Source organism: Denticeps clupeoides, chromosome 14, assembly GCF_900700375.1.
Source record: "Denticeps clupeoides chromosome 14, fDenClu1.1, whole genome shotgun sequence".
Taxonomy (NCBI): domain Eukaryota; kingdom Metazoa; phylum Chordata; class Actinopteri; order Clupeiformes; family Denticipitidae; genus Denticeps; species Denticeps clupeoides.
In genome coordinates, this window is record NC_041720.1 from 18457736 (window position 1) to 18527512 (window position 69777).

Genomic DNA, 69777 nt, shown 5'->3' on the forward strand with positions numbered 1-69777 from the left:
TGAAATCCTGTCTGCCTACTCTATTTCTAGGTAAGTGCTATTGAAATCCTGCCTGCTCTATTTCTAGGTAAATGAAGTTGAAATCCTGTCTGCCTGCTCTATTTCTAGGTAAGGTCCGTTGAAATCCTATCTGCCTGCTCTATTTCTAGGTAAGGTCCTTTGAAATCCTATCTGCCTGCTCTATTTCTATGTACGTACCGTTGAAATCCTGCCTGTCTGCTCTATTTCTAGGTAAATGGAGTTGAAATCCTGCCTGTCTGCTCTATTTCTAGGTAAATGGAGTTGAAATCCTGTCTTCCTGCTCTATTTCTAGGTAAATGAAGTTTAAATCCTTTCTGCCTGCTGTATTTCCAGGTAAGGTCCGTTGAAATCCTGCTTGTCTGCCTTCTCTATTTCTAGATAAGGTCCATTGAAATCCCGCCTGCCTGCTGTATTTCTAGGTAAGGTCGGTTGAAATCATGCTTGTCTGCCTGTTCTATTTCTAGGTCAGTGACGTTAAAATCCCGCGCGCTCTCGCGCGTTTCTGAGTCTCCACCTTCGCGCCAGTGGCAGCCAATGAAACGGCCTGTTCGCAGCAGCTGCCGCCAATCAGCGGTGCGGAATTGCGGGCAGAATTTGAAGCGGCTTGACTGCGAGGGTCCCAGGCTGCAGCGGCGGTTGTTTGGTCGTCTGGTCGCCAGTTTGACCGCTTCTGGTTACCAGCATGGCGTCTCTCGTCGACGGGTACGAAGTCTTGAGCACAATCGGTTCGGGCTCGTACGGAAAATGCCAGAAGGTTCGCCGGAAATCGGATGGGAAGGTAACGTTTGTCGATATGTTTAAAGGACCGTGTATATGTGTTTAATGTAAGCTGGTGTGCTTGAGTAGCTACACCACTGTGGGTGAACTGGGTTAATTTGACCACCCATCATGTCTCCTGGTTGAAGAGATGAACAGATTGGTTTGCAGCTGACCTGCTGCTGGTATTTGGCAGGTTCTTGTGTGGAAGGAACTGGACTACGGCTCCATGACCGAGGCTGAGAAGCGGATGCTGGTGTCTGAAGTGAACCTCCTCCGTGAGCTGAAGCACCCCAACATCGTCCGGTACTACGACCGCATCGTGCACCGGCCCACCACCACGCTGTACATCGTGATGGAGTACTGTGAGGGCGGGGACCTGGCCAGTCTGATCGCAAAGTGCGTCAGAGAGAGGTGGGTGCAGCAGGCCTGGTCGTCGGCAAGGTGGCTTCCTTGCTGGTGTGTTCCCGGTTCTGGGTTCTCCAGCTGTGGATGTTTAAAGTGGGGGTGGGAAAGTGACACACTGCAGCACATTTCATCCTGTGAAATGTCTCCTCTGCTTTGAACCATTGCCCTTGGTGTGCAGTGTGTGGGGACGGTGCTTTGCTCAGTGGCACCTTGGTGGATCGGGAATCGAACCTTGTGATTACGGGGCCACTAGGCCACCACTGCCCTGTTTTGCCTTTTTATGTTTCTGCTTTAATCACCCATGAGACACATGAATTTTCAATTTAAGTTTGATTGCTTTGTATTATTAACAATGTAAGTTGATTCCACCAAAAAATTGTATTATTCAAGATTTTAAAAAGTCAGTTCATTTTCTGATTTTAATATTGCTGTTTGCTTCCTACTGATTCTAAAATGTCTAGTTTAGAACCACAGTGTCTCCGTTTTAAATGCAGAATCCATACTGCCACGGTTCCTCCTGCGTTCCTTTACCCTCAATGCAAACACTCATGCGGTGTCCACAGGAGATACCTGGAGGAGGACTTCATCCTGCGCGTAATGGCCCAGCTGGTCCTGGCGTTGAAAGACTGCCACCGGAGCGATGGGGGACGCACGGTCCTGCACCGTGACCTCAAGCCGGCCAACATTTTCCTAGATGCCAAGCAGAACGTCAAACTTGGAGACTTTGGTCTTGCAAGAATCCTCAACCATGACACCAGCTTCGCCAAAACGTTTGTTGGGACGCCATATTACATGTCTCCAGTAAGTCCCTGCAGACTCTGACCTGTGTGTCCTGCGCACTGCATCATGTCCTTCCTAACTGTCTGTCTTAGGAACAAATGAATGGGATGTCCTACAATGAGAAGTCTGATATCTGGTCCCTGGGTTGTGTACTCTACGAACTCTGTGCTTTAACGTAAGTGGCATAGACTGCAATTATTCCGATGTAAGATTGTCTTTCGTGACTCTTGTGTACCTCTCTAGTCCTCCCTTCACGGCCTGTAACCGGAAAGAACTGGCTGCGAAGATCCGAGACGGGAAATTTCGCAGGATCCCGTTCCGATATTCAGAGGAGCTGAACTCCTTCTTGGCGAGAATGCTTGATTTGAAGGTATTTCTGGCCGCCCTGCTCGCGTAGTTGGACGCGTCCGCGTTGCCCTGATTGCCTTCTGCTCTGTCGTCAGGACTACATGAGACCCTCCGTGGAGTCGATACTGCAGAGCCGGCTGATTGTTGGTGTGGTTGAGGAGGAGCAGAGGAAGGCGCAGACCCGTGAACGGCCCGGTCCGCCCTCGCCCCGGCACTCTGCGCCCGCGGCGGAGCTCCAGCTGAGGGAGCAGCAGCTGCGGGACCGGGAACTCTCGCTCCGGCAGCGGGAGGAGAGGCTGGAGCGTCAGTTCTTCTCCTCGTATTAATATTAGAATAATAATAATAATGCAGCGTTCATGTATTTTAATGAACATTCATAATCCATCATGTCACTGATTCTTTTATTTCAGAGAGGGAGCAGGAGCTCTGTGTCCGTGAGAAGCTGTCCAACGAGAAGCTTGCCAGGTTCTTATATCTTCACTTCTGATGCATCTGACTCACTACCTCAGTGTAATATTTTTTATTTTAATGTTCTTCTTTCTCATGACCTCAGGGCAGAAAACATCCTGAAAAACTGGAGCTTAATGAAACAGCAGAGGGCGCTCTCTCCTATTTATTCCAATGACCTAGGTATGAAAGGTCTGCAAGGACGGAAGCCTTCGAAATGTCCATAACTGTCTCTGTTGTGCTTGTGTGTATCTGAATGTGCTGCAGTTTTAAATTCTGTAAATAAATAGTTTGGAGTGGACGTAACTGGGCGTGTATGGAATACTGTTTTTTATGTTGCTCATGAGACACTATGTTCTTGTTTGTGAATTGTAATTCTGCATTATTATTTATTTATTTTTTATTATTAAACTTTTTATGGGTTTGGGGGGGGAAAAAAAAAAAAACAGCATTTCAAAAGTAGTGAGTTGTTTTAATTTGTCCCCTTACAGAGCCAGTGGCGGAGAGCACTTCGCTGGGCCCAAAGAGGGTCCACTTTGCTGGAGAGCGTAAGGAGAACCGGGAGTTGGGCCGGAAGCCGCAGCATCATGCCCTGGGAGATGTGGAGAAGAATTTTCAGCTCGGGAGCAGACAGATCCTGGGCATCCGTTAGGTGTGGGGTGGAGGGCTTGAGCATTAAAAGTGGAGATGACTGCTGACATGGTGTCGTAAAGCAGTAATTACACAGTAAACTGTGCTAAATTAGTACTGCATGATATTTAGCCTGGAGAAGGCTGAGCTGAATATGTCTGCAGAGCAGGGACCGATTGTCCTTCGCCACTATTGTACGTAAAGGAGGATCTCTGCTGTCTTGTCCTGTGGAACACTGGATGTGATGATTGAACTACTGGGATATTCTTCTTTTCTGCTCTGATCGTCACTGCATCTTGAAATGTCAGCATCCTTTATGTTCTCGCTTCCTCATTTGGGCCTGTTCTGTTTTTTTCTTTATGTAATTTAAACTGCTTTTAATGCATACTGTGAGATGAGTTTTATTACATACGGTGGGATAATAATTTGGGTGAGATTGTGAGGGATATAATAAGTCCGGATGAAAAGTATTAAAAGATCCGGATCACGTTAAAGACGCCACACAGCTCTACTGATCACGTGGTACATCGCGACAAAGGGGGCCGTGTGAACGTCCGCCCTGTCCGTCACGTGACACTTGAACAATGGCGTCGCATTCGCGGCGCTCGCTGCCTAGGCAACCGCCAATCAGCGCGCTGCGGGGCGTGGCTTCGGGCGCCTGGTTCCGTGTGGAAAGTTTACCGGCTCGGGTGCAAAGTTTCAGCCCGTCTGCAAAGCGGCGCTCTACCAGAATCTGCTGCGGGTTCCGGCGCGACTCACTGCGGACGGAGGGTTCTAGTTGAGCGTCGGGAACCGCTAGCTGTGCTGTGCCGTTCAGGGGACACGGGGACATGGCCTGCGAACCCAACCGCGTCCGGCTGCTCTGCATGCTGTCGCTCACCTTCGGCTTCTTCGTGGTGGAGGTGGTGGTGAGCCGCATCACGGCGTCCCTGGCGATGCTGTCGGACTCGTTCCACATGCTGTCGGACGTGATCGCGCTGGTCGTGGCCCTGGTGGCCGTGCGCTTCTCGGAGAAGACCCAGGCCACCAACAAGAACACGTTCGGCTGGATCCGCGCCGAGGTGATGGGCGCCTTGGTTAACGCCGTTTTCCTCACCGCGCTCTGCTTCACCATCGTCCTGGAGGCCATCGAACGCTTCACCGAGCCGCACGTGATCGAGAGTCCGCACGTCGTGATCGGCGTCGGGGCGGCGGGGCTGCTGGTCAACCTGCTGGGGCTGTGTCTCTTCCACGGACACGCCGGAGGCGGACACGGACACTCCCACGGAGGAGGACACTCGCACGGGAACAAGAAGAACAAAAGGGCCAAGCTGTGCAAGAGCGACCGGCCCTCCGGGAACGGGGCTTCCGGCGAGGAGACCAACAACCTGGTGGGCAGCCCGAACGGGGCCGCCCCGGGCAGGACGACCAGGACCGGTACCGTTATCTTCCTCCTCCTACCCCGTGTTTTTATCACTGAGAGAGGTGACCCCACGGCCAGGGAATTAGTAGAAATCTGCATGAATATAGAGGCTTGTATAGAGAGGTTATTACTGTGATAGTCTTGATTGGAATGGATTCAGTTTGATCATCTGGTTACTAGTAGCACGGTCGCGGAGAAGCAAGTCATATGGGCTCCAGCAGGCATTGAGCGAATCTCTTTATTTAGCGGTGTGGGTGGTACTGACGCTGTTCCTTCTGCTCGCAGATATCTCCGGTAAGGACTGCACCGACCTGCAGCTGAATGGCCGCGCCCCGTACGAGGAGATGGAGTCCGGCCACGGCCACTCGCACGAGGATTCGTCGGCCTCGCAGCTCAACATGCGTGGCGTCTTCCTGCATGTGCTTGGCGACGCCCTCGGCTCAGTCATCGTGGTGGTGAACGCGCTCATCTTCACGTTCGTCTGGCAGCCCTGTGAGCCCGGCCTTCCGTGCGTCAACCCCTGCACTGAGGGTCATTGCTCAGACCACCAGAACCACACGCTGGTGAACGAGTCGCTGCCGGCTTCGGTGTCGAGGGCGGGGCCGTGCTGGGTGCTGTACCTGGACCCCACCCTGTGCGTGATCATGGTGTGCATCTTGCTCTACACCACCTACCCGCTGCTGAAGGAGTCGGCGCTCATCCTGCTCCAGACGGTGCCCAAGCAGATCGACATGCACCAGCTGAACGAGCGGCTGCGCGGCCTGGATGGCGTCCTCGCCGTCCATGAGCTGCACATCTGGCAGCTGGCCGGCAGTCGCATCATCGCCACGGCGCACATCAAGTGCCACGACCCGGCCTCCTACATGGACGTGGCCAAGCGCATCAAGGACTTCTTCCACGATGAGGGCATCCACGCCACCACCATCCAGCCGGAGTTCGTCATCGTCAACTCGGAGTCGCGTGCCTCGCTCTGCGAGCTCTCCTGCCGGACTCAGTGCGCACCCAAGCTGTGCTGCGGCTCCGCTGACGCCGGCGGCGGCAAGAAGCCCTCGCTTTCTGGCCCTCCCGCCTGCCTGGAGGTCATCAGCGAGGCGCCGGAGAGCATCCAGGTGGTGCCGCGGGCCGAGCAGGAAGTCATCGTCACCCGGGAGGTGGAGTCATCCTTGTGAGGGTCTCTCCCCGCTGCATGCGTCTGCTCCACCCACGCTGCGTTGTCACGTGCCGTCTGGTCGCTGTGACTGTGCCAAAGCTTCTCCTGGCAGAACAGGACAGGACGGTCTGTTCAACAGGAACCTTCCCAACTTTCTTTTTTCCTGGAAGAATGAGTTTTCTCCTTTACTGGTTCCTGATTGAAGAAAAGATATCTAATTTATGTATTTAAGTTATTAATCATCTTTTCCCCCTCTTTCTAGTGGCTTTTATAGAAAAAAGGTTTGTATAATGAACATGTTGAAGGCTGAACAATCTACATTATTGTATTTTAGTAGTCTCTTCTTTTTTAATATTTTCTTGCCTTGTTCATTTCCAGGAGGTACATTTACTAATAAAACCACAAGCTGTTTAGCTCCAGGTCTTTTCCTCCAAAACTCAACACGGATGTTTTCTGCCTTTTCACATTTCTGTGAAGCGTTTATTATTATTATTACACATAAAAATCAACACAGGGTCAAAATTATACATACCGATTGAAATATGCATACACCAAAACAAATATTTGCATGAATGTCCCTTCTGGCATAATTCAGGCTGGATATTCCCCTGGTTTCCTGGCGGTGACCTGGCTTTTAAGGATGCTGATGTACCTGTGGCTTCATGGCTGTATAAAATTCTCCAGTTCATGGCAGCACCTCCTGAAAACATGACTTGCTGTACTGCTGTTGGTTTTTTGGAACGTGTTAGTTGGTCCATTATATTCTGTTCAAACAGGCCTTTTAATGAAGCTCAGTCATGATCAATAATGAGAAATGAAAAGGCCTCGTTCCTGTACAATATTCATTTTTCACTTGGTGTATGTGCATATTTTAGCCTGTATGTGTAATGTTTCTCAGATCGCTGGATGAAGTTAACCAAGAATTTGGTGTAGAAATATTCAAAGTGCTTCCTCAGATGAGGAACAGTTTCGAGAAATGACCCGAAGATGAAAATGACCATTCATGTCCACGACAATTAAACTTGAGCTGTTCAGTCTGCTGGACTTGTTCATCTCGGATCTTCGTAGTTGTCCTCTGCTGGAGTTGGGCACGAGCGTGGGGATCTAGCTGGACCTTTATTGTCTTTTTAATGGTTATATTCCGTGGTGACCATTCGGGAAACCGGAGGGCAGACTGTCGAACCTGAATCTTGTGGTTGGTGCTTGTAAAATTTATTAGAGATGTGACAAGGGGGACACTTGTTAGGTCATGGTCACAAACGCCCGCTGGAGCATCTGGGAATGCAACGAATGTCATTGTTGCTGGATATGGCTGCGATTTATTCCATTTGAAACAGAGGTTACTTCATTCTCATGAGTTGCCACAGCCGCTTTTCTTTTTCACATGTGTGTGTACATTTTTACACAACTGGGGAGGATTTATACTGAGACTGTTTTCCTGAGCCTTATGTAACCGTATGCAACCCGAAAGAGACACTAGTGCAAAGCAGCCTGACCCTTAACCTTTGATAGTTGTGACGAGTTCCACTGTCCCCCTCTGGTCTTCATTGGTCCTCTCTCTGTTTCTGGTGCTGAGTTGTTGGTTTTTCCACAAAACACATTGCATTTCAGCTGATTTTTATATATGAAAAATACCTTATTGTTACTGTTTTAAACATTTAGATATTTTAAACAATTTTTCAGTCACTTTGGAGTGCCCTTCAACCCGTAAAAATGTGGAATTTTGTCAAAATGGTAAAAAAAATTGTTGTACACCTTTATTTTATGCACTTATGTGTAGTACCTGGCCATTGTTCCATTGTACTCAGTACTTGGTTGGGCCAATATTATGGTTGAAATATTTTCTAATAAACAGAACTTAATGCCAAAATGGTTGTTGTTGTTTGCGTATGTGCATAATTTCGTACATTTGTATATATTTAAGTACAATGCATGTACTTATATAAATATCCAGAGGTGAGGAAAAAATACCGTAAGCCAGAATGACATTGACCACTGTTTTACTAATATAATTAGAATAATAAGGATAAATTGTAGCAAAAAAAACAAGTATTAAGCTTTCATCACCTTATTCAGACTGACGATGAAGACATCACGTTCACACATTTGTATTTTATGAACGCATCTATGCTAAATGAGCCACAATGCTGCTGAGGTGCTTGTGGTGTGTCCATGGTGCACCGCTACCAGATAAAAATTTGCCAATCTTCTCAACATTCATTGCAAAGTCTTTGCATTCTATGTGAATAACTGGATATGTGTACTGATTGACAGCCCTCATATATAATATTTATCAAGTACTAGCTTAAAATATTATTACTTTTGTAATATTTAGTTGGACTGCCTTTAGACTTAATTACAGAATACTTTCTCCAAGGTATTGCTTCAAATAAAGCATGGAGCATCTTCTCCAGAACATGTATGAAAATGCTGTTCCCTAAATCCCAGAGGTGGAAAGTATGGGGATGCAGTATATACTGAGGTTGTAACTGAAGAAACTCCACAGGCTTGTTCATCGTTGGGCGTATCGTACCCTGGAGCAGACCACATGACCCCATGATTCCCAGTCTGTTTGGTACCAGAGCTCTGCTCCTTACATAGTGGATGTACTCCTAGGAGCGCATTTAGATTAGATTAGATTAGATTCGATTAGATTAGATTAGATTCAACTTTATTGTCATTACACATGTACAAGTACAGGGCAACGAAATGTAGTTTAGGTCTAACCAGGAGTGCAATAAGCAGCAAGTGCAGGATACAGTTCAAATAAGTTATATATATATACATAAAGTGATATGTGCAGGAGTAGTACAGTGCAGTGATTATCAGGAGTGTATGGGGTAGGGGGGGCAGAGGAGTTCAGCAAGGAAACAGCTCTGGGAAAAAAGCTGTTCCTAAGTCTGCTGGTTCTTGTCCGTGGTAGCCTGAAGCGTCTGCCCGAAGGCAGGAGAGAGAACAGTTCGTGGGCTGGGTGGGAGGAGTCCTTAAGAATACTGCGAGCTCGACGCAGACAGTGCTTCCTCTGGATTTCCTCAATGGATGGAAGTGGAGTCCCTGTGATGAGCTGGGCAGTTTCACCACCCGCTGCATCGCATTACGCTCAGCAACAGGGCAGCTTCCATACCACACTGTGAGACAGCTGGTTAGGATGCTCTCTATTGTAGAGCAGTAGAAGTTCAACAGGATGGTAGTGGGTAGCTGGTTCTTTTTTAATGTTCTCAAGAAGAAGAGGCGCTGGTGAGCCTTCTTGACCAGGCTGGAGGTGTTAATGCTCCCGGACAGGTCCTCTGAGATGTGGGTCCCCAGGAACTTGAAGGATGTAACAGGCTCCACAGTCGTCCCATTGATGTGGATGGGATCATGCGAGCCTCTTCTCTCCCTCCTGAAGTCCACAATGAGCTCCTTGGTCTTGGTGGTGTTTAGGAGAAGATTATTTTCTGTGCACCAAGTGGCCAGATGCTGGACCTCCTCCCTGTAGGCAGTCTCATCGTTGTTGTCGATGAGACCTATCACCGTGGTGTCATCTGCAAACTTAATAATGTTTGATCCATACATAGGTCGGCAGTCGTGGGTGAAGAGGGAGTAGAGGAAGGGGCTCAGCACACAGCCCTGTGGTACACCAGTGTTGAGCGTGACAGTAGTGGAGCGGATGTGGCCTGACCTTACATGCTGTGGTCTGCTGGTCAGAAAGTCCATAATCCAGTTGCAAAGTGAGGTGTTGATGTCCAGGGCTCTAAGTTTAGAGATTAACTTAGAGGGGATGACAGTGTTAAATGCTGAGCTGAAATCAACAAACAGCATCCGTGCATAGGTGTTTTGCTTGTCCAGGTGTGTGAGTACAGAGTTTTGAAATTTATTGTTGAATTTCAAAACTTTTAGAAGTGAAATGCCACAGATGTGGAAGGCAACTGCTTGTTAGCTTGTGATCACCATTTACATTTACATTTATGGCATTTATCAGACCCCCTTATCCAGAGCGACTTACAATCAGTAGTTACAGGGACAGTCCTCCCCTGGAGCAATTTAGGGTTAAGTGTCTTGCTCAGGGACACAAAGGTAGTAAGCGGGATTTGAACTTGGGTCTTCTGGTTCATAGGCAAGTGTGTTACCCACTAGGCTACTACCAACACCAGGGTCTTCTAAAACTAGACAGGGGCTGAACACCAGGAGAGCACAAAGTGCCAGGTTCAAACACACACTACTCACTTACACCTACTGCCAGTCCAATAGCAATTACGATGGTGGGATGGTGAGGCTCGGACTGAGAGTCAAAGGTCCGCTCTGGATGGGTGAGAGCACAGTGCTAACAACGAATCCCAGCTAATTAAAAAAAAACCTGTTAGAACAAAACTATTCACACTGTAAGTGCACCAAATCAAATGACAGTGCACGGCTATTGACCTGCTATACAATTGCATGAACATGCTGGCATTTAAGATGGAGAACACACCACAGTCCAGTTTGCCAGACCATGGCCTTATTTAGGAGATTTTTTTTGTTGTAGGGTTGAACGGTTATGGTTAATAAGACTAGAAAGGTGATTGTATTTACAGTCTTTTCAAATTAGTGACCACATATATCATGTAATAAATGTTATATATGATTATACATGATTATATGATATACTGATCACCCAAAACAATTATATTGTGAATATAGGATACGACACTGTGTGTAGTGGACGGAGACTGCAGGACAGGACAGTGGGTGTAGTTGACTGAGACTGCAGGACGGGACAGAGTGTGTAGTGGACGGAGTCTGCAGGACGGGACAGCATGCATAGTGGACGGAGACTACATGACGGTGTGTGTAGTGGACGGAGACTGCAGGACGGACCGGTGTGTGTAGTGGACGGAGACTGCAGGACGGACCGGTGTGTGTAGTGGACGGAGACTACGGGACGGTGTGTGTAGTGGATGGAGACTGCAGGACGGGACCGTGTGGGTAGTGGACGGAGACTGCAGGACGGGACAACGTGTGTAGTGGACTGAGACTGTAGGACGGGACAGTGTGTGTAGTGGACGAAGACTGCAGGACGGGACAGTGTGTTTAGTGGACGGAGACTGCAGGATGGGACAGTGTGTGTAGTGGACGGAGACTGCAGGACGGGACGGCGTGTGTAGTGGACGGAGACTGCAGGACGGGACGGTGTGTGTAGTGGACGGAGACTGCAGGACGGGACAGTGTGTGTAGTGGACGGAGACTGCAGGACGGGACAGCGTGTGTAGTGGACGGAGACTGCAGGATGGGACAGTATGTGTAGTGGATGGAGACTGCAGGACGGGACAGAGTGTGTAGTGGACGGAGACTGTAGGATGGGACAGTGTGCGTAGTGGACGGAGACTGTAGGATGGGACAGTGTGTGTAGTGGACGGAGACTGCAGGACGGGACGGTGTGGGTAGTGGACGGAGACTGCAGGACAGGACAGCGTGTGTAGTGGACGGAGACTGCAGGACGGGACGGCATGTGTAGTGGATGGAGACTGCAGGACGGGACAGTGTGTGTAGTGGACGGAGACTGCAGGACGGGACAGTGTGTGTAGTGGACGGAGACTGCAGGACGGAGACTGCAGGACGGGACGGCGTGTGTAGTGGACAGAGACTGCAGGACGGGACAGTGTGTGTAGTGGACGGAGACTGCAGGACGGGACGGCGTGTGTAGTGGACGGAGACTGCAGGACGGGACGGCGTGGGTAGTGGACGGAGACTGCAGGACGGGACAGTGTGTGTAGTGGACGGAGACTGCAGGACGGACCGGCGTGTGTAGTGAACGGAGACTTCAGGACGGAGACTGCAGGACGGGACGGTGTGTGTAGTGGACGGAGACTGCAGGACGGGACAGCGTGTGTAGTGGACGGAGACTGCAGGACGGGACAGTGTGTGTAGTGGACGGAGACTGCAGGACGGAGACTGCAGGATGGGACGGCGTGTGTAGTGGACGGAGACTGCAGGACGGGACAGCGTGTGTAGTGGACGGAGACTGCAGGACGGGACGGCGTGTGTAGTGGACGGAGACTTCAGGACGGAGACTGCAGGACGGGACGGCGTGTGTAGTGGACGGAGACTGCAGGACGGGACAGTGTGTGTAGTGGATGGAGACTGCAGGACGGGACAGCGTGTGTAGTGGACGGAGACTGCAGGACGGGACAGCGTGTGTAGTGGATGGAGACTGCAGGATGGGACGGCGTGTGTAGTGGACAGAGACTGCAGGACGGGACAGTGTGTGTAGTGGACGGAGACTGCAGGACGGGACAGTGTGTGTAGTGGACGGAGACTGCAGGACGGGACAGCGTGTGTAGTGGATGGAGACTGCAGGACGGGACAGTGTGTGTAGTGGACGGAGACTGCAGGACGGACCGGCGTGTGTAGTGGACGGAGACTTCAGGACGGAGACTGCAGGACGGGACGGCGTGTGTAGTGGACGGAGACTGCAGGACGGGACAGTGTGTGTAGTGGACGGAGACTGCAGGACGGGACAGCATGTGTAGTGGACGGAGACTGCAGGACGGGACGGCGTGTATAGTGGACGGAGACTGCAGGATGGGACAGTATGTGTAGTGGATGGAGACTGCAGGACGGGACAGAGTGTGTAGTGGACGGAGACTGTAGGATGGGACAGTGTGCGTAGTGGACGGAGACGGTAGGATGGGACAGTGTGTGTAGTGGACGGAGACTGCAGGACGGGACGGCGTGTGTAGTGGACGGAGACTGCAGGACGGGACAGTGTGTGTAGTGGACGGAGACTGCAGGATGGGACAGTATGTGTAGTGGATGGAGACTGCAGGACGGGACAGAGTGTGTAGTGGACGGAGACTGTAGGATGGGACAGTGTGCGTAGTGGACGGAGACTGTAGGACGGGACAGTGTGTGTAGTGGACGGAGACTGCAGGACGGGACGGCGTGTGTAGTGGACGGAGACTGCAGGACGGGACAGTGTGTGTAGTGGACGGAGACTGCAGGACGGGACGGCGTGTGTAGTGGACGGAGACTGCAGGACGGGACAGTGTGTGTAGTGGACGGAGACTGCAGGACGGGACGGCGTGTGTAGTGGACGGAGACTGCAGGACGGGACAGTGTGTGTAGTGGACGGAGACTGCAGGACGGGACAGTGTGTGTAGTGGACGGAGACTGCAGGATGGGACAGTGTGCGTAGTGGACGGAGACTGTAGGATGGGACAGTGTGTGTAGTGGACGGAGACTGCAGGACGGGACGGCGTGTGTAGTGGACGGAGACTGCAGGACGGGACGGCGTGTGTAGTGGACGGAGACTTCAGGACGGAGACTGCAGGACGGGACAGTGTGTGTAGTGGACGGAGACTGCAGGACGGGACGGCGTGTGTAGTGGACGGAGACTGCAGGACGGGACGGCGTGTGTAGTGGACGGAGACTGCAGGACGGGACAGCGTGTGTAGTGGACGGAGACTGTAGGACGGGACAGTGTGTGTAGTGGACGGAGACTGCAGGATGGGACAGTGTGTGTAGTGGACGGAGACTGCAGGACGGGACAGTGTGTGTAGTGGACGGAGACTGCAGGACGGGACAGTGTGCGTAGTGGACGGAGACTGTAGGATGGGACAGTGTGTGTAGTGGACGGAGACTGCAGGACGGGACGGCGTGTGTAGTGGACGGAGACTGCAGGACGGGACGGCGTGTGTAGTGGACGGAGACTGCAGGACGGGACGGCGTGTGTAGTGGACGGAGACTTCAGGACGGAGACTGCAGGACGGGACAGTGTGTGTAGTGGACGGAGACTGCAGGACGGGACGGCGTGTGTAGTGGACGGAGACTGCAGGACGGGACGGCGTGTGTAGTGGACGGAGACTGCAGGACGGGACGGCGTGTGTAGTGGACGGAGACTGCAGGACGGGACAGTGTGTGTAGTGGACGGAGACTGTAGGACGGGACAGTGTGTGTAGTGGACGGAGACTGCAGGACGGGACAGTGTGTGTAGTGGACGGAGACTGCAGGACGGGACAGTGTGTGTAGTGGACGGAGACTGCAGGACGGGACGGCGTGTGTAGTGGACGGAGACTGCAGGACGGGACGGCGTGTGTAGTGGACGGAGACTGCAGGACGGGACGGCGTGTGTAGTGGACGGAGACTGCAGGACGGGACAGTGTGTGTAGTGGACGGAGACTGCAGGACGGGACAGTGTGTGTAGTGGACTGCAGGTCTCGGCCGTTAATCTCTCAGACTTTGATCAGAGTTCAGTGAGTAATCAGCTGTAATGAGGCCTTGCTGATAAATTTAATGCCAAGTTGACAGTAAAGAGGTGATCAATATACATAAGTATGTATGTGGAATTATGTAACAGAGGCGGAGTAATACACCAACACAAAAATCAACTCTATTCATGTACATAAACATTTTAATTCTTTCTATTGACCAACTCATGTGTCTCCATGTCTTCATTCCCCACCTTGAGTAATATTAATAATTCAAATTAAAAATGACTTTTCTTCATGTATACAGGGTGAAGTGTGAACAAGGTGACACAGCGGCATTGTGGCATTTCCATTGTCACGCAACGTTGTGCACATTCCAGAGGAGCCCTGATAGCAGCGCTGAACCCGGACAGACTCTGGGAAAGAGGGCGCACATGGCCGATAAGCCTTGCCGCTCCACAGAACAAAGTCAGCTCGATAAGGAGTGTGTGGCTTTTCTTCTCCTCTTCTGTCTGCCTGCCTGACATGTTACGTTATCAGCAAACATCAAGATAAGATGATTAGAAGAATTTCACTGTGACAGCTTTCTCTTCTCTGTACTCAGGACCGTCCTTAGCAGCAAGCGAGCACATGCTCTGTAAAAGAGGGTCAGAGGTTAAAGCAATACTGAGCAACTGAGCAATATACAGACCACACCCTCGAGGTGAGTGTGTAAAGAAATAAACAGAACTTTTCATAAAATAATACATTTTATGCTGCATCATTGTTTGTTTTCACTAAAGCAATAAACAAATACAATTCTTAATTTAATTCTTAATATTTCTGACATGATACATTTCATGGACAAGATTTTAGTTGTGGTTCAGCTGTTATAGAGAAATGTGAGTGCAATCACACTGCAAAATGCCTAAAATGGTCACCACCTGCAGACAGACTCCATGAGGGGGGTACGAGGACCCAACATCCACGAGTGGGGGTCGTGCTTATAGCCCAACACATTGCAGCACGTTTGGCATTTACCAGAGAACACCAAGATTGGCAAATTAGCCACTGGTGCTCTTCACAGTTTAAAGCAGGTTTATACTGAGAACATGTGATAGACGTGACAGTTCTGCTGCCTGCAACATCCTGACAGTGGGTCAGTAATGGTGTGAGGTGCCATTTCTTTGGAGGTCATTGGGTACATTTACATTTACAGCATTTATCAGATGCCCTTATCCAGAGCAACTTACAATCAGTAGTTACAGGGACAGTCCGCCTGGAGACACTCAGGGTTAAGTATCTTGCTTAGGGACGCAGTTGTAGTAAGTGGGGTTTGAACCTGGGTCTTCTGGTTCATAGGCCAGTGTGTTACCCACTAGGCTACTACCACCATCTAGGTGTCTATAGATGGTGTCTATCACCCCAATACAATTGCCTCCCTATCCCAAAAATGTCTGAAGTGAAACAAACACCATATGTACACCATCCAGTAAGTCTCTCACAAGTCTCTTATTGTGAGTAGTCTATATGTGTGCATGTGTGTGTGTGTGTGTGTGTGTGTATGTATATATGTGTATTGTTCTCCTTTTTCTGATGTGTGCCTGTCCAGTCGTAAAAGGGAAATATTCATGTATTTCCGGGCGTAATTGGCCAGGTTCATCCTTTGAAAGGGTGGAGGCAGCCTTGATCAAGCCCCTTCTATGTTATTTATGACTTTCATGTGCTTCTGGGACTTAAATATGTAAATGGATGTAACCTGATGAATCCTGGCCTTGTCATTTTGGAATAAGCCCATCCTACTGATATTTCCCGATGGACTAACCTGTTCATTCAGTAGATTTAGGTGGTCAGCTGACCCCATTCTTTCGGGACAGAATGCTTCTGAACCTCAACCTCCTTGAGTCCCCTTCACATTGCGTGTGTTCACATTTTTCACCAGCTAGTGATTTTTTATTACTTGACTTCACCAAATGTTTCAGTGATCACCGATTACAAATGTTCTGTGAAGATGATTCCCCAATGTCCTTCCAATTTGATATGATGTGTTGGACAGTTCTTAAGCCAGTTTTTGTAGTATTAGCAAGTGTTTTCTTTGATTGATGAATGCTAATATCGGACCCTTCTGAACCAGATGAACATCTGTACCATGACCACAGGATGTGTCTTCTGATTTTCAGACCAGTCCAGTTTCTCCATACCAAGCCCAACCCCACAACATAATCCTCTCCCTCACCAAGCTTTAAACTTTGTCTTACAAATGCATACAATACTGGTCTGGATTTAGGGAGATCCCTTTTTATATCAGTGCTTGGCCCTGTGGTGACCCTGTTACTGACACAAATAGAGGACAGGCCTATTGTTTTTTATTCATGATCATATTTAACAGATTGCTTATGGAAATGAGGGGGTGTGAGGCAACATCACCAATCGTTGCACCACTGTGTGGCCAACATTTCCAAACACTCTTAGTATATATAATGTTTATCAGAAGGAAATAAATATTTTATTACATATTCAGATCATCCATTTAACACCATTAAATAAAGTACACATCATCAGCCAGAACATTATGAATGCTGATGTGACGTAGCATCTTCTAGTCTTAGAAGGTGGGGTTTCAACCTGGGTCAGTGGTTTCCTAGCGGGTAAGGAAGCAGCCACTGAGCACAGCACCGTCCCCACAAACTGCTCCGCCCACTGCACACCAAGGGTGATGGTTAAATGCAGAGGACACATTTCACTGTGTGTACTGGGTGCTGTACTGTGGTACTTCACTTCACTTAAACTGGTTAGTGGTCAGACGGCAGCTAATACATACAACTCCTTCAGCAGATGGAGCCTATATATTTACTACAAGATGCACAATACAGGGAGTGCAGAATTATTAGGCAAGTTGTATTTTTGATGAATAATTGTATTATTGAACAACAACCATGTTCTCAATGAACCCAAAAACTCATTAATATCAAAGCTGAATGTTTTTGGAAGTAGTTTTTAGTTTGTTTTTATTTTTAGCTATTTTAGGGGGGATATCTGTGTGTGCAGGTGACTATTACTGTGCATAATTATTAGGCAACTTAACAAAAAACAAATATATACCCATTTCAACTATTTATTTTTACCAGTGAAACCAATATAACATCTCCACATTCACAAATATACATTTCTGACATTCAAAAACAAATCAGCGACCAATATAGCCACCTTTCTTTGCAAGGACACTCAAAAGCCTGCCATCCATGGATTCTGTCAGTGTTTTGATCTGTTCACCATCAACATTGCGTGCAGCAGCAACCACAGCCTCCCAGACACTGTTCAGAGAGGTGTACTGTTTTCCCTCCTTGTAAATCTCACATTTGATGATGGACCACAGGTTCTCAATGGGGTTCAGATCAGATGAACAAGGAGGCCATGTCATTAGTTCTTCTTTTATACCCTTTCTTGCCAGCCACGCTGTGGAGTACTTGGACGCGTGTGATGGAGCATTGTCCTGCATGTTTTTCTTGAAGGATGCAGACTTCTTCCTGTACCACTGCTTGAAGGTGTCTTCCAGAAACTGGCAGTAGGACAGAGTTGAGCTTGACTCCATCCTCAACCCGAAAAGGCCCCACAAGCTCATCTTTGATGATACCAGCCCAAACCAGTACTCCACCTCCACCTTGTCGGACTGGAACTCTCTGACCTTTACCAATCCAGCCACGGGCCCATCCATCTGGCCCATCAAGACTCACTCTCATTTCATCAGTCCATAAAACCTTAGAAAAATCAGTCTTGAGATATTTCTTGGCCCAGTCTTGATGTTTCAGCTTGTGTGTCTTGTTCAGTGGTGGTCGTCTTTCAGCCGGTGTGTCTTGTTCAGTGGTGGTCGTCTTTCAGCCTTTCTTACCTTGGCCATGTCTCTGAGTATTGCACACCTTGTGCTTTTGGGCACTCCAGTGATGTTGCAGCTCTGAAATATGGCCAAACTGGTGGCAAGTGACATCTTGGCAGCTGCACGCTTGACTTTTCTCAGTTCATGGGCAGTTATTTTGCGCCTTGGTTTTTCCACACGCTTCTTGCGACCCTGTTGACTATTTTGAATGAAACGCTTGATTGTTCGATGATCACGCATCAGAAGCTTTGCAATTTTAAGGGTGCTGCATCCCTCAGCAAGATATCTCACTATTTTTGACTTTTCTGAGCCTGTCAAGTCCTTCTTTTGACCCATTTTGCCAAAGGAAAGGAAGTTGCCTAATAGTTATGCACACCTGATATAGGGTGTTGATGTCATTAGACCACACCCCTTCTCATTAAAGAGATGCACATCACCTAATATGCTTAATTGGTAGTAGGCTTTCGAGCCTATACAGCTTGGAGTAAGACAACATGCATGAAGAGGATGATGTGGACAAAATACTCATTACACACGTACTAAATCATTTTGAAATATTTTTGACCTCTATAATCGTAGAGTTGACAACGTTCTGAGATCAGGGGAGCATTTATCGGGCCAAACTCCCTCAGCAGAGTATTTCCAAGGCCTCAGTGGCCTGGGTGTGCACGCATGTGTGTGTTTGAAATGAATTACACCAGGTGACCTTGTTTATAGCTCAGTTCAAGACAAAAGATTTCAAGTGAGAAGTAGCCGTCTTAGCAACAAAAGCTCCTTATTCTTTTCCTCCTCGGAAACAAGAGACTTACAGTGATTATGAGACATGAGAACAACCCTCAAACAACAACATTGTCTTATGCTTTACAGCCTGAGTGAACAAATCAGATAAGGTCAGGCCGGGCCGAAAATGATGACAGAGCAAGATTCTGACTAGAGGCTGGCGTTCTGGGAGACCGATAAACAGAGAACTGAACAGCTATTCATTCAAGGAAAAGACTGAAACTGCTCTTCATTTTAATAAAAAGCAGGGTGCTGATGTAAAATGACCTGTGTGGAGGGTCAGGCTGCAAAACATTGCATCTGCTCTCCTGCAAAGAAACCTCAAATTGTCTTTTATTTCCTATTGGAAGTTGAATTCATATATATGAATGTGAGTAGAATATGCTGAATTAACTTAGACCATGTAAATGTCAGCCATCAACAGTAATTAAACACATTTACACAGAAATGAAGTTAAACAACAAAATAGGTGGAAGAATTTATGTCCCCAGGCAAGTGGCACCAGCACATTCCAACAGGAATGAAAAGAACAGATGGTGACTTAAGAAATACATGCATTATTATTACAGTAACATTCCTCCGGCTGCCGGTAAAGGTTTATTAGACCTTAAATCCTCATTTAGGAATGGATGGATGAATAAATAACACAAACACTGCTCACAGCGTGTGTGTATGTGTGTGTGTGTGTGTGCTTGTGGTACAGTACCATGGTATTTGCAACAAGCTCAGAGGCTGGACCTCTAAAACAGGGACTTGAGCAAAGGTTGGTGAAAAAGAAGATGTCAGCAAATCCCATTCTCTCCTTTCACCTTTTCAACAAATACACACACAGTCACACGTACCAAAACAGACCAACTGTCCACCACACATCCTGGTGACAGGGGTGGAACCTCATGTTATATTCTGTTACATCTGACACACCACCAGCACAGAGTCAGACACTCCAGAGGGAACACAGCGCTGAGTCATGCTGATGTGACACACAATACGCTGTCACTGTGTCCCGTGTGCAAGACATCCGGTCGTCTCATGTGCAGAAGAACATGGAGGGGAGGGTTACCAAAAAAAATAATTAAAACAATCTACACACACACGCACACACACAGACACACACACACACACACACACACGTACGCACAGAGTGAGGGTGTTGAAGGCTGTTGGTGTGTGTTATTATTTCTTTAGTATGATAATGTTTTGATGTGAACCAGAATCCGGCCATTTTAGGTTTTTAATTTAATCTTTTCCCTTTTTTGTGTGCTTTTCTGTGATGTGTGTGACAGTATCCCTCCTGTTCCTTCACAGGAACCTGCCGTACCTGCAATGCCACGTTCAGTCTGGTCATTTACCAATCCAATGTTGCCAAGTGAACGTCACTCTTTAGAAGAAAGTCACCCTGTCACCTGTTCCCTCCTATTGTACGCAAGTGACACAGCATCATCTAACAGTTAAACCATCTGACTGAGATCCATTAATGCTGGAGGTAATTCTGGAGGTGTGTGTGTGTGTGTGTGTGTGTGTGTGTGGTCAGCAACTGGTAGAGGACGACGTGAGTCTGACTCAGCGCATGCTGTGTGTGAACACACACACCAACAGAATCACAGTCATGTGACGTGACACTGCCGACTCTCTGTGTGTGAGGAGAAACGGGCTGAAACACAAACCAGAGACTCTTAAATCCCCACATCCACACTTCCACCAGGGACTGGGACCTTCAAACAGGAGGGTAAATGCTGACTCTACACACTGTACACACTGTATAATGCTCCAGTTGTCATGGATTTCCTCCTTGGTGAAATGACTCCATCTAGGGGCTGAAATACAGAACAGCGAGAAGAATACTGTCTCATGAAAATTATACATTATACACAACAAAGCAAAAATATTCTGTTCAAATTCCTCCTGAAATTATATAGATGATATCCTGTTTGTATCATATTCACTTATATTAAAATAGATATGTTAATTAAGCAACAATTCACAGGATTTCTTTTGTCTTTTGTAACTGAAGACTGAAGATGAAATAGTCTTACTGCTCCAAAACAAAGTAACCATAAGAGATGCGGCTAAATTATTCAGCATGTTCAGTATAACAGTAATAAGATAATAACAGTTGTGTTGAAAACTGTAGACGGGTCTGTCTGCAGGGCTACTGATCCAGACAGATTCTGATTTTGAATGATATTTCGAATGTGGCAGTAATGAAGCGTCTGTAGATGTGTACAGCTCAGGATTTTTCATGGCCCTGGAATTATCCAACCAGTGCAAGATAGGTGACCTCGGCCTGTGACGTGACGCTGCTCAGAGATTAAAGGGGATTTAGGTTAAGGCAAGAACCCTTCCTGTCCATCTGTCTTCGTCAGTCCTCAGATTGGTAAACACACCAATCCTACTATAAAAGACTATATATCTGTAGATATATATCTCTATTTTGCAAAATTGTTGATTAAATGCATACAGACATGTGATCACATTCAGATCTGTGACATTTAAAATGCAACTTTGCATGCGATGAAAGAGACCTGTTAATCTCCATTCGGTGTTGCCAGATCTCATGAAATAAAGCAACCAAAATAAGTGACAAACACACAACGGCTAAATCTGATAGATTTCATCTGGATTTTATTTAAATATTACATATAGACTATAAACATTTTACATTTAATATCATTCATGATTCAGATTAGAAATCAAGTCATTGGTAGTGAAATATGCAGGCTTGGCAACAGGGTTTTATCGTTTGTCAGCGTGTTGCTATGGTTACAGTGCACCGCGTGGGCGGGGCGGAAGGGAGCAGGAGGAAGCGGAGGCAGACGGTGAGGAGCAGAGAAGCTGCATCCCTGCCTGCTGCTGCTGCTGCTGCTGCCATATTTACGCGTGAGTTGATATAAATGTATATTGTAATTGCTGATCCTAATTAAGGATGGTGGATGGAGTTTATTTTGATGTGCAGAAGGCCCCTGCCTCTGTGGAGAGTCGTGATTGTGATCAAATGGAAGTAAAGTCTGTAGAGAGGGAGGAAATGAGAAGTAATCTTGAGACTGTCCTTATTCTGCCCTATAAAGTCCGTTTCAAGGCCTCTGAGGTTTCTTGCTAGCTGAGCCTTTTTCCTCAGGCCCCTTCTCTTCTCCCAGGTCACAGGTCCAGAGGTGTGTACAGGGTCTGAGGGGACTATGGCCTCATGGTTTGGCTGGAGCGAGCCACAGTATCGTAGCCCACGCCGGGACCCGGCGGAGGTGGTGACGGACACGCTGATGCTTGAGCTGAGCTGGCAGCTGAAGGAGGCGGAGCGGCTGCAGCGTGAGCGTGACAGCCAGTACCGGCGGCTGCAGACGGGCGTAGACTACAGCTGGCTCGTCAGCAGCCCCCGCACGTCCTACGACGTCCCCGCCGGGGAGCGCCTGGCCCTGGAGGACCTCTGTGCCAAGGTGCCACCGTCCTACTGTGGTTCTGTCATCCTCAGGTGAGGACATATGGGATTTGATTTAAATCTGTAATTGGCAATGACAGGGATGTTCTGGGTTAAAATGATATTTATACTAACAGATTAAAATTTCAATGCATCAAAATAATTATTGAGAAACTCTCATGCTTTTCCTTTTTAAAAAGACATATGCTTTGCAAGCATATGCAAACCACTGCTTTGATCTTAAATGACCTGTGAGGTTTTTGTCACTTTGTCCATGATGCAAAAAAAAAATTATTCAGTTCTTTTGAGTCGAAATTTAATTTGAATGCCTTGAATGTAGCATTGCTCAGCAACAATTGTACTTGAAGGTCCCTTCTAGCGTAATCCAGGTAGAAACAAGGCTCTTAGGGTATCTAGGTGATGGCCTTATCTCATTTGTTTTAAGTCCAGAGCTGGGGCTGTCCCTGTGGACTGTTGATGAGGTGCTAATTGAAAAGTGCACTTTAATCTCGTGGGGGGAAAGATCCATTGGGAACAAGCATATTAGCCACATGACAACATCCTTTACCCATGAGGACATATACGTAGTTGGGGTGAGTTTAGACCACATCGTCACTTGTCTCGAGAATGAGAATGCAGTGGTGACTTATCAATTGATGCCGATCAACCGAAAACACACAATGTCCCCCAAGTAAGAGTGAATGAAAAATAATAATGAAATATGATCATGATAAGTGTTTTGCTGTGTTTGCTGTTATTAGCTTTATAAAACTCAGTTTTGGAAGCAGGCATGGTGGGTTGAGAAGCGTAGAGGATAAACATGTGGAGATAAGGAGAAGATGGAACCAGTGTCGGCTTGGGGGTAATAAGTGGCTTTGGCCTCCCATCCGGCAGCCACACTGTTAACAACTGACATGTTGATGAGCTGAGCTCTCAACAGCCGCCACAGTGATGTCATCAGGGGATAAACAAGGTGGATTCTTCCCAGCTCTGAATTCGTACAATGGAGTAGAAATTTGGTATTATGGGAATACATGTTTGTGTGTGTGTTGAACTGCTGTGGCAGATTTTTGATAATGTCTGCTCTTTGTATTCAATTCATTACAGACTGTTATGTTGCATATGGATGTTGCTTATGGTGGGAATAGTGTAATATTGATTTACCTATTTTGAACAGCAGTTGGAACAGGTTGTAAATGAAAAGAATGCGGGTGATGTGGAGGTGTGCTGATTGATTTGTCTCTTATCTGTCTCGATCATGCATCAATGTGACCACCATTTCATGAACAAAATGTTTGACACACAAACAGGGTGTGAATGGACATTTGAACATGTTCATATACTTCACACACTGCTCGTGTGGAGCAGAGAGCTGCTCTTTTCCTGTCAGGCTCCTCCCTGCAGAGTGTGGTACATGGATCACTGGATCAGAAATCCCAGTAGAATCAAACTGGGACATCATTTAATGGGCTGGGACTGTGTGTAGTTCGCATGGCTTCTTCCAGCAAATCAGACTTCAGGAAGCCCCATCTCTCCTGCTCTCTCTTCACAGGTTCCGTCAGGTTCTGATGGAGAATGAGCCAGAGGTGCAGGAAGTGTCGGGCCTGTTCCGCTCTGTGCTGCTGGAGTCGCTGGAGAGGTTTCGGGAGGAGGCTGAGGCGCAGCGTCTCTCTCGCCAGTGGAACAACAAGCGCGCCGTCAGCATGTCGCTGCTCAACCTCAAGTCCCGTGTGCGCATCAACCCCTTTGGCAGCACAGTGGGCCTGACTGCCAACGGCAGTGCCGTAGCGGGGTCCCACGAGGCATATGAAGCTGAGGTCAAGACCGTGTCCGAGGATGTGGAGAAGGGCCAGCTGACGGAGAGGACACCCCGAGTCTGGAGCATGCCTGACTTCCGACACCAAGGCATCAATGGACATGCAGGTTGAGGCATAGAGACGTGGAGACATGGAGAAGAAGAATGGAGAGAAGTTTAGGACACTGATAGGTCATAATCGAGCCCTCCCTTTCTGCCCCTGTTTGTCACTGTGTGGTGACATGGATGGGTTTTTCGGGAGCTCACCCTTCCACAGTGAACAACTGCATATAAAAGCCAACCCTAGCCTTTAACGTATCGGAGATTTATAAAGAGATTAAAAAAAGGCACAACTATAACACTTAACTCCTGTAATCCCACAGGATTATGTTGGTTATTTTGGTACGCACATTTCATACATTTAGTGATTTATTACAATAACTGTAGTTATGTAATGTAGTTACGTTAGACAGAAAAGGAAGAGTCTACAATTCTGTACTAATGTCATGACACATGTGGCTCTGGAGTGTTTTTTCACAATATTTTTGTGATTCGTTTTACTGTAACTACTTTTCTAATAGTCATGTAGCATAGGAATAATACTGTGGGATAAAAATGCCACTAGAAATTTAGCAAGCACATCCCCTTGAAGAAATGAAGCACCATTCATATTATCAAAAAAGTGAAATATACACACTCACACATGTTCAAAAATAGAGATCATCTTCATGTGGTACTTTTTTGTTAGTATACATTAAAAGATGAATAGGATTGATGATCTGGTAGCAGTGGCACCGGTCCTGGTGGTGGATAGTCAACAGTCAGATGTTGGAAGCAGCAAAGTTGGATGAAACTGGGTCAGATCACCTGTGGGACGTTCCTGGCATGGAGTGGTTATGTGGCCTGTTAATAGTTGACAGGGTTGTGGTGTCCTGGTGTGATGGATGAATCATGTTTTCATTAACATCATGTGGATGACTGGGTGTGTATGCATATAAGGAAGACACAGCACCAGGACACAGACCATGGGAAGAAGGAGGAAACTGCATAATCCGCCTTGCCACAAAGCAAATAGCAGTTTGAGTTTTAAATGTTGCCTTGCCCTCCAAATTCTCCAGGTCTGTTCAACTGAGCTCCTTAATAGACTTACAGGACTGAAAATAATTACTGACAGCCTGGATCACTTCTGAGGTCTAGTGGAGTTCATGCCTAGGTGAGCTGATCTGATGACTCTAGTGGGACCTACTGACTATCTGTAAGAAAGTGTGTATAGTTTTACCCATCTTTATTATTTGTTTTAAGATCAGTTGCTTTTTCTTATTGGCTCATATTTCATAATTGCTGTGTGCTTCGTGGATTTGCAATAGAACTTTTCGAAGATAACTGATTTTTGAAGGTCATGGATGATATAGAAAGGGGTCATAAATGAGACCAAAAAGGCTACTGAATACAAACTGCTCCTTAGTTGAATAAATGGTCAAACTGAAACTGCCAAGAACTCAGCTATAAGTAACCTGGAGAAGGTGTTTACAATGAACTGCCAGAATAGGTTCAGAAATATTCTGCCAGCAATAAATAAATCAGCTGACTCAGAGTGACAGATGGTTTATTATTTCAAATTTCAACATATTCCATCCTATTTCCATCTCCATCAGAAATTGGGGACATATCCACAAAATTACCTGCATAGTTTTAACCCAATATAACATAAAACACAATAAAGCAAACAAACTGCACTACTGAGCTGACTGCTGATGGCCAATAACACTTTAAACTTACAAAAACTACTGAATATAGAGGAGTCTGTTGTAAAGAACACAACAAACAGGACATATTACAGAAAATGAGGAATCAAATGTTGCAGAAATTTTATATGATTACCAACAGGATCAATCAACATACAGGGTGATGCATTATGGAACATTATTCTGTCAAATAATGTAACAATACTTCAATTATTTTGGAGCTCGCATGTTATTATTGTCATGCATTAACATTGGATGAGTTTGTGTTTCTGTAACAACTTACTGAGTAACACCATGTGCTGTGGTAAAAATTGAATAATGTTGTAACACAAGTTACAAGTAAGATGCAATATATAACATTTATGAAGTAATAACTCAAACATTACAATATGATCACTGATCACAAATATGTTAACGGAAGCTGGTCTCTCCCTGAGTACGATTCTGGGGACATTTTCCAGAAAGCTTTAAATGTATTAAAAGGATTACAGAGGCAGAATCTGGTAAGATTTCTCTGTCCCCATGTACAAATGATTCTAGAAAACAGGGACCTGTTCACTAACAGAAGGAGAATTCTTCCATCCGAAAAGACACAGGAATCTACAGAGCACAACAATCAGTATGTGGAATTGAGAAACTCTAGAAGTTCTGCACGGTTTTTGTCCATCTGCAAGGAGAAAAATATATGGTGAGCTGCAGGACCTCTTTCATAAGACATATAAATTGAACATTCACTGTGCTATTTCCTCAATGCAAACATAAAACAACCACCTGCTTGTCTTTCTTTGACTTCTTCACTTTCATTTTGATCTTCTTCCCTGAGATCATGCTGTACTTGCCACCTCTCTTTCTGCCTTTCAGATACTGTAATAAAAAATAGCTATTAAGATCTGAAAGAACAATAAAAATGCAGTTATGCTGTAAATGATTAATGAAGTTCCAGAAAAACTAATATTTCATATGAAACAGGGTTAGGGTGGACACTCAAGATTAAGTAACACCTTGGATATTTGGACAGGCCCAGAACCCTCATCATCTCCTTTGAGTCGCTTGTTCTTCTTCCTTTTCTTCTGCTTCTCTTTTTTTCCTTTCTGTATCAAACAAAGCCTCAATAACTTCCAAAATAACATACAAAATGTTCATAATCCTGTAAGAATAATTACTGAATAAAGTACAGGATGTGTGGGATATAGAGTAGAAAACGAGACATCAATGACAAACAGTATATAAGAAGAGAAAGGTCACTTTTTTATGCTGTTTCTCCTTTTTCGTTTTCTTTGAAGTTTTCCTTGACTTGCTGTGGGAATCTAAAGACAAACATATGTTTAAATGTTCAAATAAGTAGCATTAAGCTGAAAAACAATTCATATGCTATTAATGTTCTGTAAGAACAATATCTAACAATAAACACACACACACACACACACACACACACACACACAGGGACTGTACAACTCACCACTGTTACTGGAACTACTTCTGCTGCTGGAGGATGAACGAGATGATGATGAGGATGAAGATGATGAGGAGGATGAAGATGATGAGGAGGATGAGGAGGATGATGAACTGGATGAGGATGAAGACGACCTGCTTCGGCTATGTTTTCGCTTTTTTTCTCTACCTGGAGAACAATGGGGAATTTGTCAACATTTCCACAGCTTTTATTTTTTCCAGTATCCTCAGCTCAAAATGCAATGTGTCTATCACAATCCAGTACAACACATCATTTCTTTTAACATCCAAAAACTGAGCAATGAATTACATAGGAACAATGCACTTTAACATAACGCTATTATAACAAAGTAAAGATGACAAAATACACTTATTCTAAAATCAAACTTTTTACTCAAAGTCAACTTGACCAAATTCCTGAAACTCTAAAGTTATTCTGATTAAATCCCTGAAATCCTAAACTGAACCTGACCAAACCCCTGAAACTCTAAAGTCATTCTGATTAAATGCCCAAATTCCTAAACTCAGCCCAACAACCCCCCAAAACATGAAGTCAGTCTTATTAAAGCTGTGTATTATTTATTCTTCCTATTTTTAAACTGCTAATAAAAAAAAAGTCTGGTTTTGGATCAAAACTACAAAACTAGGACAGGATTTGATTTAAATATTTAATTGCTCAAGTTTATGTGACCTGGAAAACTAGTTACAGTTTTAGCAGATTTACCACTGGGTATACACTGCGTGGTTTTAGAGCCGATTTAGAACTCGGTCTGTACGATCACAAATTCACTCATCCTGATCAGGCTGGTCATAAGGATATCACTACTAATGTGGGTTCTTCTTCTGCTTCCACTACTGGCCTAGAGGTTAAAGAAGCGGCCCTGTAATCAGAAGGTTGCCGGTTCGAATCGCAATCCACCAAGGTGCCACTGAGCAAAGTACCGTCCCCACAGACTGCTGCCTGGGCACCTGTCATGGCTGCCCACTGCTCACCAAGGGTGATGGTTACATTTACATTTAAGGCATTTGGCAAGAGCCCTTTTCAAGAGCGACTTACAACGTGCTTCCATGTTACAATCGATGAAGTGATCAGTTCTGGTTCACTATCTCACTCACTTCCTTCCCATAACTATGAATACAATCTTTTTTTCCACTCTGTTGTAGTTTCTATACATAAATCACACAATATGAAAGTTACAAATTAATCTAAATATTCTCTAAAGGTCTTAAGCTGCCACTTAAGCTGCCATCACTTCACTTCTTCTCATTCCGATGTGTTCATGTTGTTTTAAATGAAAATACATGGGCTACATGGAAGACCCTGCTTATGTTTTCAGTAGTCATGCCTTCTTCTTTCAGAGTTAGTCGTTTTGTTCCCCTGAACAACACGTAACTGTACATGTCCAGATCTTTTGTTGTCTGCACGGAGATGGATCGTGACGACAACGACCGCTACAGGTAAAGTTGTTGTGAATAGCAGGAAAAAACTTCCGTGTCACATATGCCCGAGCAATTACATATTTAAATCGAATTCGGTCCTGCGGTCCGTTTTTCCATTTCGTAGTTTCGTAGCGTCGTAGGCTAAAATTAAGACATTTTTCATTTATTTTTGGATCCGATTCACAAACCTTTCCATTTTGATTATAAATTGAAAATGTAAAGGCGTATTTGAGTAAATTCCTGAAACGCAGAAAACACACCCCGACTCGGCGATCGTCTGCTCTGCTCTGTGCGGGAACTTGACTCGCTTCTTCTGGACTTGGACTCGGACTCCCCTTTCGCTGACTGGTAATGAAAGAAATGACACGGAGCAGCGTTCAGCACCAACTCTCCAATTACTTCATTAAAATGTACCACAGTTATTATAGCGCTTAAATACGTGACCAATTAATTTCATGAAGATTTATGCTAGCTGAATGCAGCTCAACATGAAACTATCGCACCTCGCAATACACTGCAATATCTGCATAATGTTAACGGTGCATTATAAAACAGACAGGAGCTGTACTGCTCTAATGAACTGTGCAACATCCTCCCTGTTTCCATGTTTTAGCCGACAGGCTAACGGTACCCAAAACTAAGCTTCGGCCCTTACCATTGCAGAAGCTGTAAGTCCGCTTATTATTTCGTATCTACAAATAACTGCAAAACTAATTCTTAGTCACATGAGCTACCAGACATCTAATGAAAATAAAAAATGACGCTCAACAGCAACAATAACAGAGCGAAGCCATGTTTCCCCCCACAATGCACTGCTTTCGTAAAGTCAGAGGTTAATTCCGGTTTGAGCAAAACCCAGAGCTTCGACGCAACAGACGCCTCATGACCGACAGTGTCGTGCGTAAGCCACGCCGCCATCTTGTGAGTGGCTTGGCCGAAAGAAGACATCCGTCTTCTGGCTACCCAGATAGGTGACTGAGTAGGGTTAGGTTTAGAATTATAAAAGTAATTTTTTCATCATTGATTGATCATGTCCACCAAATTAAACAGACTTCACTATCTCACTCACTTCCTTCCCATAATTTCTGAGTCCTGGTACTCCAATCATGGCTGTCGGAGTCCATCCCGGGACACTGAGCACAGGGTGGGGACTCACCCAGGCCACTTCAGGGCACACACACCCTTCATTCACACCTGAACAATTCAGTCGGCAATTTACTTACTGTGGAGGCCTTTGGATGGCGGTGGAAATCCATGGCAGCATGGGGAGTGTGTACAAACCAACACAAGGTTCAAGCCATGATTCAAACTCACAACCTTGGAGGTGTGAGGCCACTGTGCTAACTACCATGCTATCGTGTGGCCAGATTGAGGACTTTGCTTTTGTGCTGTAATGTACAATAATTATCTATATATACAGTACAGGCCAAAAGTTTGGACACACCTTCTCATTCAATGTTTTTTCTATATTTTCATGACCATTTACGGTGGTAGATTCTCACTGAAGGCATCAAAACTATGAATAAACACATGTGAAGTTATGTACTAATAAAAAAAAAGGTGAAATTACTGAAAACATGTTTTATATTCTAGTTTATTCAAAACGTCATCACCTTAAATGGTTCTCCAACAGTCTTGAAGGAGTTCCCAGAGATGTTTAGCACTTGTTGGCCCCTTTGCCTTCACTCTGCGGTCCAGCTCACCCCAAACCATCTCGATTGGGTTCAGTTTAGGTGACTGTGGAGTGAAGGTCATCTGCCGCAGCACTCTCCTTCTTGGTCAAATAGCCCTTACACAGCCTGGATGTGTGTTTGGGGTCATTGTCCTGTTGAAAAATAAGCGATCGTCCAACTAAACGCAAACTGGATGGGATGGCATGTTGCTGCAGGATGCTGTGGTAGCCATGCTGGTTGTGCCTTCAATTATTAATAATTCCCAAAAAGTGGGAAACTAGAAACTAGAATATAAAAAATGTTTTCAGATATTTCACCTTTTTTGTGTTAAGTACATAACTCCACATGTGTTCATTCATAGTTTTGATGCCTTCAGTGTGACTCCAGGTGTGTCCAAACATTTGGCCTGTACTGTATGTGTGTGTGTGTGTGTGTGTACACATAAAACTGTTAAATTAAGAAAGAAAATCATTGAGACTATAATGAACATATTTTAAATAAGGATAAGCACAATTTTGAAAGTTGTTGAAAAAGGACATTTATTCATAATCAAATTACTATTTAAATACAATTGAAGTAATTTTTTTTGTTACTTAAACATGACAAGATTCTAGTCATTCTCTAAAATGGCAAGAGAAGAGCACTAATCTGGGACCCGATTCACAGAGGAACATATTCTAACTTTATTCATTATGAACCCACAGAATGAGCTGGTGTCAGGTCAACTTAAGAGTTACATCTAATATCTGAAAGCAGACAATTGTGAAAGAAAATTACCATTCAGGCACGTAATTGAGAAATAAACACTTTCACTAACCCTATCTTTAGTCTGTTGTCTTTGCTCATTGTCTTGCTCTTTGTTCATGTCAGGGAAGTTACAGCAGTGTCACCACCTGGTCCAGCTGCCAGTCACATTCACACTGTGACAAGGTGCCTGTTCATTACTGCTAGTCAGTATCAGCTTCCACAAAGGTGCTGGAGGTTAATTTTTGGCTACAAACATTGCCAAGTATTTCTAATTTCTTTCTACTCCATACAGGTATTAAAGGAAGCATGTAGCTGGTGTGACCTGCTCCGCTACAGAATTATGCTGTACTGTATATGAATGGTTGGGTCTAATAATCTTAGTGTTAGAATGGAAATGTTCAGCCGGAACATGACGTTATATGACATATATTGGATAGTTTAGTTTGTGGCTCAGGTTATTAAAACCACAATATCATAATTTTGTGCCAAAATACAAAGAAATTCAAGGATGAGCACAACCAGACTATGGTCTTTGATATACACAATGTACAAATATAACTCATAAAAATATATCAGGAGAGAAGAAAGGTTTGTGAATTTCTGAATTTTGGTGGAATGGCAACAGGAGAATATTTGAAATGTATTTACAGTAACATGATAGTTGCCTGAGTAAATACACAATGTTGTCACTCCATTAGTAGATTCCCTTAAAATGTGGGAAGCAATTTGAGAGAACAGGATTAATATTGGTTCAGATGTATACTTGGTCATCCATTCACTGCTCTCACAAAGCCTGTGATGCCCCCTGTGCCTTGGACATTTTTATTTAAGCATCTGTCTTGTTTTTGGAGTGATCTCCATGAGTCAGACTCTCTTCCTTTTCTTCCTCTTCCTCCGGGACCTGCACAGAGTTCACCGTATGATAATGGCAAGTTTTGGTATACAGAAGAAGTGACCCTCATGTAAAAATATTCAAGTACATCCTGTGCACATTACATTCTAAGTGTAAAAAAGACATTGCAGAACAAATAAAAGGCAAAAACATTTTTAGGAGGGGGGACAGTGTGTCAAAATCACCAGGCCTACCTCCCAGAAGACTGAGTCGTCATAGCAGTTCTGATCAGGGGGTTGACTCCAGATTGGGATCTTCATAATAAGACCTAATTGAATACATAAATATTCAGCAAAGTTGTAACACACAGTGTTGGGGAGTAACAAGCTACATTAGACGTTTTCCATAATTTACGGTAATTAGACAGAAAAAATCTGTTACAGATCCGGGTCTATAAAGTTGGAATTGAATTGTGTCCAAAACTCTGCCTATATGTTTAATAATAGTACTGTAGCGGGAATCATGGGAGTGGTATTTGTGTCAGCCAATCAGCACTTGGTGCCTATAAAAATCCCTGTGAAGTGGACATTGTTACTGGGACGGATATAGTTCCTCACGTTATTATGCTCTTGAATGTTAAATATTTGATTTAGTAATGGTTTATAACTGTATGATCTTACAGTAAAATGAGGCCTGACCTTCTGGTGGCTGTTATTATTTTATCTTATTTAAAATGATAAAATAGAAGGATGCTTATTCATGTTTGACAGTAGTACTGGTGTAAGAATAATTAAGTTAAGAATAATTTGCAAAAGTAATCATGTGTAGTTCATTACATTACTTCATATAGTAATTGAAATAGTTACACTACTATTAGATTTGAAATAGGGTCTTTTGTAATGTCTTCCCAACACTGCTAACATCAAAGACAAGAAAACAAATCCACATAATAAACACAGAATTAAAAAGATTTAAATATTTAAATTCAGCAAACAGTAATACAACAGAGTCAATGCTGAATCTACCCACCAGTGATGGAACCTCCGACCAAGGCAAATCCAAGAGTTGATGCCAGGCCTGCAGCCTGGAGGGTTGCTGTAGTTCTGAGGACAGTGGAAAGATGGGAGACTTTTGTGAAATGTAAATTGTACTGGAGACTGACATATCATTCATTCATTTATTTCTGCAAAGAGGGAATTAGATGCTAGTACTGTCTGAAAATGATGATGACAATTATGCACAACTCATATAACCACAATCCTCAGTAGAAGAGTAAGAAAAAATAAAAATATTACTCTGAATTTTCTAGTTTGCCCAAGGCGACAGCCACAATGCCAGCAAGTCCTCCCAGAATTCCTGGCATGCCATGCAGGTTATGAACTCCACAAGTGTCTTGGATTCCTAGACTAGCTGCCAGGATGGGCTGCAAAAAATAAGAGAAAAGAGGACAATGGATTTTCCTTACTGCCCTTCATTTATTTTAATTTAACAAACTGGCTATGAAGGGATTTTTTTGTGGTTATTTCATTTGTAATTTACCACCATGTCAGTTTGACTTACACTTAGGAACTTGAAACCAAGTGTGGAGATGATGCCAGCCACCAGGCCAATCAGCATGGCTCCAAACGGCCCAATACTCATGTTTGCACAGGTTCCTACCGCAACACCTCCTGCCAGAGTGGCATTCTGAATGTGAACCTAAATGGCGGAGATATCATTCAGTCTCTGTTAGACATGATTACAATCATCTTTCCGTGACTCACCATGTCCAGTTTGCCCCTGTGTTCCACCAGGCTGGAGGTAGCGTAGGCTGCCAGAGCACAGGACGCCAGGGAGAAGTAGGTATTGATGACAGCTGTGAGTTGGGGCAGCCCGGGTTCAGCAATAGCAGAGTTGAAGCTGGGCCAGAACATCCACAGGTAGACCGTTCCTGCAACCATCAGAAAACAAGTCACTTCTAACACATGTGGACTGTGAAACAGAAATTATATTATGCATGAAATCAATTTGATAAGTAATTTCATAGTCTAATCATGGACACATTCGAATGCATTGAAGGCCTCAGTAAATGTATTAGACCACAGCTGTCGCCTCACACAACCATCAGGGGGCGCGAGTTACCAACAAATCCTCCTTCAGGTCACTATTACCTGGAATAAAATGTTTTACAGCGCTGCTTCAATGTTCTCAAAAGTTATCAAATGGTTTATAATAAGCTCAAATACATAATTCAGCAAAAAAAATGCATGAAGGTTAAATTTTCAGATTGCTGAAAGTACCGATCATGGCAAACAAGTCGGAATGGTAGACGGATCCCTCATTGTCATGGCCATTCTTAAGACCTGGACGGTACAGCATGCGAGCGACGGCCAGACCGAAGTACGCTCCAAAAGCGTGGATGGTCATGGACGCTCCAACGTCAGACACCTGTTTGTGGGACAGTACAGTGTTGTTCACTCAGTCATAGTAGTTCAGGAATGACCGAGAAAAGGCGGGAAATACCAAACACTCACATTGAGTAACCCAACCACTATGTGTTCGTTGATACAGAAGACGGTGATCTCCAGCAGAGTCATGATGAGGAGCTGGACTGGGCTGGTCTTGCCCAGCACGGCCCCAAAAGAAATCAGAACAGTGGCGGTGCTGAAGTCAGCGTTGATCATGCTGATGGACAATAGAATTATAACATAAGCTTTTTTCTGCTTTCATAATACCTTGGAGTCTCAGCACGAATATTAGCAGAACTCAATTTATTGTTGAAACACATGCTCGAACTTTTCAGGCCTGGGACATATTAGGGGGACAAGTTTTATACTGACCCCCTGACAACAGGAGATTATTTTTCAAAAAGTTTTCCATAAGATAAGAAAGTGGTCATTAGAAGATAAAGACTCACTACAACCAGCGCCGTTAGATTATGGCTACGGATTTTATTCTGCAGGTCTACACAACAGGACAGTAAAATCAGCCATTTTCAGCGGGGATTTCATCACCCCACCGCAAGACATCAAGTCTGAGTGGAGATTTTTTGGATTCTTTTTCTTATATGTGAATATTATAAATATTAATATTATTATTGAACAAGTGAAACAAAAACAAACATAATGTAGCTTTTTATACCTGAAAAAATCATACTAAAATGTATTATGCACAACTAAAACTAGACTGAAATGAAACAAACTGACAACTCAGTAATAAAAAGGAATGAAAACATTTAAACTACAATAACTTTGCCTCTAATCAGAATCAGAAAACTTGATCCCAGAGGAAATTGCTTATGTAATGACAGCCACAACACACAGAGACACTATAAATATATAATATAAAATTAAACAATAATAAAATAAGTTTAAATAAAATCTGTAGAGTTGCATAGTATTGCACATAAAACAGCCATGTTTTGTGTTTTTGGCCCTTGTTTTTTATGCTCAGTTTATTCATTATTCAGTTCATTCAGTTATGCTCAGAATATTCATTCAGGTTACATTACCTGCTTTATTTTAATCATCACCTTTAACATATTTAATTAGGAGCACATGAAAAATGTACCTTTCAATGCTGACTTTAATCTTGCCATGGTCAACGTGCCAGACGTTCTGGAGCAGGAGACCCCACTGCAGGCCAAAGGCGGCCAGGAGCAGGTTGATGCCCACGCTGCTGAAGCCATAGCGTTTCAGGAAGGTCATCAGGAAGCCAAAGCCAATAAAGATCATCACATGGACGTCCTGGAACACTGAAGGAAGGAGACCATTTGCTTTGTTGATGCCTCTTATTTGAAGAAGCATACAAATGAATAAATCTGCCACAATTTCTAATTAGAATTGAATTATTGTCTCATGTACATTTATCCACCCTCAGCCATTCTTATACTCACTCAGAGATAAGATGAAACCAAAAATCAGGAATATTTGAACTTCAGGAGAATTTCAAGAGAGCCAAAAATTTTCTAAAAATGTGCCTGAAGTAAATTGAATCATGTGTGTACACAGCGATTGTCCAGGAAATGATTAATTTTTCAACGATTATACTTATTTATAATTTGTATTGTGTTAAACTCAGTATTAGACGCATTTCATAATGGACTTCATGGAAAGAAGTTCCCAGATAGGATGTTTAGCATTATTTCTGCTGTTGGGTCACAATGTTAAAGCCAAATTGCCAAATGTGCCAACAATGTCCATTTAAGAAATGGAAGAAGGTGTCCTCCATCTTTGTCCTGCCATGTATGTGTCATATGCGTTCTTTTTCTGGAATGTAGAGGGACCTATATTTTACAATCAAGTGATGTCTGCAGGGACTAGTGAGACCGTGAGACAGGACTGTCTGCACCCCTGTGGTGCTGGATCAGAGTTTCCAGAACTCTGGAGGAAGCCAGCAGAACCCAGAAGCAGCTGAGATCTTATCCTCTTGGCTGTTTTTTTGCACATCTGGAAAAGCCAGTTAGAAATGATTGCACACAGGGAACAATCAGGCTTCCCTCTTTCCTGTTCTTCCTGTTTCCTTTGCAATTCAATGCCATAAGCATTGGGACAAGGCATGGAGTTTGTGGATCTGAACCAAATATACCTTCTCAGGAAGTAAAACCTGACAGGGTTGATTTTTCAAAAACGTGCCTGCACAGGGTTTGTCCAGGTCCCAAATGAGATGTTATCATTACCAAACATTATTATCATCACCTTGGAAGATCTCTGTGCCTAGAGGAAATCTCAACTCTAAACTAGTCAGTGTCCACTGAGCATTAATGGAAAGCCAGCCTAAACAGGAAGATGCACTTCAGTCAGAAATTCCTCTCTTGTCATGATTACGTTATGTAAGTCTTTGAAGCAATTATGGAATCTCTGTTGTTAAATTTCCTGCATTGATATAAAAAAGATTTGATCTTGTTTGTTTGTGAATTTGTTTTCTACAAAGCAAAAATTGCTCCACACACACATTTGCTGTCAAAATTCTGAATTTTGAAAAGCAGCAGAGATATTGAATTCCCATAGTGGGTCGTTTGATGTAACCCAGTCATGAAGGTTATGTTTTTCTACCTTGACCCTTTCGACTCTCCTGTTTGATCACTATGTAAGAGTAGTGATGACATGCTGAGGGACAACCCTCAGTTAGGTAATATTTCACAGACAAGCCAGTGGATTATGTGGCAAATCCAGACAATGTCATGAATTTAGATGAAATTGATTGACTCTGATCTGTCAAGTTGTTCCCTTTGGGTGGTGAGTAATGAACACTCAGTCATCACAGAGCAAGCTTCAGTGCATTGGAATCACACAAGACATCTGATACCATCTTAAAAGTTTTTTTTTTTAAAGAATGGCCTTTTATTCTTTCACAGTGGAGCTGTACAGTAACTCCCTCAACACAAATTTGTCCCTAGATGATAATCACAAATTTGGCTTTTTTTTTCTAGGTCCTCAGAGTATTTCCTTTTCTTTGAAGCAGTAATTGCGGAAGTCTGGAATGTTCTTTGTAGATAACCATCAACATAATTTTAATTCCCCAGATTGTTCTCACAATCTGGCTGTGCTGTTACATTAATTCAGGGACATTAACATTTTTTCATGTTAATTTACATTATGTCATGGGTAGTCAGTTAAACCTCATTATGCACAGTAACATATAGGGTCACAGTATGCCAGTTTATTATAATTAGATCTTGGGGGGATCTACATCATTTCATATGGACAAAAACTAATATCATAAAATTTCAGGCATCAGTTTTACATACATAGCAGTGGATTTCCACTGCAGTAGAACATGCTACAATCAATTAGCACCAGTTTAAGGCACCAGTAATCTGTCATTGAAAAATGAGTGCGGTGGGCATGATGCCAGTTTAGGCATGCACCCTCCACCCAAACTGCAGGCTCCACCCAAGTATCAGCCCCTGGAATCATTTTGAATATTTTGAATGATTTCTGAGTACTCACAGCAAATTACTGAACAAACCAGGGGAACATTTATACATTTATTGCAAGAGAAAGAAAGGGTGGTAGTAGCCTAGTGGGTAACACACTCGCCTATAAAGACTCAGGTTCAAATCCCACTTACTACCATCGTGTCCCTGAGAAAGACACTTAACCCTCAGTGTCTCCAGGGGGACTGTCCCTGTAACTACTGATTGTAAGTTGCTCTGGATAAGGGCATCTAATAAATACTGTAAAATGTAAATGTAAATGAAATACCATTAGAGCTCATACCATTAGAGCTGTATTTTCTCCATAACAGAAAATACAAACATTTTATGTCTCTTGGATTTTAGGTGAATTGTCCTTAAATGAATCAATATTAAAAAATGTTGTCTAAAAAGATCTTTCTCTCTTTAAACCTAGAGTTCATTTAAGCAGCACCTTGTCTGCCATGGATTGAATGAACTCTTGTCAGTCAATGAAAAGAAACCCCAATTCCATTCATTTGAATATTCTGTCCTTCGTAACTGAAAACCAGCTCTCTTCAGATGCCGTCCAATCTCACAGTCACATCACCCTCACACCAGTCCCTCTGGAACTTAACCACACACTGAAAATGAAAGGGCTGACACAGTGACAGCATCAGGGGTTGGATTTTCCCTGGGTTACTTACTGGGATACAGAGACAGGGGCGATTCCTTGTGCGTGCTGTTTTTGCCATGATCATCGTGGCCATGGCCGTCGTCGTAATCGACAAACACCGCATACAGGATGATGGTGATTATCTCCAGCGTCAGGGCCAGGATGGGAAACTTGAGCCTCATGTTGGTGGAGTAAGATGGCATCCTCCTTAGCGGGACTCTCTCTCACCCTCTCCGTCTGTCTGTCTGCCGCTCGGGGCTCTGGTTTTAAGTCTATTGCATTTTCTGTTGGGGGCCAATGACAGGCAAGAGAGGTGCAGGCTGGCTGGTCACACCCTCCCGTACTTCACTCATGGGGATGGGGTTCCCTCCCTCTCTGTCTATCTCTCAACCCCTCCTGTTATCTTACCGGCGGCAGCAAAACAAGAAGTGTCATTAATAGTGCAAGACAACACGCCTTTAATAGAGCTGGATCCAGGTCTCATCAGGACATTTTTTTCTTCTTTCCTTGACCCAATGGTAAATATTTAAAGGCAGTTCATAGCATCCAATCTCCTATTAGGACCAGTCACTCCAGTTCTAGATTGTTTCTCAAAGAATATCAGGATGAAACAGCCTCAGCCTGTTTGGTTCTAGAGAATGGTGTGGCTGCTCTGATTCTTTGGGTGTTCAGTGGTAAATTACAATATTTTTAATTACAATTCAAACAGACAATCAAACTAATTTGCATTACATTTACAACAAATGTTATATCCTGGAAGGGGGTCCCTCTGTATCACTCCTTCACAAGGTTTCTTCCATTCTTTTTTTCTCTCTCCTAGAGTTTTTCTTTGTGTGGAGTTTTTCCTTGTGTGCAGAAGGGTCAAGTGTGGGGGGTGTCAACTGTAGGGCTTGTCAAAGCCCATTGAGACATCCTGTATGTGAGTTTGGGCTATATAAGAAATAAATGTTGTTGTTGTTGTTGTTATATCATATTATACATTATGTTGAAAAAAAAGAGAAATTAGTCATGCACATTTATTTCAGGGAAAATTTGAAAAAAACATTTGCACATGCTCTACTCAACCTGGTCTGCTACACACAGTCAGTAGACCCCATCACTCTGTTCTTACTTATGGCTTTGTAAAGTGACTGTAACTGAATATTGAGTTATATTGAATATTGAATCCCACTCATATCATTATACTATATCACATAATGGTGACCAGAATTAGTTGTTAGTGCAATCATTTTTTTCTGACAATAACTCAATTTATACCAAATCTTTTTAATGTAACCTATAACCTGTACAATTACATTGAAAAACAACAAATACAAAAAAAATACAATCGGCTGGTTGCATACATGTAGACAGAGTGAGACACTGACTTAACATGCATGGCGCAATGACACTGATGTGGCCAACTGCATGACAGATGCTTTATAGAAAACATTAGTATTTTCAGTTTCCAGCTCTCAAATAAAGCCTCATGCAATCATTTCCCTCAGGACGCTATTTTATTTGAACTCCATACCATTTATTATTAAATTATTCATTTATATCATATCCATCATGCAAAATTATTTCCATAACCTCTACTCAGTTACTAAATAGTGTGCATTGCGTTTGTAACAGTAAAAGTAATTTGAGGTTGCTTCAAAATAAGTCGTTAGCTAATGGAAATAACCCACAAAGAAAATGAAACCGTGCCATGAATCATATATCAAATAGTGCTTTTATTTTTGAAAATACCACTGTGATTCCAAGGTGACACTGGGCTTACCCAACTGGCACCTGTTCACCTGAACACTCGAACCTACTGAGCGGTAGCTATGAGGGTACAGGACCATTTCTCAGCATGTCCTGCATTAGTAATGTTAATAGTAATGCTACTTTTCTGTTTTTTTTCTTCATCCGGCCATCGCAACAATACTTTAGTTTATTAAATATTCACTGTGCTGAAAAGTCGAGCATTTGACCCTCCTTCTTCTCACCCGTGGCATTACACATCATTACTTGTGTTCCCCTTTATATATGCTCTAAAACTGTCACTGTGATTATTAAGTATTTTATCAAGGGTCCATAAGCAACGCTGACATTCATTTGTACAGCAGGATCAGCAATCACAGTCCACTTTTTGATACAGCAAACTCATGAAATTCATGAATTCAAGTATATTTCCACCTGTTCTCAAGCAGGTAATATAAAGGAAGATTTCTTTTGCCAGTTCATCTCAATGTTTATTTTACTCGTAAGAAGTACAGTTTTGCTGTGATAATGATAAATTATGTTAAATCATAACATAATCATAACACCAGAACATGTTTTACAGTTATGAGACTTGATCACTGCAGGGGATTTTTTTATCCATCACTACTGTGTCTTCTCATCATATCACACCCCTCATACAAGCTGCAGAGAGAATTCTGTTAAATAACATCTGAGGGGCAAATGAAAAGGAATACATAGTATACAGTTATCAGGTCTATAACTGACTTCCCACATTTAATAACATGAACTAAAACATGGAAAAGAATGCTTTTTATCCATTTCTGAAACAATAAACAGAAAGTAATAACTAAACAGCTTGTGGTTCGAATTCCACCAATGTTATTTCCCACTGAAAATTGATTGGGCGCATTATGACCAAATGTATAATACATGTATTTAAATACCAATTAGAAATACATCAGGAGGACTTCTTTGCTATGTTTTCCTTTTTCCATCTTTTTATCAAATTTGCTGTGTTTTGAATGCTAGTACTATACAAGTTTAACTGTCATTTATTTCCTCTATACATGTCACAGTGTGCGCTTTCTTTTTTTATCAGTGGTAAAGGCACTATCAGGTTCTGGTCCTCTGAACTCTACATTCCAGGAAAACCATTAAAGTCAATTATCTGTTTTCACTCAAAGCCAATTGTGCAGCGGCAGACGGGAGCAACATAAACATGTCTGTCTGAACGCCGACTATCTCTGGCTGCCATACCCTCATAATGAGTCTTATAAAGCACTAGATATTACTGAAGCTCATTACAGCACCACTGGCCACTGTGTGGGGTTTATTAGGCAGCAAGTGAACGTTTTGTCCTTGAAGTTAATGAATTCATTGACTTGACAAGTAGCAAATTGTGACACTAGAACTGGACCGTGGAGCAAGGGAGGTAAAAAATCCTGTTTTTGAACATTATTTTTCAAAGCCATTACTCATGTGCGTTATTTACATGAGGTTGAACCCAGGATGCACTATGGGAAAAAGACATGCCGGCTGAGGCAGTGTAATGCTCCACAGGTCAATGCTCCACCTACTCAATATTAACCAGGTGATCATAGAATTATGGCTGATCAGTGTACACCAAATGGGTGTGAAAATTTGGTGTCATGCTGCTGTCATCTTGACTGTTTGGTGTAAGAAAGTCAGGCATTTCAATAAAATCTACAGTCGTCATTTTGCAAAATCATGCAAATGGGGATGTGGACATTGTCAAGAAGCACTAGGAAGCAGCAAAGCAAGTACAACCATGTATTTTTGCACAAGATGCATGATGGGAAATCATGTTTTTTGAACTGTAAACTTCTAAAACTTTTGAGTTGCGGTAAGACACATCTGGGACACATTTTGCTTGGAGATGTATACTGTAGGAGTGATGCATTGTATCCAGTTACATAATCCAGGCCTGCACCATTTTTCATGTTGAAACCATCTGGTGTGAAGCTATACTTGATGTGTCTTCCTTTTGTTTAAAGGATCCATGCTGGTATTTTCAATATTGATTTGATGAAATGACGATGCATAACTGCAAGCATAAAAAGAGGCCAGCACCCTCTGTTTTGCGTGTTTCTGACCATGATGACTAATTTAAGGGCTAAAGGGCATCTTTATCTGGCTTTGCACTGCATATTGCGTGTAAGGCTTCTGTGATTTTGGTTCCTCATGCAGGGAGAGGGATGGTGGGGGTATGAGTGCAGTGAACATGTGTGTTTTCTCAAATTTCTCTTTTCTCTGCCCCTCAATCATCTAGAGTCAGGAGTCAAATAGTGAAGCAGTTAAAATAATTAAGTTGGATTTAAATCAGTACATATTCAAGTTGATAATAACATAAATGTGTTATTTCATGTTGATGCGTTGATTATTTTTATTCTCAGCTCGGTCCAGTTTGTGCTATACATTTCCTGAATACAAACTAAATTTTCTTTAAAACATTAGTTCTTGCTCTATTCAGACTTTGCTCCACTACCACTATCCAGGCTAAATTGGCTTTTTCTGTTTTATGTTAATGGTGTGTACACTTTGTAGTAGTCTGAGAGAAAAAATAACTGATGAAATCTCTAAAGAAAGATAAGAGGGTTTGTTGTTCCAGACCCCCACGTCTCTGAGCTGGTTTCGCCTGAGCCTGTGTTTTTGGGCTGGTTTATGCGATATTGCTCCAAGTGGGATTGGATCACAAACAGATGAGTGCAAATAGCGAGCTGAGAAGAGATCATAGGTGAGATGTAACATGGTTGATAAATAGACCAGGTTGAATGAGGTGTAGTATCGGTTGGTTCATCTATGTTAATGTTGGTTTGTGTAGTGTGGGTAATGACTGCACCCTTTTTGGAAATGTTGTTTCCCACTGATGAAGTAAAAATAGTTTTATAATCGTCTGATTAAACTGACTGATTGTGTGAATTGTGTTTTTCAATGAAGTTGCACATTCCCAGATTGTTGCAGTCATGCAACACATCTCAACCTAATAGATATGAGCAGGATATTTTAAGATGATTACTGAATAGATCTCAGATTTTTAAGGGAAAAAGTCTTGGAATGTTTGGGTATTGACCTTTGAGACCCCTTCAAGAGTCCCATAATCTATCCTGATTTATCTGCTCTTTGGAAGAGAGTGAATGGACAAGAAGAGCAATTCAGAAGTGTTAGACACTGAACCTTCACTAACTGCTGTGCACATGTGTCTGCAGAGAGTATGATGGGGAATGTGCATGATGTGATACAGGAAAGATTGCTTCAGGGATGAGATGTTTGGAGAAGAACAGATCTGACTTCACATGCACAGGGCCCAAGCCAATGGGAACTCAGTAATATGGTGTTAAAGCAACATTTTATAGGCTTAGTACTTAATTGTGGGGGCTATGATCTGGCAAAACTGCCATTGACCACAGCCTATTACAATTTTTTTCCTTCAGTCTCGAGTGCCTCAACATTTCTTTTTAAAAAATTTGTAAAACTATGTATTTTTAGCATATATAAAGTTTATTTAAACCAAGTGTGCAGTTGAACCTCATTTCTCATTATTAAATTGTTGCATACTGGCCAGTTCTGTAAAAAGTATTCAAACCGGTCCACCACTTCATATTTATGGATAATATTTAGTGCTGGGAATTATTTCATTTGTGATTAATTGCATCGGTGTGATTAACATTGTTGTGCAATTCAGCAATTAATTAACAATTCTCTCTTTTCATTTTCCAATGCAGTAAAATAAAATGCAATGCAAAACACAATTACTCAAGTAACTATTGGGCGGGAAAGCGATACACTAGCGTGAATGGAAGTGAATAGGCATGTAGGATAAATGATCCCATCCGGACATTTTATGTTTTGCCTTGAGTTCCTGATTGTGGAGACCTGTTGTCACGTGTATAAATGTTGTCCTTGTCCGGTCTTTCACCCTGTTTCCCGTCTGCTATGTTTCTGTCTGTGAGAGAGGCAGTTGATTCAGTGGATTTTTTATTAAATCCCAATGTGTGTGAGTTTGTGAGTTGTGCGTTTGAATCCATTTCTCTGTCTTTTGTTCCTGACACAAATGTTTATTCAGTTCAAAAAGCTTGTCTGACCCAAACCAGTACTGACCAGCATACTGCCCCTCCTCTCACCAAAGATTCTGAGCCAGACATTCTGTAGAAATAATAAAATGACAATTAAAAAAAATTTTAATTGTGTGATAAAATAATGGTTGCCGTAATTTGCCTGGCACGAATAATATTATATTAAAAATATACATATATTATCTTTCTCTTTCATTTTGTTGTACCTCTTCTGTCATCCTAATATCTTTGGTTCAATTTTTTCATCTTCAGCGCAGTAGATGTTCATCACTCTGGCCTGAGTAGCTTAAATAGGATCCTGCAGCATTCCTCTTTCACATTTGACCCCCTTCTGACCTGTTCCCTGAGAGCCACCAAGGACCCATCCATCACTTTCCAGCTCAGGCTTAAACCGCTGTCGTGGCAACAGGTGCTTGGTGAGGTAACCGTGGTAACAGCAGTTTGAGAAATGGCCATGAGTGCCATAGCTAAACAAGAAGAGGCTGGAGAATGTTGGCAGTCTGCCGCCTCCCCACCTGACAATTTCTTTGCATGCAATGCGAAGTAATACTGTAAAAAGTATGCATGTATGTCTAAATATTTTACATTAAAAAATAATGACCCCCTCGGAGCCTCACGCCTCCATTTTATATTTACATCTACAGCATTTATCAGATGCCCTTATCCCAGAGGGCCTTACAGTCAGTAGTTACAGGGACAGTCCCCATGGAGACACTCAGGGGTAAGTGTCTTGCTCAGGGACACAATGGTAGTAAGAGGGGTTTAGAGGCAAGTGTCTTTTGTGAGTACAAATCCCAGCTAGGACTTTGAATTGGTGAATTAGTGGCACTCTATTATTCATATATCTGAGTGTGTGAGTGAATGGCGTGTGTCTGTGTCCTATGGTGGGCTAGTGCCCCGCCCTGGACCCAGTGTCTGGAGGGACTTTACCAGATGAAAGCTAACCAGGAGCGCTGTAGCGATGTCACCATCTACTGACCCAGAAACAGTCTCGAAATGATGCACCAGCCTATGTCACACATGGTTTTATGGCTGTCGTGTAAAATGTCATTGTTTGGTATTACTGCCCTACAGGTCAGGTGATGTGACTGCAGATCCGATCTACTCCCAAGTAGAGGCTCCAGGAACTGGCCACGGTGCTGAGAAGCCCGGCTCTCCATCAGAGTCATCGTACAGTAATCACACATGTGACAGGACATCTGTGTATTTTTATCTCCTGACTGCTCAGGGTTAATACAACTATGTCCAGCATGCTTTGAACCACAGGGTCAGACTTCTTACTTCCATTAACACGACTGCTGCTTGAAGTCTAGATACAGAGAGAGAGAGAGAGAGAGAGAGAGAGAGAGAGAGAGAGAGAGAGAGAGAGAACAGTTCGACGAGAAAGCGCCAGAAGATAAGCTATTGAAGAAAGATGAAGTGATGTGAAACGTCAGGCTGTGCTTTGCAGACCTCCTTCCACCCACTGCAGCCCCCACCATCTCCATACCCTGCATCCCAGGATCTGCCCACGCCCAAGCTTCCTTCAGACCCCGACCAGAAGGGAAAGTCTTGCGCCCCCTGATAAGGGGTCCTGGAGGAAGGTTGCCTGAAACATGCAATTAGTGTTGCTAATCAAGAACAATAAACGGCTATCACCTTGTTTACTTAGTCCCTTCCCTATGCATGCAACACACACACACACACACACACACACACACATATATATATATATAGTACATCAGAACATACTTAGATTTATAGAATATTCCTCACATAACACCACCCACAACCAATCTGAATGTGTGAAAAATTTTGAAAATGTAACTTTAATTTTGATGAAAATGATAATGTAAGCATATTGATATATTTCAGCAAACCAAATTCCCATGGTACAGCATCGGCGGAACTCCATTTTTGTAATATTCCATGTGCACAGCCGCCGCCTGGGTGGGGAACAGGACGGTTTCTTATTCCAGACAGGACAGGTGATGAAACGCAGACTGCAGATATTCCCCACACATGAGATGGTAAATGACGTGTGTGAGAGAGCATAATTTACTGGGTGTTGAGGTTCAGACCATCATGCTTGTTACATCCCTGGTCTAGGGTAAAGCAATGGGACAAAAGAGCAGAAACTCCAAACGATGAGATTGCACTTATAGCTAACCGTTTATCACGTACAAAGATATACACTACAGGCCAAAGGTTTGGACACACCTTCTCATTAAATGTGTTTTCTTTATTTTCATGACTGATTTCTCACTGAAGGCATCAAAACTATGAATGAACAAAAAGTGGAGACCTGGCCTCCACAGTCACCGGACCTGAACCCAATCGAGATGGTTTGGGGTGAGCTGGACCGCAGAGTGAAGGCAAAGGGGCCAACAAGTGCTAAACACCTCTGGGAACTCCTTCAAGACTGTTGGAAAACCATTTTAGGTGACGACCTCTTGAAGCTCATCGAGAGAATGCCAAGAGTGTGCAAAGCAGTAATCAGAGCAAAGAAACCAGAATATAAAACATGTTTTCAGTCATTTCACCTTTTTAAAAGAAAGATAAGAGTATGTTAAGTACATAACTCCACATGTGTTCATTCATAGTTTTGATGCCTTCAGTGAGAATCTACCAATGTAAATGGTCATGAAAATAAAGAAAACACATTGAATGTGCTGTGTAAACAAACAAAACACACACAAAGCAGTTCTGGTCAGTTGAGTTATGATTCAAGTCTGTTATATTATATTATGTTATATTATTGTCTTCTGGTCACAATCCTTCACTTCACACCACTTCCTTCTCACCTAACACCAACACCCCCTTTTTGTCCCAAAACAGACATCATTTTGAGCCCTCTGCCCTATTATAGCCCATCAATCATGACAGGAAGGGGGAGGAGTCCAATCATGAGGAGTCCAACATTACAGAGAGAAAGAGATAAAGAGAGAGATACAGACACACAAACAGAACATACACATACTCTGCCACGAGACATCACACCCCCACCACCAAAAACCAACGTACTATGTTGATTCGTCCACATTTGTACTAGATTGCTAAACTGAAGCCATGTAACACCAAGGACCAGCGCATAATACACTGATTTGTTTTCCTTGATAAAAGGGGATTGTGGTCAGTAAAAACTAAAACAGGCAGTGCAGTGGACCCAATGTATACCTCAAAGTGTTGTAATGCTAAAATCAATGCTAACACCTCTGTCACAGCCAACACACCTCCAGCCCACCAGAGAGCACCAGACCAGCCAGGGAGACAGCGAGTTGGAAGCGGAAATGAGGGCGAGCAGTGCCGAGTATAAAAGTCAGGTGACCCCAAGGAGACGCTGCCCGCTCTTTGTTGAATTTATTCCCCAGAGACGCTAGCCTGCTTTCCTATGCCTGATTAACTAAACCTCTTGATGATGACCTTTGCCTGTCCTCGACTTTGAGATTTGCCTTCCCCTCTTGATACAACGATGGTCTTACTGATTGAACCTCCTGACCATGACTTTGGCCCCTCCCAGATCTTGAGCTTGCCTGCCCCCTTTGCTAAGATGCTAATTCATGTTCAGAAGGAGAGGTGATGTGAGGACAGATGTGACCAGTAAGCTGATGGTCTCCATGGCGGTCCAGGCAGAGACACATAGGAACAGTCTGGTGTGACGGTAATCGGATGCGATAGTGGCCCGAATGTGCTGTTGCTGGATGAAGGAGTGATCTATGAAGTTACCTGTTCCGGAATTGACAAAGGCAGAGATCTTCTGGACCTGAGTTCCCCACTCCTGGACCACAGGCAGATCAAGACGGGAGGCAGAGGCTTGGGTTGTGGTGGCAGGTCACCCAGCTGAACACGTTCAGGTACGAAGGCCTGGTAGATGAGGGATGAAAACCTAAGTGTGGTACGGCACAATGGAGGCAGGTGAGTCTGTACCAGTTAACTCTGCAAACGTGAACCAACTTACGCTGCACACCTGCAAATGTGGATGCTTGTGTTACCGGGTTTATAGAGGAAGACAAGAGAGCAGGATAGTAGACAGGAACATGTAAAAGGATTTTGCAGGTGAATGGAGCCGATTTGTGTCTCTGGAAGACAAGAACAATACCAAGCAACAAGGAGTGAGTTCTGCTGGCCTACATCTAGCACTCGTCACCTGCTTTCGTGTTCCCCAGGTCATGTGAATGCCGTCATGTGACATAATTCTGAGTGGCTCAGAGGAATCCAGGAAATCAAGTTATCATCACTCTGGTGCACGTCTGAAGGCATTCACTCCTGCAACAGACTTGAACAGTTCCAGGTTCAAATCCCCCTCACTACCATTGTGTGTCCCTGAGCAAGGCACACACAATGGTTTCCAGGGGGCTGTCCCTGATTGTAAAGTGCTGAGAATAAGGACGTCTGTTTATAGCATTTACCAGACACCCTTATCCAGAGCAACTTACAATCAGTAGGTACATGGACGGTCAATAAAAAATGGATCTTAAAAACCAAGGATATATTACAAACTTAACTAATCTCAATTTCTAAAATCCACACAGGATCAGCATTAGACACAAAGGCTCCAATATTTACATGCACCCACTTACAATTTAAATAAGACGCGCTGTAGGTTCTTTAGTGTCTTTGAACTTGACATGGCCAAGGTTTATTACAGAGCCTTACTGTTCACCCTCTTGGTATTTTTCTATTTTGTTTGGGATGTGTCTTTGTATGATTTAATTTACACAATATTACTACCACTCTAAAGATTAACTGATCTATTCTTGTGCCATCCATCTTTTCTTCAACTGCCACCACCATGGGGTTCACTCTGCCCACGGGCGGATCTTATTTTTCAAATTATGGGCTTCTGAAGGTAAAGGATGGGGCTGCAAAGTACAACTTTAGTTTATATTTTATACAATTATTGCCTGTATAGGTCTATTACTAAAAATCTATTTCAATTCCAGATGGTGCACAATAGACAGAATATCTGGGGATGGAATTCATCACATGCATAGTCATACCGGTACAACACACAGTGAAATGTATCCTGAACCACAGTTAATTTTTATTATTTAATTGTTTTTAATAAAAATCCATCATCAGTTTTGGTTGTTCATGAGAACTTGAGGAATGTTCTGAATGATGTAGAACCTCAAGTCAGAAAAAGTTGGGACAGGGTGGAAAATGTGAATAAAATAAGAAAAGCAATAAATAAAATGTTCTCAAATTGTATTTCATTGCAGACAGTATGAATACAAAATAATTCATGTTTTTTCTTGTCAGTATCATTTGATTTGTAAATTAATATCCATTCTTAATATCCATTCTTGCCATTCAGGCGTGCAACACATTCCAAAAACATTCCATTGTCTTGCTGAAATAAGCATGGGTGTCCCTGGAAACCACGTCGTCTTGAAGCTATAATTCTCAGCATTGATGGTGCCATCGCAGAAGTGCAAGTTACCTTTGCGGAAGGCACTGTCAACCCCATACCATGACAAACTCTGGCTTTTAGACTTGAATCTGGTAACAGTCTGCATGGTCCTTTTCACACTGCGTCCATTTCTTCCAAAAAAAGATGTGAAAAAACGATTCGTCTGACCACAATACACATTTCCACTGCATATCGGACCATCCCAGATACCTACGAGCCCAGAGAAGTCGACGGTGCTTCTGGACACTATTTATGTAGGGTTTCCTTTTGGCACAGTACGGTTTTAGCTGCATTTCCGAACATATTTTTGCCCGGGAACTTGGTGGCAAACTGGCGATCCTCTGCCCATCTTTGCTCCTAAAGGAGTGGGCCTTTCCTCAATGTTATTATACCTCATTATTTCCCCTGAACTGCCCCCATCCCAACTTTTTGGAATTTGTTGCAAGCCTGAATGGCAAGAATGGATGTTTAATTACAAATCAAATCATGTTGACCAAAAAAAACATGAATTATCTTGTGTTCATACTGTCTGCAATGAAATAAAAGTTAAGGGAAATTTGTGAATTACTTTATTTTTGCTTTGTTTTTTATTCACATTTTCCACCCAACTTTTTCTGATGTGGGGTTGTACAATGAGATCCTCTCCTCTACTTTAACACAGATAAGGCTTTTGGATTTACAGGTTGACTCTGAGAGTGACAATGGCATGAGGAAAAATATGATACATGTCTATCAGGTTATAATATGTAAAGTAAGAAGATGATTCATTGCTCTTGAACACAGCATTGCTCATGTTTAGCACACTTATTTATGAAGATCTTTAGTTTGATCTAAAGATCAAACAGCCTTACAAAAATGTGAATCCATCAAAAACATTGAAAGTTTATTAAGTTGACTTTATTGTAATTTCTATATATTTATTGTATATTCTATATACTGCACATGTTAGACACTACATAGTGAAATGAAATAACGTTTCTCAGGAACCTAATGCTACATGTAACATTTGAACGATTAGACAAAGTTGCATACTGACATAAAATGTGTGTGACACAGACAAACATAAAGTGCAAACAGGGGACACAGGCAGTGCCACAATAACAAACATGTAGACAACAATGAGACAGACAGCAATGAAATTACAGATAGATTATCATGCAATATAACATAGGTAGTGTGAGTGTGTGTGTCAGTCCAGAGGGAAGAGTCCCTGAGTGTTCAGGTGTCAGATGGCTTGTGGGATGAAGCTGTTGTAGAGTCTGGCAGTGAGGGCCTAAATGCTTCGGTATCTTTTTCCAGATGGTAGGAGGGTGAAGAGTGCATGTGGGGGGTGTGTAGTGTCCTTCACAATGCTGGTGTCTTTCCGGATGCAGCGTGTGTGGTAAATGTCCATTATGGAGGGAAGAGAGAAACTGATGATCTTCTCAGCTGTCCTCACTATCCGCTGTAGGGCCTTGCGGTCCGAAAGTGGGCAGTTTCCAAACCAGACAGTGATGCAGCTGGTCAGAATGCTCTTAATGGTCCCTCTATAGAAGGTGATGAGGATGGGTGGTGGGAGATGGGCTTTCCTCAGCCACCAGCTCAACACCAGCCTGTTGAGCTGGTATTGAGATTCCAGGAGAGAGGTGTCACGTCGGCGAGCTGATGGGGGAAGGAAGCGCAGAGTCGAGAAACTAGAAACAAGGATTTATTTATAACTGAAACAAAACCAGGCTCGATGGCACAAAACAGTGAAACAAAAAAGGGGAAAAACATAAACTAGCCCGCAAGCGTGTGGCGATTGCCCGAACTCAAAACAACAGTGATTATGGGGTCCACTAAGGGTTCACGAGAGAATTCACTAAAATGCCACCGCTCCAGAGGGGCAGAACCACAGGCCTTTTAAAAGCAGTGGTGGTGGCTCAGTGAGATGTTGAAGATGTCTGTGAGAACATCTGCCAGCTGGTCTAGTATGGTGGTAGTAGCCTAGTGGGTAACACACTCGCCTATGAACCAGAAGACCCAGGTTCAAATCCCACTTACTACCATTGTGTCCCTGAGCAAGACACTTAACCCTGAGTATCTCCAGGGGGGACTGTCCCTGTAACTACTGATTGTAGGTCACTCTGGATAAGGGCGTCAAATAAATGTTGTAAATGTCTGCACATTCTCTGAGCACTCTTCCAGGGATGTTGGAAGTGGCTGTGAATTTTCTGCCTATGAAAAAACACCATTGTGGAACCACAGAAGCTGATTACAATTATTACAATAAATGTAGAGATCACAGCTCTCACTGACTGCGTTGAAATTCCTGTTTTGAAGACCTTACTGTCTTAATCTAAAGATTCTTTTGCGGATCGGGTCCTAGTGAACAAAATAAGGGACTACAGTGATGGACATCTTAAAGCACTTATGTAAGTTGCTCTGGACAAGAGCGTCTGCCAAATGCTGCAAATGTAAATCATTTAGCTGAAAATAATTAAAGACCATCTCATCAGAAAACGAAGGCTTATTCACAGAAAAACAACTAAAGAACTTTAGAGAAATGCAGACGAACAAATAGCCCATTGAGTTCACAAGTGAGGCCAGCTTTGGTTAGTCTTCTTAATAAATAGATTCCGATTATTCATACATTATTATTATTATTATTATTTTGCTGTTCACCAGAACAGAAAGTATAAGGGCATGTGACCTGTACATGACCACACCATTCCTGACATAATGTGACGTTGCATAATGACAAACAGATTTGAGTAAAGGAATGCTGCGTCCATTTTTTGGACTGGAACTGTCGTGGTCTGTATGACATCTGGCCCAGATTATCAGGACCATTCTGATAAGCACCTGGGGTGGGATGCAGGACTTACAGGAGAAAGAAAGCTGTTTCTCATGCAATGCTATACTGGAAAGGGGGATTTGGCAGATCGTTTTCTTTATTTGGTGAATGTTTTTGAGTGGGGTGGAATTTAAAAAAGATAAGTATATCTGGCGCATGCCAAATTCTAAAAATCCCTTCCTTTTTAGGCTGTTCTCCTTACACTTTCCCTGCCTATAGACCATGTCAGAGCCCCAAGCCTGTTTATTCTCATGAGCAGGAACATGAAATATGGACAGCTCTGGTTCCTGCCTGTTCCATCATGCATTAGGTCCATTTCACTGTATGGAAATATTCACTTGGGTTTCCTCAGTGTTCCCGTTGAATATGAGATGTTACGTTATCCATGGTGTGTGTGCGTGTGTGTGTGTTTGTACACCTTCCAATTGCCAGGTAATTCATGTAAAGCTTCATACCCACAGTTTGGACAGACTCTATCTTCCTAGTCCTGGGTAAGAACATCTGAAAAACGTACCAACAGAACCTTTATGTAGAACAGCTGGTGGAAACAAAGGTTGGGAACATCAAGTCATTAAGATAATAAAAATATTTGGTTATGGTTGTAGTGTAGATTGCATGAAACTCAAAATGTTTAGGTCTGACCCACTACAAGTGAACAATTGCAAGCTAAAAAATATACTCTATGATTTTCAGAAAACTATTTAGTTTCAATTCCACAGACTGAGACTGGTTCCAGGAAAATGAACAGACTGGGAAGGGCAGACATTGGGGTCATCTCTGTGCCAATGGAATAAGTTTGGCTCATGCAGGATGAACTGGATTCCAGGCAGCGTGATTGGAGGGGTCTCAGGCAGCACAATGTGGGGAAGTTTGGACACACAACTCCACTCCACACACGCAAAAATGTTTCTTGCGTCTTTATCACTGGAAGTCATCTATCATGTTTCTCGTGAGATTTTTGAAGAGTCTGTTAATACAAGAGCTTTTTGGACTGATAACTGGATGCTGTGCAAAGCATTGAATGAAAGGAAACTTCTAGAGAACACAGGCATGCATCAGTCACACCACACCCTTGCTGGAATGTCAGGAACATGTGTGTTGTTCACTTCTGGTTTTTAGTCATCATGTCATGGTCTCCAGCTCTTTTTGGGATTGGGAATAAATATTTACCTTCTTAGCCTTATGTGTATAGTTGCTGCTCTGTCTACATTCAGCTACTCTTGAATACATCATGTGATCAGCGAGATGCTCTGAATTCTGTACTGGGAAATACAGGCTACAGCCCATAACGGCCAAGGGCGTTTTTTCTGGGGATGAGGCCCACAAAATGTCACAGTGGGGCTTATCATGGGTGACCCAGCCCTGACGCTTGGCCCTATCACTGGTCTACGGCTTCTGCAGGAAGGACTCTTATCTTTCTTGGATGGGATGACAAAAGCTCTTAGCTTGAGTCTTCTCTTTTGGACATGTCTGCCTTGCCTGGTGTGACTTCAGGATGTTTCATTCTGCTTATGCTGTTCTATGTTCTTGGTTCACATATTTGATTCACATACAGCATTATCAGCCCCTGCTTTGCAAACAGTGATGAAACATTAAGATCACACCACGATGATCCGTAATAAATCTCCAGCAAGTTCCATGGTAAGTAGGTAGAACTTTGTTAATCAGGAAAAAGGAAAGGAAAAATATATAAGGAAAAAATATATAGCAATACAATAAATAACATACATTAAATTATATACAACATATTTAAAGTATAAAAACAGCAGCAATAAACATGTAAAAGTATCATTATTGCAGTGGGTCAAGTCAGTAATGTTAATTGTCTAGTTGTGTTGGTTAGACTAAGTGTTCTCTGTTGGTTCTGAACTTGAGGAGAAGTGTCCTGTCCCTGAACAGGCTCCTCTGGTTGTTCATGAAAGTGTCCTCTTGTCTGCCACTGTCAGTGTCCAGCTTCAGCTTTTCCAGTCTGGATGAGTTAAAGCTTTACTTGACCAAAATGTTTAGTTTGAGCAAGTTTTACTTGAATGAGTATAAATTATGCCTTTAGCTTTAGTAGAAGGGGCAAAAGACACATCATCTGAATCCTGCCTTTGTCAGTTCAGATAAATGACATTTTAAAAAAGAAAAGTATTAACCAGGATAGGAACGTGTTGTTTTTGGCTTGCAGCTAATAAAGAGTCGTTTAAAATAGATGACATACACCTTTGGCATGGAGCTGTGTGTCCATTGTTTTGTGATGAACATCTCATTACCTGACAGGATATTTGGTTTCCTACAGACTTCCCGAGTACACGTATCGAATAAAACCTCCAAATCATATTCAGAATTTCGGTTTATTCAGCTTCCCAAAGTGAAAAGTGAAAGGATTATCATTCTGAAACACTGCAGCACAGCACATGGTTACATGGTGAAATGTGTCCTCTGTATTTAACCATCACCCTTGGTGACAGTGGGCAGCCGTGTGTGGGGACGGTGCTTTGCTCAGTGGCACATCAGTGGTACCTTGGCAGCTCGGGATTCAAACCAGGAACCTTCTGATTACGGGTCCACTTCCTTACCCACTAGGCCACCACTGCAAGCCAAAGCAGCCTGTTCTCTCCTGTGTTTGATTACACGTGTCAAAAATATGTATCTGAGTATTCTTTTCATATTTCATGTGTGTGATGAACACATACTCATTTCATGGTGTAATGCGCCCCCTACTGTTTGTTACACAGAGCAACTGCAAGTTGAAAAATGTCCTACTATCACAGGACACAAGACAGTTAGTAGAAGTTTTGTTCGGATGCTCCGCTCCATCTCATGGGCTCTCTCGTGGTCATCATCAAGATGATGAAATGGACATGAAAGATCTCTGCTTAGTCAGGAGTGGTCTGAAAGTTGGTGCTACCAACTTTAGGGAAAGTGGTGGCTTAGCGAGTAAGGTAGGGGACCCGCCAAGGTGCCACTGAGCAAAACACCGTTCTCACACACTGCTCCCCGGGGGCCTGTCATGGCTTCCCACTGCTCCCCAAGGGTGATGGTTAAATACAGGGGACACATTTCACCGTGTGCTGTGCTGCAGTGTTTCACTTCAGTCACTGCAGGTACTTTCATTATTATAAATCAATGTTTTTTTTAATATATATACAGCACTTCTCACCATCTGCCCCTTGTGAGCAGCCAAACGTGACAGTGTCGAGGAACAACTCCCTACAGAGAAGAAAGCTGTTAAATGACAATTTAACTTAACAGGCTAACTAACTACTGCAGCATTACTAACGTGAGCGGACTCTGACTTGGGTTTACATTTACAGCATTTATCAGACGCCCTTATCCAGAGCGACTTACAATCAATGTAGATATATTTAATGTAGATTTAAATATTGAGACCGTGTCTACTCTGCGATTTGCTGATTTATTTCACTCCCTGAGCTTGAATAAAGTGTGACTCGACCACAATGGCGCGTCGCACAGCGGCTGGAGGTGATGTAAGCGCAGGTCGTCGTTGCGCATGCGCTCTGCGCCGATTTACTTTCATTCATAGACGAAGAAGCATCAAAATCTCAGGTTGTTATTATCCGTCGCCGTCGCCGCCGCCGCCGCCGCCTTCTTATCTCACGTCGCGCCGTAATATGAAGAAACGGTGCGCGGACGGCAGCAGGCAGCGGAAGATGAAGAAGATCAGAATTACGGAGAAGATCTCGGAAAGGTACAGTAGCGTTTCTCTCGTCTCTTTGTGTCGCTTTGATGGCTGCGCTCCTCAGTCACTGTCACCTCTGTAGTCAATCGGTGCTTTTCTGTGTTGGTGCTGCCAAGTTTAAATGGCAGCCCGCGGGGCTGGACGCTCGCACGCACGCACGCACGCACGCAGCCTGGCTGTCGCCGTCAGTTTCAGAACTGGCGACCCGTCCACTGGGCCGCGGACAAGACGCCAGTTGTCATGGTTACCAAACAGCAGAGCGCGCGAACAAAGGACCAGACGCGCGACAAAAGGAGGAATGATATTTACAGAAGAATTAATTTCTGACAAATATAGAAATAAATGATATATTGCCTTTACAGAAATGGCACAACTATGGAATATTAAAACATGCACACATGTATATATCAATACTGGAAAAAGAAAGGAACATAAAAGATCCCACTGGTGAAGTCCTGGACGTCCACAGCATCCAGCTGGGTGAAGAACCCTCTCCAGCGAGTAAGGCCCACTCAGAGAGGCTGGCATGAACCATGGCAGCACAGTTCTGGAACAGCAGTTTGTGCGCCAATGAAAGTAAGATCAATCTCCATCATAAAGATCGCAAGAAAAATCGGGTGGAGAAGGTCTGGAACCAATCATGAACCCAAGCAAACTACGTCGTGTGGTGGAGGCAGCGCACAGAAGAAGAATTCAGTTCACATTCCACCACTGCACAGATTTGAAGTGATATTAATGACAGGTTTATTCCAGTTTAGTGGAATTTCAGGTGTAAATGTTGGTTCCTCTGTGCCGCAGTGCATACACGTTCCTGAAGTTCATGATTGTCTGGACCGTGGTGCTGCTTGCAGACTTCCTCCTGGAGTTCCGCCTGGAGTACCTGTGGCCCTGCTGGCTGTTCTTCGGCAGCGTTTACACCACGTTCCACTGCCACGGACTGGTGAGGAAGCGGCAGTCAGCATGGACGCTGCTGGAGGCTCCTGTAACGCTGCTTTCCTTCCCTGTCACAGGTCATCTGCACAGTGTTCGTGTGTGCAGCATTCACCCTCGATGTCTTTTGCTTAATATTTGTACCTCTGCACTGGCTGTTTTTTGTCGCCAGCACTTACGTCTTGTTTAACTATATATGGCATACGGGTAAGTTAAGAGAGTCTCAGCATCATTACAGTGGATCAACAAGATGAGATGGAGTGAATTATATCCTTTGTTTCAGAGAAGGGCATCTGCATGTCCACAATGTCTCTGTGGATTCTGCTGGTCTACACAGAGGCTTCTCTCAGGCTGAAAGACGTGAAGAGCTCCCATCTGTCTCATCTCTTCGCCGCTCACTGGTTGATCCACTTTCTGAAAGATTCTGATTGTAGTTCAATCCATATGGTATCCGTGTCGGGTAATGAAGCTTGCCGAGTATTGATTTCCTTTCCTTTCTGCCAGTATCGGCTACCCGGTGGTCTACCTGGGTTTCGATGTGACCTGCTACTTCACCGGCATCTGTAAGCTGCGCAGCCAGAAAGCCGTCCGCAGCCAGAACAGCTTCCACATGCACCTGCTCCAACAGTCCCTTCCTCCAGGAGTCCACATGTCCACACCAGACGGCAACGAAGGTAACGAAGGTCTGCAGTGGAGATTTATATTTTTAAAAGTTGGTGTATCTGAAAGCTCATGCCTTGCACTCAGATTCCAAATGGAGAAAAGCAGAGTCCACACAGTACCAGTGTGCCAGTGGCAGCGTGGCGTCAGGCGAGACCCTGACACGAGACTGCCTGCAGATCGAGAGGGCAGAGAAGAGGCCTGATGGGGACCAGGATGACGTTCGGCCCAGAGACCCACAACCGCACACACACGCTGAGCCACAAGAGGTTGTCCCTGAACACCTATCTCAGGAGGAGCAGGCAGGCAAGAGCACAAAAGCCTCCAAGAGCTCCCCGCTTAAAGCTCGTAAGACTTCAGCCAGCACCGCAGGGCCCTCTAGTGGTAAGGTGGAGAAGAAGCAGAAGAACGCCTCCAAAACGGTCAGCCCAAACAGGGACACAAGCCATCCAGCAGTTTACAGCCAGCACTCCGACCAGATGAACAAGTGAGATATTAATCACTTTCAAATGATTTTAATTTGGACAACAGTTAACAATTCATTCATTTTGTTTCTGTGGATACACTGCAGCATCGTACACGGTGACACGCCGAAATGTGGCACCGTGGCGGTTCAGGATTTGAACCCGCATCGTTTATCTGTGCATTTACATTATTTTTAATTGATTAATTGATCATTTGACAGCCCTAATCTTAGCTGCTCAGTCCTTAATTAAAGTGCCATTATTAACCACATTTACCATTCATCATTCTACACAATGAGTTTATAGTAAATATTTTGAACTGCTTTGCGAGACTTGGTTTGATTGATTGCTAGAAACAGTCTACACCATCTCTGTCTGCAGACTGGAGCAGGAAATGAGGCGTCTGAAGGGAGAGCTGCAGGCCAGCAGGCAGACGGAGCAGGAGCTGCGCAGCCACGTCTGCAACCTCACCAACAGCGAGCGCAGCCTGCGGCCAGAAGTCGCCCTGCTGCGGCAAACCAACCAGCTGCTGCACAACAAGTTAATATTTCTATCAAGAGTGCACCCATTAACACTACAGATAGTACTGGTACTACTGACAAGCAGAGCCAATGTCTCACAACATTGCACCATGTTGTTCGATTATACCACAGTTGCATCTCTGATCCAGGTTTACATGAACAGTTTATTTCAACTGATAAAAGATATTGCTATTTCCAAAATGACTTAGCAAATCTGGAATAATATGAACTTGTATTGACATAGAACTTTTTAACTGGAATAATGAAGACAGCGAATGATTTCAGAATATGTGCCACATTTAGCAGCTATTGAAATAGGAAATTTTTCGTTCAGTGTATGTACAGATAGCCAGATAGAGCATAGTGAATAAAAAGTGAAAAGACAAGTTACTGTAATGACAGAGGGACACTTGTGTTCCAGAATCCTGTGCTTGACCAAGTCTAAGCAGAGGGACAAGCAGAGCTGCGCTGTGCTGGAGAAGAAAGCCCGCGCCGAGGCGGAGGCGCGTGCCACCATGGAGAAACAGCTGGCAGAGCTGCAGGAAGCGGCCTTGTGCCTCCGCAGTGCCCCCAACAGGTAGGACCTAAAACACCCCATGTCACCTATTATTACACATTTATAGATTAAGTCATAACTCATTGGAAACATGCTTTTGTCCAACGACATCTGAGGCTTGCGGCTGAAATGAACATTTTTCTCTTTAAATAAGACTTGCATTCAGCTTTTGCTCATATTTGCCTTCAGGAAGCTTTCGTCATTGGCGGTATGGATGCAGTGAAATGCAATGTTTCTTTCTGTGTGGCCACAGTGACTCAAACACACCACCCTCCCCTCTTATTCCCTCTGTCCATTAGGCAGGAGCAGACTGAGAGCCTTATGTTAAGGAAAAAAGCTAAAGAACTAGAGACAGAGTACAAGCAACTTCAGCTGGACTATCAAGTGAAAGAGGGTCGAGTTCTAGTGCTAGAGAAAGAAGTGGAGGTAAAAAAATGGCAGGTTTGCGGTGCTGGTTGTGATCAGTGCACTTGGTCGTGGTCTGTTTTGTCTGATGTATTTGTCGTGCCTGTTTGACGTTTGTGGACACTGAAGCTAGACCAGTATGGTGACAGTCATCTTCAATCTGTTGTTTCTGAAAATTCTGTGAATTGATGGTTGCACTCCATGAAGCATGCTGAGGTATAGCCAAGTCTTTCATAAAACACTGTGCAGCTTCTTCTGCCTGGGCAGTTCCTTCACCAAAATGGAGTCAAACACAGAAAGAATCATCTCCATTGAATAATGCAAAGCCTGTTGAGCTCTCATTGTTTTTTGAATGGCTATCCACCCACAATCAGTTGAAGATCAGGTAGGTGCAGGCATCTTATTTACTCCCTCTGAAACTCCACCTGTAAAGGTATTGCAATGATTTTAGCAAGAAAGTGGAAGTAGATTCCTGGACCCTCCTTGTGATGGGATGTCCTGTAACATTTTGAAAGCCATAATCCTGCACACACAGCAGAGGTAAAAAAAAAATGTCTGTGGCCAGTGAATCTGATGCCTGCATATGCCTGCATAAGTCTCGAGTCTGGATGGTTTAAAGTAGGGGTTCAAGTCCTGTGGTACCATATGAACTGGCTCTACAATCTAACTCTATCACTGCAATTAATTTCTTGCATTCTAATTCTGATTAGAATGTTTTTGTATAATATATACATATTTTGTGATTTTTGTCACAGTCAGCAATTAATACAATGAAAAGAGTGTATCACTGTGGGATGACAGGACTGCATTTTTGAACTTCTGCTTTGAGATAAAATGCTGCTCTTCCTCTCCTGCTGCTGAGAGCCTGTGTTCTTCTGCAGTCCCTTCAGAAGCACAGATGTGCAGAGAAGGAGGTGGAGACCCTGCTGTCCCTGCTGTCCTCCCTACAGGACAAGGCACAGCACCTGGAGTACAACCTGAGCTCAGAGACCCGCATCAAACTGGACCTGTTCTCCGCTCTGGGAGACGCTCGGCGTCAGCTGGAGATCGCTCAAGGTTCAAATTTTTCATTCAGGATACTGTAGGTTCTAATACAGGCTTGGGAGGACGAGGAAGGATGAAGAGAAAACCAGTGCACACTGCAGTGTAATGACTGCGAGACCATCAAAAACCATCTAGATCTGTAGTGTCTGCACTTCTTATGGTTGATGTCCATGCTTTTACAGTTCATCAAAACAAAAGGATAAATGCATTTAACCAATTAATAACTGTGTCCAAGGAAATGTTCACATCAATAACTGCAAATGAAAAGTTTGTCTGGATAAATGTAATGCTATCATTTTGAAGGTATACAGAAGTAGCATTTAACATCATGTGTTGAATTTGATTTAGGAACATATAGTATAATGTAACCAAAGTATTTATATTAAAATGTCTTATTTCATCCTAACCGGTTTTATGGAAACAAACATTTTTCTTCATTTTGTTGTACCAGTTCAAGGAAAAGAAATGTAATTCATAACATTTCATATGAATATGTTTAGTTACTTGTAAATTGCTAAATTGCATTTTCTTAAAATTCTAGAAACTGGCCAATACTGCCATGCATATTTACATATTCAGTAAGCTACGGAGGAGGGCTACGAGTGGCAATATTAAATGGATAAATACATAAATAATTAAAGCAAGTGGGCAGGACTAATGCTGACCTATCCAGTCTCCAACCATTCATGAGCTTGGTCAGAAAGTGCCAAAATAACAATTCCCTGCTTGAATGAAGTCTGCCAAACCCATAGATATAAACACAGATGTCACGTTGAATGGGGTGTTGATGGGAGCGAATGAAGGAACAGAGCCATCTTGGGATGGGGTGGCACTCCTATTAAATTAACGAACATCTATCAGGGTCAAGGTGGAATACAGAATTACAGCACCATAAACTGGCAAATTTGAGAAGCGATTTTTATTGTCTTGGTGTATTTACACATGTATTTACGTGTATTTACGACCAAACTGTAAATAAATTGATAGAGAAGCGAAAAGAATACGAAAGATGAACATCCATTTACCTGCTTACTTGGAAAAAATTATTATAGACAGGGCAGGTCCATACACAGAGGCATCTTATAGATTTGTCAAGAACTGCAATATATACAGGTGTCAGAACAGAAGCTGTGCCTTTCCTATGGGGTATGAAGACAGATGCTCTGGTCTGAATAACATTATTTGTTAAACACAAAAGTTTGTAATATACAAGATTATAAAATTATGAAATGTTATGCCTTGATCTTTTGTTATTACAGCCGTATGGGCCGCAAAAGTCCCACATCTTAGCGTGTACCTTCTGAGAAGCATGATTGAATGAGCTTGGAGCCCCATCCACATATCGCACCGGTATTGATGCATGCTGAGAGCCTATCTATGAGCTAAACCTACAATGTGTCTTACTTGCTCTGTTGGAAAACCACCCAATCATCTATAAAAGATCAGGCTAGATCAATGTTAGTCCTGTCCACTCATGATTAACCAAATGTGCCCAAATTAAATAACTTGAGAAATGTAAATATTTGATAAATTTAATATATTTATCAGGTTTTATAATTAATGTCATACTAAATTAATTTATTATGTTCTAATTTTTCAATTTTAAATCACTTTTATTTATTTATTTATTGGTATATTTAATTTTGGCACTCGTATACCTCCATAATTCAGTTTTTGCTATATGATTTCTTGCTTCTGGCAATGTATGAATAAACTAATTTTTTAGCTCCGTCATAACAAACTTATTTTGTTTTGTCAGGGAAGCTAATCAAGCAGGACCAGGAGATTGGTGAGATGAAGCAGAAGATTGCGGAGGTCATGGCAGTTTCTCCGGGTGTGTCCTATGTGGCTCCTTCTCCTGCCATGCCTCAGTATCTCACCAAGTTCCTCAACTCAGAGCGCTACATGCTCAACCCCCGCGCACTCATGTACCAGTGTATGAAGAAGTAGGAAATAAAACCTTGTAGACATGAGAGGCCTTTTTTCATCCAACATCCATCCTGTCAGACTGAGACACATGTGATGGATCTATGGACACATGACACCATGGTATCTACATGACTGAGTATCTACACAAGGCTGATATTTAAGAACCTTAAGATGCTGACAGGTTTTCATTTATGTGCAAAGAACACGTGATTGTTCTTTAGGACCCTGCACCCATGACATCATGGGTTTACAACATCGGTAAACTAGAGGAGACCTGAAATTGTGTTATATTGCATTTAGCAATATTTCTAGGGCATAATGTTAAATGTAAAAACTTGTTTGCTTTCCATGCACATTTTGGCTAAGGAAGCCAATCACTGGGACACGTGAAGCCATCAATGAAGGATTTTGCCATAACATGTACAAACATGGCTTTTAATAGATAATGATGCAGAACTTGTCAGCAACATAATTCAGTGTGCAGACAAAAGCAAAAGAAACTGAACCATACTTACAGGAAATGACTAATTAAAGACTTATTAAAATTACATCATTTCTGACATCACTGTATATTTCTTGGGCCAAAATGTGGATGTACGGAATGACAGACCCAAAAACCTGGCTGTAATTTTCATTGTTGTGCCTATACTTGATTAAGTATAAAATTACTACTCAAGATTTTGTGAAGTGTTTTAATTAAAGTGCTATGTACTGTTTTATAGTCTTTTTTACACTGAAACCCACTTTATAGAAACGGATTCTGTTATTGGTGTTCAAGTCTCTTTTAAGACTTTGATTAGGTTTTTGATGTGTTTACAGGGTGTTTTCTACAAGGACAATATTTTTAGGCTTGTGTGAAAACTAAATATTCATTTCATTTTGTACATTTGCGTGTTGTCAGCATGAAAATTTGTGAAACTGATATTGTTTTAGCAGTGCAAGGGCTCGTTTTGTTGCTCCTGTAATTCATAATAAAAATTGAATGACTAAACATATTTTGGCAACGTCCCATATTTTACTCTGGGTATGATGTTCTTTTTCCTGAAATGCGGTGTTACTTTTATGCCAAATGTAATGAAAACACACCTTCCAAAAATTAAACTTGTGTCTCATCAGTCCACAGAGTATTTCCCAAAAGTCTTGGAATAATCAAGATGTATCTGGCAAAATTGAGACGAGGCTTAATGTTCTTATTGTTCAGCAGAGTTTTTGGTCTTGGTACTTTTTACCCAGTCTCTTTCTTATGGTGAAGTCATGAAAATTCACCTTTACTGAGGCAAGTGAGGCCTGAAGTTCTTGGATGAGTCATTGCAGCACTATTGGGATTTTTGGTCGGCCATTCACTCCTGGGAAGGTCCTTGACTGTTCCATGTTTTCACCATCATCTTTTGGTCTACACCCCTGTCAGGTAGACCTTATTTTCCTTTTTTTTTTCTGGGAACAGGTGTGGCAGTACTCAGACCTCTGGCGAGGTTAGAGATATTCAACACTATTTGTGTTGTCTTTGACTAAAATGTAATATTTATTGATTATGTGAAACATTTAAATGAGACTAATATGGCAACAATGATTGAAGAAATAAAAAGATGTTCACTGTCTGAGCATGACGCTACAGACAGGTCTGACTCAGATCAACCAGATTAGAGACTATTCATTATTAACCCTTTACAGAAATGGCTGGAGTGCATTTTGGCATCTGAGTTGGTTTAAACTAAAGAGTTTAAATTAGCGACTGATGAAAACATTATGCCAAAACCAGTCACAAATCTGGACAACCTTCACTATTCCAAACCTACAAAAGCCCCACTGCTAAAATTGACTAATCAACTGAATCAGTAGCCCATTAGAGAAAAGAGGAAGAAGAAAAAAAAAAAAAAGAAGTCCATTACAGAAGTGCTAAGTGTCTTATTTATTTCAAGAAAAAATTTACATTGTAATATTTAAAAAAAGTAAAACAGAAATGTAGCTAGAGCATTTTAAAGCAACGTCCAGCATGGCATAGACAAGGTCAACATGCTAAACAACGTTCTGTACATCGCCCAAAACAACCAAGTACAAGACACCAGTCTGGTATCTTCTGGCAATGGAATCCACAAGTTGATGTAATGATATCTAATCGCTGATTAGTACTTTATTAACCTTCTCCTTCTATTAACCGTTTCCTCAAAGATGCTGTGATACTGACATACTTCCATCACTTGAAATACTTCAGTAAGCTACTGGAAGCTAATGTTGCTTTAATAATTCATGGACAACCTTAGCAAGAAGTGAATTTTCAGTTTTTTATAACAATCACAGAATGCAGAAGTGCAAACTAGCAGCTAGTTGGATTTTCCAGCAAACAGAGTATCAGGTAGAACAGAAGGCCTGGGTGCCGCTATCTTACAAATGGACACTTGTGCCAGAACGGAGGCAACACTGACATGCACAAGTTCACCACCATAACAGGACCTGAATGTCTCCTCTGATTGCAGTCCCATAGTGGCACTCACAAACAAACTAAACCAAGAGGTGAAACAGAAACAAAGACATGCATATGTACAGCAAACGTTCATCACAAGTCGCCAAAGCCAGTCCCCGTGATGGTTCCGGAATCTATTTCTGGTTGCAAAAGGCACAGAAACACAGATGGTGTTAATCTGCATATGATGTTGACTCATACAAGACTCCCAAACGTAACCAAGCATCAGTCAACATGCCCTGATCCTCACAAAATTACACAAGTATGGGGAAAAAAAGCAACACAGTGCCGAAACCAAATTTTTACTCCACATTCTTGGCTCAGTTGAACTGTGTATTATCATGACCACAGCTGCAGTTAGGAGGGAAAAAAAAAACTACTTATAGGGTTGTTATGAACACAAAAAAGATAAACTATGTTAAAAGGTAGGTGCTGGAGGGCCAAGGCCTGAGCAGGAAGAGAATAAACCGAGCAGGGTACTGACCTCCAAAGAACTAGTTCAGTGTCCCTAAACAGACCCACAATGCAAGCACCTTGTCTGATAACTGATCACAGAAAATAATAAAAGTGGAGATAAGTGTAATACTGACTTAAATAAGAACCAAGTTGATTTTCTCTTTTAAAACAGAAGCTAGGGTGGAAGAAAAGGAACAAACGTATAAAAAGGACCACCGCCACCAGCACCTGTGGCCCCTCACCTCCACCCACTGGCTTTTTTTTTTTTTTTTTTCTTTTTTAAGAGGGGGTGGTAGGTGGGGGTGACGCGGACCCTGAAAAGTTTTTCTCGTAATGGTCTGGGTGATCAGTGACAGCTTTCTTCCTTCCATCCATCAATCTTTCCATCCATAAAAAACGCAGCAGGAGAAGAGTGGGCCATGGTCTCACCACCCACTACCTGCTAGGAGGAAACAGTGACTGGGTTGAGGGAGCCACTGCGGTTGTAGAACTTTGTGAAGGCCTCCTCCAAGACCGAGGCCAGACGCATCTGATCGCTCTACAGAGAGGAACCAAAATATGAGTACATGAACTGGAGATATTATATATATTAAAAAAAACTACAGCTCATAGACCGCAAGCTAATCAAATACAGTGCATCTGGAAAGTATTCACAGCGAATCACTTTTTCCATTTTGTTATGTTGCAGCCTTTTACTTTACATTATTTTGCAGACGCTTTTATCCAAAGCGACTTACAGAAGGAAGACACCAGCAATTCTTGTTTGATTTCTATAGATTTTGAGTTTACAAAAACTAAGAGCCCTGATAAGCCCTAACTTGTCAGCAAAGAGCATGCTCAAGAGATTGTTAAGTGTGTGCGTGTATATATATTTAATTTTGTGCTGTGTGCACGCATGTGCGTAAGTGTTAGATTTGTCTGAAATACTTTTTGAATAAGAGGGTTTTCAACTGCTTCTTAAAAGGTGGTAGTAGTCTCAGCTAGACTAATGGAGCAGGGCAAGTTGTTCCACCAGCCAGGGACAGCAATGGAGTTGATTGGAATCGGAGGCCCCGTGAAGAGGGAATTTTCAGTCTCATTTCATTTGCAGATCTGAGAGGGCATGCAGGAGTGTAGCTAGGTAGTATTGTATTGATATACGAGGGTGCATTCCATTTACAGCCCTGTAGGCGAGCATCAAGGACTTGAACTCAATGCGAATGGCTACCGGGAGCCAGTGGAGAGAGCCTTATTCAAAAATGGATTAATTAATTTTTTGTCATGTTTGAATTCTACACAACACCCCATAATGACAACATGAAAAAAAGTTTACTTGAGGTTTTGGCAAATTTATTAAAAATCACATTTACATAAGTATTCACAGCTTTTGCCATATGATCATCCTTGAGATGTTTCTGCAGCTTAATTAGAGTCCACCTGTGAACAGTTGATTGGAATATACATCTGTATAGACACCTGTCTATACAAGGTCGCACAGTTGATAGTTTCTGTCACAAACCAAGCATGAATTTAAAAGAAAATGTCTGTAGACCTACATTTACATTTACAGCATTTATCAGACCATCCTGTAGACCTCCGACACAGGATGGTCTTGAGGCACAAATCTGGGGACCCTTTTTTTGCTGCTTAGAAGGTCCCAATGAGCACAGTGGCCTCAATCATCCATAAGTGGAAGTAGTTCAGAACCACCAAGACACTTCCTCCGATCTGGGAGAAGGGTCTTAGTCAGGGAGGTGACCAGAGCTCCAGAGGCCCTCTGTGGACATGTATGGGCCTGTATGGTAGAGTGGCCAAACAAAAGCCACCTTAGTAAAAGGCACATGGCAGCCTGCATGGAGTTTGATGCTTCCCATCCAACCTGATGGAAAGTGTAATGAGTAGTGTAATAAGAGTAATTGGTCAAACTGGCCAAGGATAGGTGTGCCAAGCTTGTGGCATCATATTCAAAAAGACATGAGGCTGTACCAAAGGTACATCGACAAAGTATTGAGCAGAGTTTACTTGTCTTTAATAAATTTACCAAAACCTCAAGTAAACTTTTTTTCCACATAATCATTATGGGGTGTTGTGTATAGAAATTGATTTTAATCCCTTTTGGAATTTGGAAAAAGTGACATACATTACTTTCCGGATGCATATAACTGGAAGATGAAAATTCTTAGAATCAATGCCTTTTTCCAGCACTGAAAATCTTCCTGATTATATTTTTAAAAAAAGGCCCCACTATAGTTAATTTGGTTATTTTATGTGTAGTAGTAGTCACATTTTTGCCAGTTTCAAGACTACACATGAAAATCCACAATAAGCGTAATTTAAAAAGATTTCTGGCTAGTATGTTATCTGAAACAAAATGTACTGTAATAATAAAACAGCATATCAGTGTTGGACTGTAAATCCCACCTCGCTGATGAAGCCCAGCTGGACGAGCTCCACGGCGAGGTCGTGCATGTTCTCATCTGAGGACCAGAGCAGAACTCAGTAGTCATTTAAATAAGATAAGATCAACCATTATTAGTCCCACAAGTGGGACATTTCATGTAAACCTCACAATTTACATTTAAAATGTTTCCCCAACATTCATGCTGTACTGCCCAGCTTTTAATGTACTATTCTGTAACTTTAATCTACAAGTAAATGTTAATTCTAGTTTAAACTAAGAAATGAATCAATATTAAAAATGGAATTTGTACATGAAGTTGTACAGATACGACAGACATGAATGCATTATAATTGAATGTAGTGGTTATAGTGTTATAAAAAGCAAAAACACAGACAGTGTAAGACAGACAGTTCAATAAATATTTCATGAATGCTCATTCTAAAGGAAATACACAGATCTACAAAAATATAATGAGATCTACAATTAAAAGGATCGTACTTGGTAATAAGTCACAACTTAAGTGTCGGTTGAGCTTATCTTCCAATTTCAGCAGTAACGTCAGCTGATGGAGGGAAGAGAGAAGAGAGTAAGAAAATACAGTTACACGAAGTCCAGCAGGTTTTACAAAAACTCACTCACTCACTATCCTGAACAATGTTTTTAACTCAGGATCGTGGATTAAATATCACTAAATTCTACTGTACAGAGCTAATCAAAGCCACATATGTTCACATAAGGACGCACAGTTATCTATTTATACTGTATAGAAGCAAGAACTAATAGAGCGGGATAATGATTTCATGCAAGTATAATAGTCGCAACATCGGTTGAGAAATAGTGAGCAGGAGTATGTGAGGAGTGGTGTGAGCAGGAGACAAGAAAAAGGACAGAGACCTGAACCACTTTGTGAGAGGAAAAGGAAAGAAGGAGCAAGGAGTGTGTGTTGGTCCATGCCATTATTACATCATGGTTAGATTACTGCAACGCACTGCTGTCTGGATGCTCTAGTAGGTGCATGAGTAAATGGAAATTTGACCACATCACCCCAGTCAATCATGGCACTGGCTACCCATCAAATTTAGGATTGACAAAATCCTACTTTTGATATATAAAACTCTAAATGGTCTTGCCCCGCAGTACCTGAGTGAACTTTTAGTTATTTACGACCCGCCACGCCCCCTTCGATCAACGGGTGCGGGGTCACTACTGGTACCCAAAGTACAGAACGTCACAGCTGGGAGCAGATCCTTCTCATATAGAGCTCTGCAGTTGTGGAACAGCTTGCCGGTCAGTGTTCGGTACTCAGTGTTTAAATCGAAACTGAAAAAACATCTGTTTTCTCTGGCCTTCTGTTGAAGTCCCAGAAACAGTATCAATTATTAAGTCCACTTTATCACACAGTCGCCCTGTTAAGACAGTGTTAACTTCTCCTTAGTTAGGCTATCCTAGTTAGGGTACCGAGCCACTGTTGCACAAATATACCACTATAACCACATATTTCAGTATCAGTTGTACAATGCCACCATCTGCCACTGGTTCTGTTTTTGTTCTCTCCGAGATACTGAATCAAGCACACAGACTACTGGCAGACTCAAGTGAAGAGAACAGCAGATAAATCCTGGTTCCTGACAACTGCTAATCAAGAACTTAGCATGAAACGAACCATAGGGTCACCACAGCCAACACCACTGTAACAACTAAAGCTTCAGGGATTTTCAAATGGATCAGTAGCATCATAAAGGACACGTAATGTACACCATGACACTGGACTACACTCTGGACTTCTCCATCTCTACAACTGTAGGTATTTTTCTCTTATTGGACAATCACAAACCCTGCACTGACACCACTTGCAGGCAACTCTACCCTGGAGGGGGGTCCCTCTCTGTAT

At 43.1% G+C, this 69777-nt stretch overlaps 7 protein-coding genes across 12 annotated transcripts in view; 4 read left to right on the top strand and 3 right to left on the bottom strand.

Moving 5' to 3' along the window:
* Window positions 1–496: 496 nt before the first annotated feature.
* On the top strand, window positions 497–3730 carry nek2 (NIMA-related kinase 2). The gene is made up of 9 exons (XM_028953507.1): window positions 497–799; window positions 974–1191; window positions 1749–1986; window positions 2058–2140; window positions 2209–2335; window positions 2409–2616; window positions 2724–2778; window positions 2867–2943; window positions 3252–3730. The coding sequence occupies exons 1-9, from the start codon at window positions 704–706 to the stop codon at window positions 3410–3412; spliced, it is 1263 nt and encodes a 420-aa protein (XP_028809340.1). The 5' UTR covers window positions 497–703; the 3' UTR covers window positions 3413–3730.
* A 334-nt stretch (window positions 3731–4064) lies between these two features.
* Window positions 4065–7787, top strand: slc30a1a (solute carrier family 30 member 1a). Its single transcript, XM_028953506.1, has 2 exons — window positions 4065–4806; window positions 5078–7787. Exons 1-2 carry the CDS (start codon window positions 4221–4223, stop codon window positions 5959–5961), a joined length of 1470 nt encoding a protein of 489 aa, XP_028809339.1. The 5' UTR covers window positions 4065–4220; the 3' UTR covers window positions 5962–7787.
* Window positions 7788–21511: 13724 nt separating this feature from the next.
* Window positions 21512–26478, top strand: rd3 (retinal degeneration 3, GUCY2D regulator). Its single transcript, XM_028953615.1, has 3 exons — window positions 21512–21617; window positions 21875–22203; window positions 23702–26478. The coding sequence occupies exons 2-3, from the start codon at window positions 21914–21916 to the stop codon at window positions 24075–24077; spliced, it is 666 nt and encodes a 221-aa protein (XP_028809448.1). The 5' UTR covers window positions 21512–21617; window positions 21875–21913; the 3' UTR covers window positions 24078–26478.
* Window positions 25796–29407, bottom strand: LOC114763827 (suppressor protein SRP40). Its single transcript, XM_028953616.1, has 7 exons — window positions 29237–29407; window positions 28842–28926; window positions 27149–27310; window positions 26935–26996; window positions 26691–26780; window positions 26461–26553; window positions 25796–26356 (listed from the first exon to the last, which is right to left on the bottom strand). Exons 1-7 carry the CDS (start codon window positions 29237–29239, stop codon window positions 26306–26308), a joined length of 546 nt encoding a protein of 181 aa, XP_028809449.1. The 5' UTR covers window positions 29240–29407; the 3' UTR covers window positions 25796–26305.
* A 1368-nt stretch (window positions 29408–30775) lies between these two features.
* Window positions 30776–38649, bottom strand: rhag (Rh associated glycoprotein). The gene is made up of 10 exons (XM_029002202.1): window positions 38416–38649; window positions 35383–35566; window positions 34347–34497; window positions 34113–34260; window positions 33597–33763; window positions 33394–33531; window positions 33129–33256; window positions 32863–32936; window positions 32088–32161; window positions 30776–31902 (listed from the first exon to the last, which is right to left on the bottom strand). The coding sequence occupies exons 1-10, from the start codon at window positions 38585–38587 to the stop codon at window positions 31828–31830; spliced, it is 1311 nt and encodes a 436-aa protein (XP_028858035.1). The 5' UTR covers window positions 38588–38649; the 3' UTR covers window positions 30776–31827.
* A 17138-nt stretch (window positions 38650–55787) lies between these two features.
* On the top strand, window positions 55788–63584 carry LOC114803063 (macoilin-1). 4 transcript variants are annotated; one of them, XM_029002349.1, is made up of 12 exons: window positions 55788–56089; window positions 56879–57020; window positions 57091–57217; window positions 57294–57411; window positions 57515–57684; window positions 57758–58157; window positions 58516–58674; window positions 59077–59232; window positions 59511–59637; window positions 60498–60672; window positions 61920–62010; window positions 62420–62526. In XM_029002349.1, the coding sequence occupies exons 1-11, from the start codon at window positions 55839–55841 to the stop codon at window positions 61979–61981; spliced, it is 1887 nt and encodes a 628-aa protein (XP_028858182.1). In that variant the 5' UTR covers window positions 55788–55838; the 3' UTR covers window positions 61982–62010; window positions 62420–62526. The 4 variants fall into 4 exon arrangements, 2 of the variants coding, with proteins under 2 accessions (XP_028858182.1, XP_028858181.1); XM_029002348.1 differs by lacking the exon at window positions 61920–62010 and having other exon boundaries at window positions 55792–56089; window positions 62420–63584; XR_003751871.1 differs by lacking the exons at window positions 59511–59637; window positions 62420–62526 and having other exon boundaries at window positions 55789–56089; window positions 61920–61938.
* An 895-nt stretch (window positions 63585–64479) lies between these two features.
* The window catches only part of nrbp1 (nuclear receptor binding protein 1), a 21757-nt gene continuing 16459 nt past the window's right edge, over window positions 64480–69777 (bottom strand). For all 3 annotated transcript variants that reach the window (XM_029002351.1, XM_029002350.1, XM_029002352.1), the window contains exons 16-18: window positions 68385–68448; window positions 67907–67962; window positions 64480–66044 (exon numbers count right to left, since the gene is read on the bottom strand). In XM_029002351.1, coding sequence (XP_028858184.1) covers window positions 65949–66044; window positions 67907–67962; window positions 68385–68448 — 216 coding nt within the window. In that variant the 3' untranslated portion in view covers window positions 64480–65948. The remainder of the gene's footprint in view (window positions 66045–67906; window positions 67963–68384; window positions 68449–69777) is intronic.

What these genes read in the sequence shown, in the direction of transcription:
- nek2 (XM_028953507.1), top strand. Translation starts at nt 704, where the DNA reads ATGGCGTCTCTCGTCGACGGGTACGAAGTCTTGAGCACAATCGGTTCG. An exon ending in TACGAACTCTGTGCTTTAAC is followed by an intron (nt 2,141 to 2,208) that starts GTAAGTGGCATA and finishes GTACCTCTCTAG; the next exon opens with TCCTCCCTTCACGGCCTGTA. An exon ending in GCGGGAGGAGAGGCTGGAGC is followed by an intron (nt 2,617 to 2,723) that starts GTCAGTTCTTCT and finishes CTTTTATTTCAG; the next exon opens with AGAGGGAGCAGGAGCTCTGT.
- slc30a1a (XM_028953506.1), top strand. Translation starts at nt 4,221, where the DNA reads ATGGCCTGCGAACCCAACCGCGTCCGGCTGCTCTGCATGCTGTCGCTC. An exon ending in GGGCAGGACGACCAGGACCG is followed by an intron (nt 4,807 to 5,077) that starts GTACCGTTATCT and finishes TTCTGCTCGCAG; the next exon opens with ATATCTCCGGTAAGGACTGC.
- rd3 (XM_028953615.1), top strand. Translation starts at nt 21,914, where the DNA reads ATGGCCTCATGGTTTGGCTGGAGCGAGCCACAGTATCGTAGCCCACGC. An exon ending in TGTGGTTCTGTCATCCTCAG is followed by an intron (nt 22,204 to 23,701) that starts GTGAGGACATAT and finishes CTCTCTTCACAG; the next exon opens with GTTCCGTCAGGTTCTGATGG.
- LOC114763827 (XM_028953616.1), bottom strand. An exon ending in GGCCTGTCCAAATATCCAAG is followed by an intron (nt 26,554 to 26,690) that starts GTGTTACTTAAT and finishes TTTTTATTACAG; the next exon opens with TATCTGAAAGGCAGAAAGAG. An exon ending in AGTCAAAGAAAGACAAGCAG is followed by an intron (nt 26,357 to 26,460) that starts GTGGTTGTTTTA and finishes TTCTCCTTGCAG; the next exon opens with ATGGACAAAAACCGTGCAGA.
- rhag (XM_029002202.1), bottom strand. Translation starts at nt 38,587, where the DNA reads ATGCCATCTTACTCCACCAACATGAGGCTCAAGTTTCCCATCCTGGCC. An exon ending in GGCAAACTAGAAAATTCAGA is followed by an intron (nt 32,937 to 33,128) that starts GTAATATTTTTA and finishes CACTGTCCTCAG; the next exon opens with AACTACAGCAACCCTCCAGG. An exon ending in GGTCGGAGGTTCCATCACTG is followed by an intron (nt 32,162 to 32,862) that starts GTGGGTAGATTC and finishes GTATTCAATTAG; the next exon opens with GTCTTATTATGAAGATCCCA.
- LOC114803063 (XM_029002348.1), top strand. Translation starts at nt 55,839, where the DNA reads ATGGCGCGTCGCACAGCGGCTGGAGGTGATGTAAGCGCAGGTCGTCGT. An exon ending in CGTTCCACTGCCACGGACTG is followed by an intron (nt 57,021 to 57,090) that starts GTGAGGAAGCGG and finishes TCCCTGTCACAG; the next exon opens with GTCATCTGCACAGTGTTCGT. An exon ending in CACTCCGACCAGATGAACAA is followed by an intron (nt 58,158 to 58,515) that starts GTGAGATATTAA and finishes CTCTGTCTGCAG; the next exon opens with ACTGGAGCAGGAAATGAGGC.